Raw genomic sequence first — 69,764 nt, 5'->3', positions numbered from 1 at the left:
GTTGTCTATAAGACTGCTTTGGTAGTGTTTATGTACAAGTTATTAGGACCGTTGAAAGTGAAAAATAAAAATAGATATGCTATTATGGTGATAAATTCATACATGTATGCCTTTTAAGTTTTGCTATTCATGGCAACATGGTTTACTCTAAATTTCATAGCTTTTCAAGGTCCATGATGCATTATAATGATGAAACATTTTATGGAATTACAATTCCATGTACCTATATGTTGTTACAATTTGGTTTGAAGTAACAACATGTGCGTGCTATCAAAATTAGCTCTCTCCCGTTTTCTTTTGGTATATCACATTTACTCAATTTTATAATTTTACTTTATTTGTTAAGAAAATTCAATGTATACTTATTCAATAATCTACATATTAAATATATTCTATAATATAATATATATATATATATGATATTAAAATTGTAATATTAACAATTATAGTGATACATAACACTGAGAACCAAGCACGTGCATTGTTGTGACACAGTGTTTTCACAAAAAAAAAAAAATAATAATAATAAATAAATTAAAAATTAAAATTATAAGAATTACAATTCTTCTCAAAAACCGAGATTCTATCAAGGAATTAAAGAAATTGGGAGAAAACTTAACTCTGAATATTTCTTCTTGATAAACTGATCAAAATATATAAACTGGCAGCTAAGGCCATCCTATTAGGCTTATATAGAGCATAAATTCAAAACCATAAAAAATAATAATTTCACGTTTGTCCTTTGCTAGTTGCTCTCAATTATACTATTAATAATTACTTTATCGTAAGTATTGCCAAAAAAAAGGACAAGGATCCTCTCTTTCAAATGAAATTGATAGTATTTATTTTATGATTAGGATTTGAATTTAGTTTATTTAATGATATATAAAATTTTACATTAATTATTTAAAAGACATGCCAATATTTTCTTTATAGATACCGTTATCTACACCAAATTTAAATTTTGACCATAAAATATATTTGAAAGTGAATGAATTCTTGTCCTACAAAAAAAAGCAGAGACAACAATACCATAGTGCACAACAAGGCGTAGATAGGACTAATTAATTTATACCTTCGAAAACTGTATTATGTTGGGAGGTACTCATGCTCTACTTGTTAATGCATGGAATGAATATATGTTTCATTTTGTTGCACAAATGGGTCAAGCCTACATTCTTCTCTCAACATGGCACACGGCCACTCTGAAGTTAATTCTTCCCTAAAGTAAAACACCATGTTCCTATGTTTGAGGTCCAAGTACTTGTATTTTAGAATATATTATATGATTCCATATATATTAGGTTTATATTTTCGATAGATATTTACTCAAAAATACAAGAGCTGAAAAAACTCTTATAGTTTAGACAATAGATGCAGTGGAATAACCAACATATAACACTTAACAATACGAGGAAATATAATCTACTATAGTAATAAAATTATCAAGCCAACAATCACACGTACAACACAGTATTTTTGTTGACGAAAAAAAACTTCTTCTTCTGAAACAGAAACACGCCGATGAAAAATGGGTCAAAATATAAAGAAATTCTTTTGTCTTTCAAAATGAAAGAGGGGTCAAAATATAAAGAAAATTTTTTAGGGGGGACAAAAAATTTATTTTGGAGGGACAAATTTATAAATTTACATATTTTAAGAAGAATTTCAAAACTTTTGGGGAGACATTCGTCCCCCCACCCATGCACCTGGTTCCGCCCCTGGTCGCTATCATATTCCTCAATATATATATATATATATATGGTACACCGTACACATATTAATGTGCAGCTTATTAATTAGGGCCTTCCAAGTCATCTTTAATATTGAGAAATGATCCCTACATTCATTTCTCATAACAGCCCCACAATAAGCTGACGTGGCTGGTAATATTTTATTATTTTTTTTGTTTTGTTTGCTTTTCTTTTTGTAAAAAAATAATAAAATATTACCAGCCACGTTAGCTTGTTGTGGGGTTGTTATGAGAAATGAGTGTAGGGATCATTTCTCTTTAATATTTGATGAAAATCACGTAACTACATTGTTTTTTTTTTAACCATAAGAATATGCTGGAATTATTCTTTTTAACCTACTTCCTCCTCCTCCAAGTCAAGGAAGACCGCCCAGGCTCCCAAGTGGGGCTCAGTTACTTTATGTCTTTGATTTTTCACTTGGATTGGTTTTCTTTCGTCTCACTTTTTTCTCACTTGGATAAAAGTCTTTTTTCTCACTTTTTTCTCACTTGGATACCACAGTATTTTTCATTTTTCTACTGAAAAACAAAAATAAATAAATAAATAGTGGAACATATATTGTTCATTCCTTTCTAAACTTTTAAAATTAGTAGAACATAACCGCATCCGCATGTTGAACCGTACGTAGTACCATCTGCAAAAATGTCATATGTATATTGGTAAGAACAGAGTATCATGTTTGACAATGCCGGTAATTAGTACTAGATAATTAATTCTAGATGATCAAATATACATAAAACACAATCGGCTGGTTTGATGACCTGTTAAAAACAAAAATATTAATCTGATGTAATTAATGAATATCAAATTAATTAAAGCTCATTATCAATGGAGCAGAAGTTAGAATTTGGAGAGAAAAGGTGCGCATTTGGAATGTTGGATCCATATTCTAGACTTAATTCATTTGAATTAAGAATTCTTATATATTGAAACCAATATAAATGCATGTCATGATTCCTTTATCAAAAACTTTAATTCATAACTTTGAGAACCCAACATAACATACAATATTAATTACATCATGGTCAGACTTTGATCGACAATATTGTATAAGTCGTACAACCCTATGAAAATACTACTTATAAAAATACCATAATCCATTAATTAATATAACATTCAGTCCGTACTGTTGTGCGGATCCATGAAAGAGATACACATAGAAAATGCACAGATCGATGAATCACCCAGTTATCCCTGTCCCAAATTTGCCACGTGCTTGTCCATATTTCACTTCACGGATGAGAATCGCCGCGTACCACCAACGAGAAGCCATGTCCTTTATACCTCCTCGCATGCACACAAACACGTAAACGCGCACCAGCAGTTTTCGTCGGTCGTGACTCGTGACGCTGCGTTTGATGTAGGCCACGTCGAATTGTCACGTAGGACACTCGTCACCTTGCATGTCAATATACCAAGCCAAATGTCCATTCATGTCTAAGCTCTAGCGGGCTATAAGTACGTGACCCCCTCCGTGCTATATCTTCACCTCTCCTGTTTCACTGAAGCAAGCAACCATGGTGATTAAAGATAGGCTTCCTTTGTTTCTACTCTTTTCAGCTCTTTTGCTAGCCCAGGTGTCTTTTTCTCTGGGTCATGATTCTCGTGACCCTGAAAGCCATCGGAGGGAGTTCCAGCAGTGCCAAGAGCGTTGCCAACGGGAAGAACGTGGCCAGAGACAGCAGCAACAGTGTCAGCAGCGCTGCGAGGAACAGCTGAGGGAGCGTGAAAGAGAAAGAGAGCGCGACGACGACGTTGCGAATCCACGGGACCCTAGACGGCAATATGAGGAGTGCCAGAGACGCTGTGAGAGGCAGGAACCACGTCAGCAACAGCAATGCCAGAGAAGGTGCGAGCGGCAATTTGAAGAGCAGCAAGAAAGAGAAGGAAGAGGCCAGCTGATCGACAACGGAGAGAACACGCGAGAGCCACGAGAACAATACCAACAATGCCAACAGCGTTGCCAGAGGGAAGCGAGAGGCCAGCCTCAACAACAGCAATGCCAAAGGAGGTGCGAGGAGCGTTACGAAGAAGAAGAGGAGAGAAGACGCCAACGCGGGAGAGACAATGAGGAGGATTCTAGAGACCCTCGACAGCAGTATCAACAATGCCAGCAGCGTTGCCAGAGGCAAGAACAAGGCCAGCGTCAACAACAGCAATGCCAAAGGAGGTGTGTTACGCGGATATTTTATTTCTTAAGTTCTTAGAAAGTATTTAAACCTGTTAAGATCAAAAGGCTGGACCTTTAGATAAGCACACGGTTTGAAGAATTAACACTTAAAATAAAAAACTAGAATAAATTTACTTCCTTTTGTTTTTATTTACTTTTTTCTATTTTAATTTATTGGGTTGTGATTTAACATGGTTTGACGTCGTGAAGTATTCATTAAATAATTGCTCTTAAATAAAATCTAATACTTTGCTAATTCCCGTAACAAGGTGCGAGGAGCGTTATGAAGAGGAACAAAGGCGCGGGAGAGACGCTGAGGAGAATGATAGAGACCCTCAACAGCAGTATCAGCAATGCCAGCAGCGTTGCCAGAGGCAAGAACAAGGCCAGCGCCAACAGCAGCAATGCCAAAGGAGGTGCGAGGAGCGCTATGAAGAGGAACAAAGGAGGGAACGAGAACAAGAAGAGAGAAGACGCCAGCACGGGAGAGACGCTGAGGAGAATACTAGAGACCCTCAACAACAGTATCAGCAATGCCAGCAGCGTTGCCAAAGGCAAGAACAGGGCCAGCGCCAACAGCAGCAATGCCAAAGGAGGTGCGAGGAGCGTTATGAAGAGGAACAAAGGAGGGAACAAGAGCATGAAGAGAGAAGACGCCAGCACGGGAGAGACGCTGAGGAGAATACTAGAGATCCTCAACAACAGTATCAGCAATGCCAGCAGCGTTGCCAGAGGCAAGAACAGGGCCAGCGCCAACAGCAGCAATGTCAAAGGAGGTGCGAGGAGCGTTATGAAGAGGAACAAAGGAGGGAACGAGAACATGAAGAGAGAAGACGCCAGCACGGGAGAGACGCTGAGGGGAACACTAGAGACCCTCAACAGCAGTATCAGCAATGCCAGCAGCGTTGCCAGAGGCAAGAACAGGGCCAGCGCCAACAACAGCAATGTCAAAGGAGGTGCGAGGAGCGTTATGAAGAGGAACAAAGGAGGGAACGAGAACAAGAAGAGGGAGGACGCCAGCGCGGGAGAGACAATGAGGAGGATACTAGAGACCCTCAACAGCAGTATCAGCAATGCCAGCAGAGTTGCCAAAGGCAAGAACAGGGCCAGCGCCAACAACAGCAATGTCAAAGGAGGTGCGAGGAGCGTTATGAAGAGGAACAAAGGAGGGAACGAGAACAAGAAGAAAGAAGACGCCAGCACGGGAGAGACGCTGAGGAGGATACTAGAGACCCTCAACAGCAGTATCAGCAATGCCAACAGCGTTGCCAGAGGCAAGAACAGGGCCAGCGTCAACAACAGCAATGCCAAAGGAGGTGCGAGCAGCGGTACGAAGGGGAACAAAGGAGGGAACGAGAGCGAGAAGAAAGAGGGCAAGAACACGGCAGAGACGCGCGAGACCCACAAGAGCAGTATGAGCAGTGCCAGCGAAAGTGCCAAAGGTATCAGAGGGGCCAGGAGCAGCAATTATGCCGGAGAAGGTGCGAGCAGCAGAGACAACAAGAAGAAAGAGAGCACCAACGCGGAGGATCAGACCGACAAGATCCGCAACAACGATACCAGCAATGCCAACGCCGATGTCAGACACAAGAGCAAAGCCCACAAAGACAGAGACAGTGCCAGCAACGATGCGAACAGCAACGCAGAGAACGGGGAGGAGAGGGAAACCCATCCAGAGAAGGACACAATCCCTACTATTTTCACTCGCAGCGATTCCAGTCAAGACACAGGTCCGAAGAAGGTCATGTTCGGTCTCTGGAGAGGTTCACAGAGAGGTCCGAGCTCCTTCGTGGCATTGACAATTACCGCTTGGTCATCTTGGAAGCAAATCCTAACACCTTTGTGGTCCCACACCACATCGATGCGGATTCTGTTCTTATCGTCGTAAGGGGTAAGTAACACTTTCTTTCTTTCTTTCTTTCTTTCTTTTTTCTCATAATGAAGTAATTTTTATTTTTTTGTTACAGGAAAGGCGACCATCAACTTTGTGAGGCAAGAGAGAAAAGAGAGAGAGTCCTTCAACCTTGAGTGTGGAGATGTGCTTGTTGTTCCTGCAGGGACTACTGTGTATACCATTAACCGAGACAGTACCGAAAGGCTACAAGTTGTCAAACTCGTCAGGCCCGTCAACAATCCTGGTCAATTTAGGGTAAATTCATCATTTTGTTTTGAGTTTCATGATTCTCCAATCATGTCCATACTATTAAACTAAGATAGGAGTCTTAAATTTGAAAGTAGTTTAATTTTGATTTGGTCTTAAATCACAACTTATCTCACATTTAGCACACTTTATTTTAACTCTCACTTGAGAGCTTAAACTACTTAAATATTATGTTAAATTATTATTTATCTTAATTTAAACAGATAAATAAAGCTAAACTAATACTTTAACATTCTACTCCGCATCTACGTAGTTATGAATCTGTTTTGGTGCAGGAATACTATGCAGCTGGTGCTCAAAATCCTGAGTCATATTTAAGGGCATTCAGCGAAGAAATTCTCGAATCCTCTCTAAATGTAGGCCTATTTTTTTTTTTTTGAAGTTGAAAATTAACTTTAGTTAATCTTACTATGAAAGGATTAACGTAATTAATGCTTAAATGGTTGTCATATTATATATCCTGATGACAGACCCCAATAGACCAGCTTGAAAGGGCGTTCGAGCAGCAGGAGCAGAGGCAGGGCGTAATCATCAGAGCCTCACCAGAGCAGCTGAGGGCATTGAGCCAACGCGCCGTGTCGGCCAGCCACAAAGGCCACAAATCCTCCAGAGGTCCGATCAGTCTAAAAAGCCTGAGCCCTTCCTACTCCAACCAGTTCGGGCAGTTCTTTGAGGCCTCCCCCGAGGACCACATGCAACTCCAGGACATGGATGTCCTTGTCAACTATGCCGAAATCAAACAAGTAATGCAAAAATCTATGTTAATTTCTCTTAAAATCAGTGCATGCTTGTTGTTCGATCTACTAAAATTGTCATGCAGGGAGCTGTTATGGTGCCGCACTACAACTCCAGGGCCACAGTCGTCGTGTATGTGGTAGAAGGAACTGGACGCTTTGAAATGGCGTGCCCACATGTTTCAAGACAGAGCCGGGAATACCGAGGGAGAAGAGAAGAAGAAGAAGAAGAAGAAGAAGAAGAGAGCAGTGGAGAATTCCACAGGGTCAGCGCTCGTTTGTCTCCTGGAGACGCTTTTGTAATCCCGGCGGGTCACCCGATTGCCGTAGTTGCCTCCCAGGGGGAGAATTTGCGCTTAGTCGGGTTCGGAATCAATGGCCAGAACAACCAGAGGAACTTCCTTGCAGGGCAAGAGAACATAATAAACCAGATGGAGAGAGAAGCAAAGGAGCTTTCCTTCAACATGCCGCGAGGAGAGATAGAGGAGATATTCGGAAACCAGAGGGAATCTTATTTTGTGCCAAAGGAAAGGCAGAGCCAGCGGGGGCAGGGGAGAGACCACCCATTGGCATCAATTTTGGAGTTGGCCGGTTTCTTCTAAAGCATGCATATATATATATATATATATATATATATGCAGAGGATCGGGAGGGCAATGCATGTACGTTGTGTATGTACGTACGTAGTATCTAATAATAATCTAAAGACTAGCTAGAGGCGAGTGAGGGTGCATGTACGCGCGCAAAGCTTTGTGAAAAGTATGTAAGAAGACGTTAATGGCATGAGCTTTTGTATCTATTTAAGCTCGAGCTTTTTATGAGTATGAATGAAATAAAAAAGAGATCAAGTTTGTGTGCCGACTTCTCCTTCTCCACTACTTACAAATTTCTTAATTCTTAAAACCTTTGTTGATAGGTTTGATTATGATATGGTTGATTAAATTAGGCTGTTCATCAAATCAATTACTTGAGATTGGGATCGTAGGAAATGTATGATATATAGGATTGCTTTTCTATTCCAGTGTCCTGCCGCTTATGTTTTTCACAATCAAAATTGCTTGTCCCAGCACATGAATGTTGCGCCCAACTTGTCTTCTGAGCTACTATCATGCCACTAGAAATAGGTGTCGGAATGCAAATAACCACTGGTATTGTCGTATTTGTGCCATAAATTTGCTATGAGCCTTATTATTAAGGGCGTGGCAGAAGACGTGTGGTATGGCTTTGTGTGGAAGACATGCGTGGAAGTGGGATTCTTGAAGGAACGTGGTTTAAGTGTGCTGCAACTCTAGAATAATTAGTGGGTCCATGTTTCTATGTTAGTAAGTGGGTCTGTTATGTTAGTAGTGGGTTAGTTAATTTTATGCATTTATTAGTGGGTTAATAGCTTAATTAGTGGCATGGGTTGTTATCTTGTAGTATGGGTGTAGTGGGTAGTTGTTTATTTTAGCTTGTCTTTGTATTTAAATTCAGCTTTGATTATTAATGAGGATAACCAGAAAATTATCCAAAAATTCATCTATTACCGTGTGTTTGAGTGAAAATGATGAATTGATCGACTCTTTGAATAGCTAAATTATTATTTTTTATTGTCTTTTATCATTATGTCATTACAAATCTCACTATCAAATATCCATGCTCATAACAAAATTTTGCGCTTGCATAGGGTTGAATTTTGGTAGTGATCCTTTTATAGAGGAAATTGCATATTATTTTAGTAATGAAATTATTACATAATTATTTCAAATAATTGCATATTATTGCAATCTCTCTATTGTTAATATTATAGGGGTACTGAAAAGGTGGGCATATATATATATATACATGAAACGATGTATATAGGATTTTAGAAAAATAAAATAAAAAAATTCAAAGAGATTAACCATTGGCTATTGCCAGGTCATGCATATCGATCGGCTCAATTCCCAAGGAAAAAAATGGTTCTAATTTTGGATTTAGCTTAAATGTTGTAAACAAAATTAAATCATATGTTTTGAGTGCACGTGCTTGTCCCATCTTGACAGTCTAGTTGCAATTATTATTATTATTATTATTAAATCATAGGTTAATTATTATTGCAATTGGTACTTGTTAATTACTTGTTATACATGAGAGGAGATACAATCTTTGGGTTCCATATATATATTATTAGTTGTTCAACAAACTAAATCCTTTTAGGATGCCTTCCGATGTGTCGACGTGGACACCCGCCACTCCATTGATTGTGCCTTTCCCAAAGTCGAAGTTGACACCTAGTTTTGCTGCATAGAGACACACAAGGTACGATTGAGTAACCACAACAATAAATATAACAATAGTTGAGAAAATACATGTTCTCGATCATGTATATACATTTAAAGCCCATATATGAGTTTAGAAGAAAATTTTGTTGTTCGAAAAATGGGAAATATTCTTAAATAGTAATTTGGATTAATTAGTATCTTTTTTAATTAAATGATTCTGATTTTATCATCACAGCATCTAATTTAATAAGGTAATTAAGAGAGCTTTAAAAATAATAAATATTATTATGATAAAATGATAAAATATGAATTCTTTAATTCAAAAAAAAAAAAATATTGGGATAAGGGGATTTTAATACTTATCAGTTATCACTAATATCTTGAATCCTATCAATATCTTGGCAATAGTAATCACAAATTGGGTCTTTGGTATTATATATTTACTGGTAAATTTGAAAAAAAAAAAAAAAAAAAAAAGATATATGAAGATGTACTTATAGAGTAATTATATAAGTCTTTCATGTGTCACTATTGTATCTCTCCAAAAATGAGGTAGCTTTTAGAATTACCATTTGATCAAAATTTAATAGTGATCAATCACAAGCCCAATAGTAATTTTAAAAGTCATCTTATTTTTGGAGGGATACAAGAGTGGCACATGCAAGATGAACTTCTGGCATTAGTACTCGTACTTGATATGTACAAGAGATGTAAAAATAGCATTTATCAAAAAAATAAAAAAATTGAAAAGATTGAGAAATCCTAACGGAGGGCCGGAGGGGTGTCAAAATTCTTAAAATACCCCTCCCCTTTTTAGGAAGAAAAGAAGAAAAAAAAAATTGCAAGGATTTAGGAGTTTGTCGGAATTTGCAAAAATATTCATGCCTGAATCATTGGGATTTTGATATGGGTATTTTGGGATTTTGATAGGATTTAATGAAAAATTCAAACAAATATGTAAAATTGAAAAGAATTGAAAGATTGATATATTAAATTGTCAATTTTTAAAGTTTAAGCATATGACTATAAAAGTGAAGAAAGATTATGGGTGGTAAATGAAATTTTCTTGAACTTTATATATATGCCCAAGTGAAACTAATTATTTTTTGAAAAAACAAAATTGAAATAACGAGGTGAAGCCATGAAGTGAATCTTACCGAGGTATTCTACACCTACACATTCATCATCGCAGTATTTTTCACAGAGTGAATGGCTTTTCTTCGTTGGAAGAGAGGTCTTGACGCAGAAATGGTAGCAGTCTTTGTAAACCCCCTCCTCTGCTGGAACTGTCAGGACAAGGACAAGGCACACGACCACCAACAGTGCAGACTGTGCAGCAGCTTTGTTTGTCATCTTCTCCTCAACCAACACTGTTGGTACATATATATATTCTGCTTGCCAGTATACCTTTCTTCTCCCCTCCCTCTGGAAGCCAAAAAAATTACCAGCCGTATTTATAGGGCTTAATAAAACATTTAGATGATTGGTGAGCCTTCTTGATCGGTGTATGAGTGGTGCATATGTTTTTCTTTCTAGCTATCTCTTTGGCCATTGTAACTGAGGAGCTTGTTTAAGAACATGACCAGTAGTTGTTCAAATAACGTCCTATTTTCATCCAAGGGATATAAATTGCCATTGACTCAAACCCATTTACAAACTGACATAACAACAGTGTAATGACTAAGTTAAAACAAAGGCTTCTGTATATATTAATTATATACGTACTCTTAATCATTTCATTCATTTATGAACTGTCACGTTAATTTATAAAAAATTTATAGTAAAATCCGTAGTACTCCAAGTATTTGCATAACGATTTCGTCTGCTACGAATTCTCCAACTAAGCTAGCTTGCCAAAGTGGTGCACATATAATTACACTAAGTAAATTGATTATTTGTGTTATAAGTCACTAAAAGCACAAAAGATGCATGCTATCAAACCTAGAGTTTGAACAAGTATTTATTTGATTAGTGCAGACATGTCACCTTAAAAAATGCAAAAAAGAAGGCTTGAAAGGTAAACTCAATTCTAGACATGTTTTTGTTGCCTCGACCTTCTATCGATCTTATTATTATTTTGTATACAAGCCATAAAAGAATTTTTAATTCATTAAATTTTCATAAATTTCACATCTACGTACATTGTTAATACTTCCTTTCCAAATATAAAGCCTACATGTATCAATAGGATATTTCAATTGAATTACAACAATTGCAAACAATAATCTAATGGGTATTTCAAGTGTTTGAGAATTTTTGTTGTGTTGCAATATTGGAAGTTGGCTGGTGCACACTTTGCTACTCTTGGTCAGGCTCTAGAAAGCCTCGGGTTGATCCATGTAAATTTCCTTTAAATCAAAAGGAAACAATAATCTAATGAATATTATTCTAGTAACCGGAGGAAAGGTATCGAAAAAATCAAGGTAAGCCTTTTGTTTAAAATTTTTAAAACCTTTTAGAACAAATCTAATCTTGAATTTTTCTATTGTCCCAACCGATATGACTTTCTTTCTGATGACCCATTTACGACCTATGGTTTTACAATCCAGTAGTAATCATATATATATATATATACACTACTTAAATATACAACTTTTCATCACCTTGTCTATGTGGCAAGGTGGTCCCCTACTAACTTTAGAGTTATTTTATTCTTATAAAATAAAATAAAGTGGGGGACCACCTTACCACATAGACAATGTGGTGAAAAGTAGTATATTTAGGTGGTGAAGAATTATTTCTCTCTCTATATATATATAAAAGCCGAGTTCTTCCTTAGAATGGTGACACGTGACATCAACTCATACTTTTTAGTAACTAAACCGGTCATTTAAATACTGAACATATCTTTTAAATAAAATTGAACTGGTCTATTGGATATATATATATATATATATATATATATATATATATATATATATATATATATATATATATATATATATATATATATATATATATATATATATATCTCAATTAATGATATAAATAGGACTCTTTTGTGGAGAAAGGTGTTTCTTTAGTATTTTATATTTTTGGTTGAAATCTAAATATGTTTCCATTTTGTTTGTGAAATTTTGGTTAAGCAATTCTTCATTTGAATTTTATTTTATTTTTCATTTATTTGCTTTTTCGAATGTTCAGAATTATATAGGATTGAAATATAATAGGTATCACATCGACAATAAAAAAAATTCCTACTAATTTTTTATTTTATGCTTTGATAATCAAAATCATAATTTTCTTCTTGCTATTTTTCTTCTTCATACTTATTTTTATTCTAAACTACACCTATGGGAACAAAGATTTTAACATGTTTTAATTTATATGAATTAAACTAAAAATAAGGGTCTTATATTTTAATTCATTTGAATGTTTGATGAGATATTTGTTTTTCTTTTATGTGATTTACACGATTTTCACATATTTTTTGGAAGTATTATTCTACTTTTGAAAACCAAAAAATGCAAAATTTTATTTGATTATTGTGCACAAAAGGAATAGAAATGCTTTTAAAACACAAAAGAGTTAGTTAAGCATTAAATTTGAAATGCTTTTTTTTTTTTTAATGTTCAAAATCCAGGTTTTTCTTTTGCTATTTTTTTCCTTTACACTTCTTTCCATTTTAAACTACACATATGAATATTTTAAATGTTTTAATTTATATATATTAAAACTAAAATTATGGTTCTTTTGATAGTAAAATTTTATGTGATTTATATATTCATCCAATGTTCTTTGTGCAATGGAGAATTATGACACGTGGCGTGAACCTATAATTTTTAAACACTGAACCGGTTTTTTAAGTAAAAAAAAACGGGTGAATTTTAAAGGTAGAACCGATTTTGTCATGATTTTAATAAATTTATTGTACTTTAATGAAAAAGATCATGGGTGTTGATCTTCATGAGACCAAAATAAGAATTTTTTCGTATTATATCATTAAGTGTCATTATAGACGCATTAAGTTGTGAGATTTTTTAAAAAATTAAAATTAAAAACATGCATTAATTCTAAGTGGTCAGATTTTTTTTTCCTTCAAAATTTTATTTCAAAAATTTTCCTTATATGAGATTTCATTAAGTTCAAAATTTTAATGTACAATATTATGGTTTCGGAATGTACGGCTCTTCAAATTTATAGAGAGACAAAATTTAAAACCAAGAGCGTACTACATTTACTACCCATAATTGACCATATAGGTATTGCATGCATTAATTCTAAAGAAACCGTACAAGTAAGCTGAAAAGTCATATTACTCTCTTAGATTGATTATTTATACCTCTCTCTTTATGGTTTGAAACATCTAGAATTGTGAAATCAAGAGCATCCAGCAGAGACATTCAAGAGAAGAATAGAGTGTTGAAATACATAATTTTGTTGTTTTTTTTTAAGGATTTTGCTTTCTTTTTTTTCTTCTTCTTCTTCTTCTTATTCTTTTTGGTTTTGTGGAGGTTGAAGGACTTTAGATTTTATGCATTTTTATATTTAAAATCTAAATATTCTTCTGCTATTTTTTTTTTCTTTCTTTATACTTTCCGTTTTCAACTATGTCTACCTATGGGAATAAATTTTCATAAAAAATGTTTATTTTTCTCTATATTTTATTTTTCCTAATGTTCAGAATTATTTGCGTTTTATTTGTATTGAAATATAATAGGTATCACACAAAGATTCCTACTAATTTTGTATTAATGCGCTGAACACCTGTGTTTTGGGTATTTTATCAAATATTCGATTTTCAATCGTTCCCATCCCAGCCGTTAGATGCGATCAAAATCAAGCAATCTTGGCCATCCAAATTCCTATAAAACAAACCCAACCTCCTTTGATTCTCACGCATCTCTCTGTCTCGGAATTCTCTCAATAATCTCTCTCGGTTCTCTCCTCTCTTCCTCTAGTTTTTGGGTGCATCACACATAAACCAGAGAGCTCTTTCACTCTATTTCTGTTTGATTCCAGCAGCCATAGCAACAAAGAACTCTCTCTCACCGTGGGTAAGCTCTCTCTCTCTCTTCTTCTTTGTTCTATCTCTCTCGGTTTTGTTCTTGGTGGTGCAGCAAGGAAGAACTTTCCTTCTTCATTTGATTTGGGTTGTAAGAGCTCTCTTTCTTCTCTCTCTAAACTCTCTCTTTTCTCTGCTATGTGTGTGTGTGTCGGTGAAGAAGAAAAGAATAAAAAAGATAAATCTCTTCCTATCTCTCTGTCTCTCGGATTATCAGAAGAAAAAGAAAAGAAGAACAAAACAATGAAAGAAACAGAAAAGATAAAAATGAAAAGAAGGAGAAAAATAAAGGAAAAGGATATTTAGTTTTAAATAAAGTGTTGTTTTAATATTTGTAATTTTATGAGTTATTAATTAAATTATCTAACGTTTTAATGTTGGTTTTAAAAAAGAGTTTTCAAAGCGGAGTATTTAATTAATAAATACGTCATTGTGATGCCCGAGTAAAAATGAGATGTAAACAGGGTCTCATCTCTTTGGTTCACCTTCATTTTTTATGGGGGAGACAATGCCAGAGAATGGGAATGTTTTGGAAGGTTTTCCTTTATCGAAGGGGGAACGGAATTGAATTGAAATTGCAGACGAGACAGTTCAGGATCTACGTATTAAGGGATCCAAATGTCTTGTGGGACGACTGGGAGTACCAAAAAAACTTAACAATGAGGCTTTTAAAGCAATCCTTGTACACATCTGGAAACCGGCCGGCAATGTGGTTTTCAAGGAGATCTAAGAGAATCTGTGGCTATTCAAGTCCTCGGAAGAAAGTGATAAACTGAAAGTCATGGCCGCAAGGCCTTGGTCGTATGATAGAACCCTTTTAATCTTAAATGATTTTGATGGAAGGTTAGCCCTATTGCAGATGGACTTCTCTGTTTCTCCTATATGGGTTCAAATTCACAACATGCCCATGGGTTGCATGAACAGGGCAGTGGGAACTCAAATAGGAAATTCAATGGGAAAGGTGGAGGAGGTGGCCGTGGCAGAGGATGACGTGCGATGGGGTAAATACCTCCGAGTTCGAGTGGCCATCAAATTGTATAAGCCATTAGAACGTGGGCGGAAACTGTTTATTTCTAGTAATTCTTGTTGGGTTTCTTTCAAATACAAGAAACTACCAGTTTTTTGCTTTAGGTGTGGATGTATAATCCGTAGACCAAAAGGATGTGTGGAGGTTCATACAAAAAAAAAAACGAGTCATGTCAAGGGATCAGAAGGATGGGGACATTGGTTACGTGCAGAGGAGGGCTTCAAAAGATCGGGATTCCAAAAGGGGGCAAAAAACTGCAGGTCAGTTTCGCCGGGGAACTCTCCGGTGAAGTCGGATGCCGGGCAGTCCGAAGCTCCTCCGGGAGGGGTGTACAAAAGAAAGGCAAGTCAGAATATTGCAGTTAGCCCGGTAGTCAAGCAGGATTCTCAGCCGCTTTCCAATTCTGGCTCATCGGGTTTAAATTTTAAAGGTGCGACTGTTACAATCACAAATGGGAGGATTGCAGAGATCGTGGAAAAGAAATCAGCTGAAGAGTTGCCCAATAAAATGGGGGATTCGTGCCCAGCTGGAAGAAATATGTCTACAAAAGGAAAGAAAGGAAAATATAAAGAGGGTGGTGATGAGTGCCAAAAAATGTATATTTGGACCCCTTAATTTGCATAAGCTAAACCTTTAATTTCGTTATTTTCTAATATTTTGGTTAGATTTGGTGTTCTAATATTTTTGTAGGCGATTGATAAAAAATGATGATATTTTGGTCGAATTGCAAATAAATTAAAAAATGCAATTGAGAATGCCGGAAGAAAGCCAATTCGCAAGACAAAAAGAAATGGAAGAAGAAGAAAAAATTGAGGAAAAAGTTGGCTAGAACGTGGGACCTACAGGGGAAAGAAAAGAAGAAATGAAAGAAAAAAAGAAATGGAAGAAGAAGAAATGAACGTTGGCTAGAACGTGGGATCGAATAGAAGAAGCAGAACAAGACAGCACATGGACAGCACCTCCCTCCACACCAGCAGCAGCTCTTAAGCAACACAGCACCTACAGGATAGCTCCTCCAAGCAGCACTCCACGCCAGACAGCTCCTACAAGGACAGCAGCAACTCCTAAACACAGTAGCAACTCCACGCCAGACAGCAACCTGCAGCACTCTGCAGCACCAACAGCTCCTATGGACAGCAGCAGTGCACGCCTGGCAGGAACACCCTTTCTCCATGCTTGTCTCTCCCAAGCTGCTGGACAGCAGCAACTTAAAGGCCTAGGAGTGAAAATATAAATAGAAGGAGAGGAAAGAAAAGAATAGAGGGGGTGTGTGGAGTGGGGCACAACCCTCACACACTAAGTCTTTCTTTTGAGAGGATTTTGTTCTTCCATTTTCTCATTTTGTAAGTGTTTAATTTTTATGCTTTTAATTTAAGGTTTTAAGTTTTATTTTTATTATCATGTGTAGTTAAAAATTCATCTAGGGTTGAGGATGAAACCTTACCATTGAAGAGAAATTATGTTTTCATGCTTGTTTATGCTATTTGATTTTATGGGCTTTGGATTTCTAATTTGTTTTACTTCTATTCGATTTTTGAGATGATTTTTGGGTATCTCTTGTGATTTCCGGATACAAGTGATGATTTGAAGTAGTTTCATTAAATTGATGGCTTGGTTTTTCATCTATCAAAACATTGGATATTCATTGTGTTTCGTTCTACGAATACATTTGATGATTTGGTTTAAACCGGATATCTTTTGTGATTTTGTACAAAGAATGGATTCATTAAATGATTTAAATGATTTTTGAAGCAAAGTAGAACAAACATAAGATTTGTATTTTGAAAATTTCAAATGGTGTAGATAAGCATGAGAATATGTAGCTATGATTTGGTGAGTGTGGATTCCAAAACCTTAGAACCTTTTATTTTCATTAATTTTGTTTATGCTTTATTTTATAAAAAACCCCTAAATTTGGAACTAGGTTAAAATAGGATTAGTTTGAATAGAGATTAATTTTCGCAACTCAATTTCCTGTGGGATCGACTTCGCACTTGCAAAACGTTATATTACAAACGATTCGTGCACTTGCGAGTACATTAAAATTTGCACAACAGGTGGAAAAGGGAAATTAACGGCTCCTTTAGAGAGGAATTATTGTCAACTTTCAAAGGGGGGGACCAATAATGAGGTGGGCCACTCAGATTCGGTAGGGAAGCCCAAAGGCCCTGTGGGTCACCAAAAGATGGTCTACCATCTTGTTGGAGAAGCCCCCACACCCAAAAACATTCCTCGACACAGATCTTCCCCAGGCTCATCTTGTTGTGTAAAATCTCATCCTACTGGCCAAATTATGGAGTCCCAAGCTGAGGATTTTAAGGGAGCCACATCCACACGTGAAGGACCTTTCCAGAATAAGGCGCCCCCTCATTGTGCATTAACAGGACCAAAAAAGAAAGGCATGGGAGAGTCCAGAAGCACCATTAGAAACTCAGGTCCTTTTGAGTTTGGCGGAAAGACAAGGATCGGGAGGAGATTTGAGGAGCTGGAAGAGGTTGGCGAGGAGTGATGTGGTTTTTTCACAGGAAGGCCAGAGTCCCTAATCAGCCCCAGTTCCTGCCGATTTTGGGCCTTCAGCGGAAGACCTCGCGGAGGTGAATTTTGACGAGGCGGATCGGCTTTCAAGGGAGGGGGGGATTTTGCAAGAAGGAAATGTAACTGTATCAAACAAGGAGGAGTTTAGTGCGGCTTTGATGGAGCAATTTTTTACTTCTTTGTAGAGGTATGAATCTGTTTCTTTGGGTTGTTATGGAAGTTCGGCGGAGGCTGTGGAGCAGTCCCACCGCTCATTATGAGTCTGTTAAGTTGGAACTGTCGAGGGATTGGGAACCCCTAGACAGTTCCGGAGCTTCACCTTTTGGTGAAAGAAAAGAATCCCCATTTTCTGTTTCTGATGGAAACGAAAATGCGTACGGAATATCTTCAGAGACTACGTATAAAGTTTGGCTATGAAGGCTTGTTTACTGTGGATCCTCTGGGTAAAAGTGGGGTTCTTGCTTTATTTTGGAAAAATAGTAGAGAGCTTCAAATCCAGAATTTCTCTTCTCGGCATATCAATGCTACGGTAAGCCTCATAGGGTCAGCTTCTTCTTGGACTCTCACCTGTTTTTATGGCCATCCTAAGCAAGGGCAGAGGGAGTCATCATGGTAGCTGTTAGCGTTTTTAAGCTCTCTTTCCAATCAAGCCTGGATTTGTATTGGAGATTTTAACGAGATAGTTGATAATTCTGAAAAGTTTGGGGGTCCTTCTCGGGTGGCTTCTCAGTTGGATCCTTTCAGAAATAATCTTATTGGGTGTAACCTGGGAGACTTGGGGTACAAGGGTCTAAAGTATACCTGGAGCAATAAAAGGGAGACAAGGGTGCTAGTGAAGGAAAGATTGGACAGAGCGGTAGCCACTCCAAACCGGTGTGGTTTATTCCCAGATGCTGTGATTGAAGTGCTCCCTGTTAGTTGTTCGGACCATAACCCGTTGTGGATGACACTCACATTGGATCTTTTTTCTATTCGAGATTATTCAGGTATGAGGCTTGGTGGGACGTTTCTCCTGAATGTGCTGAGGACCTGAGGTGGTGCAACAAGCTTGGAAGCAGGGGGAGATTGGGCAGAATTCTATGAAGGTAGCAAATGAAAAACTCCTTCGATGTCGCTTTGCTTTATTAAACTGGAGCAAAAAGACTTGTGGAGCGGTTAAGAGATCTTTGAAATCCTTGACAAAGAGACTGGGGATACTACAAAGCCAGAAACACCCTGGAAATTTGAGACAGATTGCTTCTTTACAAGCAGAGATTAATTCTTTGCTTGAGATGGAAGATTTACGATGGAGACAGAGGGCAAAAGGGAATTGGTTCCATAAGGGTGACAAAAATACCCAGTATTTCCATGCATGGGCCAATCATCGGTGCAAAAACAATCACATCTCTGCCATCTCTTATCTGAATGGGTACCGTTGGACTAAACAAGATGACGTGGGCAAGGCTTTTGTCCAATATTTTGAACAATTATTCTCCTCTTCGGGATTTTCTGATATGGAGGATTGCCTTTCAGCAGTGACTGCTAGGGTACACCCAGAGATGAATGAAAAACTAGCTGCAGTTTTTACTCTGGAAGAAGTGGATCAAGCTTTGGCACAGATGCATCTGTTGAAATCCCCAGGGCTGGATGGGTTTGGAGTTTGTTTTTATCAAAACCACTGGACTACCATTGGAGATGAGGTCAGGAAGGCAGTGCTGGATTTCTTGAATGGTGGTATTTTTGATCCGCTTATTAATACTACGTTTATTGCATTAATTCCTAAAATTGAGAATGCCACCTCTGTGACTGAGTACAGTACATGCCTATTAGTTTGTGTAATGTCTTATACAAATTAATAGCTAAAGTTTTGGCGAACCGGTTGAAACAAGTGTTGCCTTCTCTTATTTTTTTCAACCAAAGTGCTTTTGTACCTGGTAGATTGATTACGGATAACCTGTTAGTAGCTTATGAGGCATTGCATTCCATGGCTACTCGAATGAAGGGAAAAAATTTATGGCAGTGAAGCTGGATATGAGCAAGGCTTATAATAGGGTGGAGTGGAATTACCTTGAAGCTATAATGAGAATGATGGGTTTTGAAGAGAAATGGATAAGGATTATTATGAAGTGTGTTCGAAGTGTATCATATTATATTCTCTTGAATGGTTCACCGTATGGGGATATTCATCCTACTCGTGGTTTACGACAAGGGGATCCGCTCTCTCCCGATCTCTTCTTGTTGGTGGCGAAATGACTCAGTTCCTTTTTGGCTCAGGTTGAATTGGAGGGACAAATCACAGGGGTTCCTATTATAGCAGGGGGTATAAGAGTGAGCCATCTACTTTTTGCCGATGAGAGTCTTCTTTTTTGCAGGGCAACGTTTCCAGAATGGAGGAATATTGGAAGACTGCTACATTCTTATGAAGTAGTTTTAGGTCAAAAACTTAATGCCGTAAAAACCTTAATTTTTTTCAGCCTTAACACAGGAGAAGACTTCAAATCTTTTATCCGAACCTCCATTGGGATTTCCTCAACTCAGTGTTATGAGAAGTACCTGGGATTACCCGCTTTGGTAGGAAGGTCAAAAACTCAAACTTTTGTTGGAATTCAAGGGTTTGTAGAAAATTGGATGGGTGGAAGGAAAAATTCATCTCTCAGGCCGGGCAGGAAATTCTTATTAAAGCTGTGGTCTAGGCTATCCCGGCCTATAGTATGAGCATTTTTCAATTGCCAAAGAAGTTATGCTCAACGCTTAATTCTATGACAAGACGATTCTAGTGGGGGCATAAAGATGATAATAAAGGGGTGCTTGGATAAATTGGGAGAGGCTTGGTCAATCCAAATTTCATGGTGGTATGGGTTTCCGGGATTTGGAAATTTTCAATCGGGCTTTGATGGCTAAGCAAGGGTGGAGATTTTTGAAACATCCGGATTCTCTAATGGCAAGGGTTTTAAAGGCTAAATACTACCCGCATGGAGATTTTTTGAGTGCCAAGTTGGGTAGTAGACCTTCCTATGCATGGCGAAACATTTTCAATGCTAAGGATGTTTTGGAGGCGAGATTGGTTTGGCGGGTGGGGAATGGGGAGAATATTAAGATATGGCGGGATAAATGGCTTACATCTTCCCCTCACTATCTTTTCTCCCCTCCTCACCAAGGGTTGGACTTGGAAGCCTGAGTGAGCAAGCTTATTGATCCCTCTACAGGTTGGTGGAACTTTCCACTTGTTCGAAGCATTTTCCTACCGAACGAGGCGGATCGGATTTGTAAAGTAGCCATTAGTCCTCTCCAAAATGCTGATATTCAAATCTGGAATGGCACTTCTACCGGAGTCTTTTCGGTTAAGAGTGCATACCATCTTGAAATCCAAAGGCGGAGCAGATCCAAAGGGGAGTGTTCAGCTCGGGTTGATGAAGGAGTGTGGAAAGAGCTCTGGAAGTTGGAGGTGGCACTGATAGTAAAGAACTTTTGGTGGAGGGTGTGTCAAAATGTGCTTCCTACAAAGGACAATTTATTTTCAAAAAAAATCACCCCTGATCCTCTTTTTCCAATATGTTTAAAGGAACCTGAAACCCTATATCACATTTTGTGGCAATGCCCCCATTCTATGGCAGTGTGGCAAGAAGGTAGTAGGATACTTCAAAAGTTAGCCATAGAGGAGGTAGTTGGTGCAGGTTTATTGCAGTTTTTATGGACAAAGCTTCAAGGTACTGAGTTGCAAGAAGCTCTCTTTGTCACTCGGTTGTTGTGGATGCGCAGGAATAACTTGGTGTTTAGAGGAGAATTCAGCTCCCCTTTCCAGGTGGCTTTACGGGCAAGGCAGGAAGTTAAGGAATTCCATCACTCCTTTGAGTGTATTGCAGGGCGACAAAGAGAACTTCCAAGGACAACAATAGTATGGGAAAAACCGCAACATGGCTACACCAAAATTAATTGGGACGCAGCTTGTAATCAGTCCTTAAAAAGAATGGGGATTGGAATTGTGGCGCGGGACGAATTTGGCAAGGTGGTAGTAGCAGCCGTAAAAGTCTTTCCCTGTATTGGCGACCTGTTGATGGCTGAGGCTATGGGTGCCTAGTATGCAGTACAATTGGGTAGGGGGATGGGTTGGTCCCATGTGATCCTTGAAGGAGATTCTCTGGGGGTGGTTTCAGCATTGCAGAAAGTTAAACCATGCTGGAGTAGTGTGGGACAATTAATTGAAGACACATGGTCAGGTTTGCAACATTTTCATTCTTTCTTTATTAAACATGTTAAGAGAGATGCTAATCAAGTTGCTAACCGGTTGGCCAAATTAGCTATCTCCCAATTGTTAGATACGATTTGGATTGAGTGTCCTTCTTTCATTCAAGATGTTGTTTGACAGGATGTAACTCTTGCTGAGCAAGAGCTTTAATCTCTTGATCAATAATATCCATTTATTTTCCATTAAAAAAAATGAGATATTTTATACATACGCCATTGCGCCGCCCAAATGTTTTAAAAGTTTTTTAGGCATTTAATATATTAATGCCGTTATTTTATCAGATTTTATAAAAATTAAAATAAGGTTATTTTATGTTAATATTCTATTTACTTTTTTTTTTAGAATAGAAAACTCATTAATTATATTAATGATGTTATTAAGTTCATTTGATATAAAAATAAGCCATATGTGGTTTAAAAACTATTTTAGTATCTCACTGTTTTAGTTAAAATAACTGAAACAATACCCACTTTAAATATTATATTAATGAAACTATTATGTCTATTTTTATAAAGGATATTATGTTAATAATATGTAAATAACCATTTTTAATGTAAAATACTATTTTGGTCATTTAATAATAAATGTTGTTATAATGCTCACGTGAAATATATGGCATTATAATCAATCTATTTTATACGCCTCTATTATGTTTAAATGATTTAGAGATTATGTTAAGGTTTAAAAGTTAAAAATGAAAATAAAGTTAAGATGAGTTTATTAGTGGATTGTACTAATTTACTATTATTGGTGTTAAATTATATTACAGCTAATATTTGTGTGAACACTTTTCTAAAGCAAAGAAATAATTGTGAGTATTTCTTACTCACTAGGGATGATACGTGGTGGTTTTTGATGATGTTTTGATTTCTGCTTTATTTAATTATATACAAATTGTTTGGCATTTTACATGTTTTGTTTGGGTTATTATGCATATTTTATTGTTATGTAAGATGAACATGATAAATTGTCATTGCATATTTACTGTGAAAAGATATGAACTTGTTAATAAGAAAGACTAATGGTTAACGTCCTAAGGCACTAATGGATCATAAGCTGAGGGTTAGAGTCGCAATGCATCAATCAATCGTTGAAGACCGAAGGTTAATGTCTCATGGCGAAAGACCGACTGTTGAAGTCCCAAGGCAATGTTGATTCAGATTATAGGTTCAAATAAGACCAAAGGTGGTTAAAGTCCCTAGACATTGATCAGTAATCACCAATAATGATAAGACCAAGGTCAGAGTCCTCTGGCATTAATCAGGATTAAGACCAACGGCTAAGTCCTGAAGCAATAAGTAAGAATAGGACTACAGGTTTAAGTCCCGATGCAAAAATGAATATAGGAGATTATGTATACATATAATTATCATCATAATATTGTATGGTGTACTTTTAAATAATACAGTATTTCATTATATTATTGATGATTGTTGATTCACTATTCTTACAGTATGGAATTGTGGTGGTAACCACAATCACATACCATTTTTTGTAGGATGGAAGGAATGATGTAACTATTAGTATTTATGTTTAAGGCTAAGACTTTTAATATGTAATATATTTATGTGTTGATTTGTATTAGTTAAGAACAATGGTTAAATATTATTAAGTGCCGCATGTGGTACATATGTTATTGCTTTAAGTGCATTTATTATATTAGAACAAATGGTTCATATTTTAATAGAATGAGGTAATTCAGTTAGCTCTGAAGTGTTATGTCATTTATTGTTATGAAAAAAATATATTCCGCTGTCAATTATTCACTCTGATGACGTTGTAATGACACGTGAAAATCGAAATTTTCATTTACGTCTTTTTGTAAAAAGCAGGTCGTTATAAGAATAATGATTGAAATAATTATTATTTAATATAAGTAAATATGTTTTTTTAATCCAAGAAAAATACAATTTTTTTTTTTTTAATTTTTTTTTAGTTCGGACTTTGACCAGTCGTTATCCTTGCCCTTGTTGTCGTACCCGAGGCCGTTGTCATCAACAATGAAGCCCCTGGCCTCCTCTCGGCATTTGGCGACAAGGGCATCATACTCATCCTCGCCAACGGTGTCGTATATTGGGGTCTCCATCTTGATTTGGAATCCTCCGTCTGCCTCGGATCGCCGGCCATCACCTTGGCGGAGGGCTTTCAGGCGCTCAAGGGTTGAGGACTGTGCCGACGAGTCTGCACCTCGGCTCTGGTGCCTACCGGAGGCTGGGGTTTGCTCATCCGCCATGTCTACTCTCTCTTAGAATCTGAGAGAACCGTCCGGCATGACGCCTGCCATCCAAAAAAAAAAACCCAAAATGATGCATCTGATTTTCATGGTGTGATGCTTGCCATCCAACAAAACGCGTTTGACGCCTTAGAAAATACAAAAAGCGTTGTGGAACAAAACAAAACGAGTATGAAGCCTTGTAATTCGAGTTTTGACATTGAAAGTTAGAATTTTTCTTAAAATTTGAAGTAAAATGGGTGTTAAGTGCGGGTTGTATTCGGGTAAAAAAATGGATAATTGCACTATTGGTCCCTGTGATATGCCATAATTATTTTTCACTCCCTATGATTCAAAAAGTTCATAAGTGGTCCTTGTGGTAAGCAATAATTATGTTTTACTCCCTGGGTTGATTTTCCATCTACTAGTTTGACAGAATCTATTAACCATACATGTCAGACCCAGTAAAAAATTGACGTGTCCATCTGAATAAAAAATATAAATTTATTCTCTAAAATCCCCCTCTAAAACTACGATCCGGATCCCCTTTAGTTGAAGAGGACAGGATACAAGCCGGTTAACGGTTATGGACTTTTAAAAGAAATCCAATGCCTCAAAGTTGCCACGTATTAAACTGTTACTTAACACATTAATTTTAACGGAGTCTTATGGTCTTCCATCCCAGAGGAGATAGACAAGTGAAAAAGAAAAGAAAAGAGGTAATTATTTTTTCTCCCCATGAACTACCAAAAAATACGCGATGCCCCCATGAACTACCAACTCGACCAAAATAGAGCATTCAACTACCAAAGACAATCCTTTTCCCTCCTTCCGTCAGTTAAAGGGGTTAAAACAAACGGTCAACAGGTCATGTGACCGTCACACGCCGTTTTACCTTCATTTTCTTCATCTTTTTCTCCCATGAACTACCACAATCTTCCTTTTTTCCCCCCATGAACTATCATCATCTTCCAACATGCCCCCATGTAAAACGGCACATGACCTGTTGACTATTTCTTTTAACCCCTCTAATTGATGGAAGGGGAAAAATGATTGTCTTTGGTAGTTGAATGCTCTATTTTGGTCGAGTTGGTAGTTCATGAGGCATCACGCATTTTTTGGTAGTTCATGGAGAAAAAAGGTAATTACCCCAAAAGAAAATGACGAGTTAACAATGGCGGCGAACACGAAGGAGGAGACCACCGATAGACTTGATTTACATATTTGAAAATAAAACAATCGAAATACCTACACATTTGACAAAGTCAAAACTTCATATTATCAGCTCACTAGGTGATTTGATTCCCGTCCTTATCTCCTTGGTTTTCGGCTTCTTGTACACCATTATCCTCTCTTTCAAATGTGCTCTGTTTTGTTGTTTATGGGCTATTATCTGAATTGTAGCTTGAGTTGTGTTTTATCCAATGTGTTGCCTGAACAAGTGACTTCAAAGTGTTGTCCCCCTCCCCCTCTTCCATCCCCATGTCTGCAAAAAGAGAAGCTTGACTCTGATCCGACAATGATGGCGAAGGCGATGGAAGTGAAAAAAGAGTTGTAGGGACTAGGGAGGGAGTTCTCATCTTTTCATTTTGTAAGCCGACAAAAAAAAAAAAAAAAAAAAAATACGGGTTTTTTTTTTTTTGAACTTTCGTAGTTCATGGGTCGTTCTAATTTTCTTCATTTCAAAATTTTCCTAATACATACTGTCTACAAGAGGAAACAACTAAAGGAACTGTTTTTGAGTATGGCCTTAGTAACCGTTTGTGGAAGGAAATTATGAAGTTGTGTTAACAGCTGGATACGGCTAAGGAGGGGGATGCAGTTGTGGATAGAGCTTTGAAGGGATTGGAGAGGGAAATCTTTTCAAGCAATGATTTACAAATTAGCTCGGGGGTCTGTGGTTTATATTTATAATAGCTGAATGCTTAGGAATGACATTAAGTTTGGAAATTTTCTGCTCTAAGAGGAAAAACTTTTACATAAAGTTTGTTGGGAAGTTAAGAACCGGATTGTGAATAATTGGGATATCCCTCGCAAAGTTATGTGTTGATTGTGTTGTGGTGGAGGGGGTGTGTGTTTGTGAGCTCTGGCCTCTGGGTCTATTGAGTTGCTGGTGCTGTTCTAATGCTAATATGCAGAGTTGTTTCGTTAGCTCTGGTTGGTTGGATGTAGTTTTTTGAGAAAGTTGGGGTTGGTTTTCTGTTGGTATTTGGGTTGTCTTCGGGTCCAGTTTGCTGCTGGAATGTGGAGCTTTCTGGGGCTTGCTTGATTGCCCTTTTTGCTGGTATTTTGGTAGTCCTCTGCTGCTACTTCTTCCTGGTTTGATGTAGTCATTTTGTCTTACCCTATTGGCATTGTCAGGATGGACAATTACAAGAAGACTTTTTGTGTCTGGAACACCATTTCCAGTGGAAAACAATGACTCACAAAAAATGAAGATCAGATATTTGAACTTCACAGTCTCACAAATAAGGCAACGATTCTGCAGAAGCAAAAGTTCAATCAGATAGATTACGCTTATGTTTTGAATTGCGTATTTTATCCTTAGGTACAAAACGTGAATAAAGGTTACATTTAAATTGCGTATTCAATGCATACCATATTCATCTCAATATATATCAACGTACAGTATAGATAATTATAGATGATGACAAGCTAAGTCTATCAGCTAAAATAAGAACAATTCAAATCTGTACATATCAGCTACGTTAGAGAGACATGTCTATCTTCAAGTCTGTTATTGGTGATGTTCTATGCCTTATCCTCTTCATTATCACAAGCCTGCGTGCATTGTGAAGTTTGTTGACACGGTTCATGATCAAGTTGGTTAACATCCATGCCTTTGAGCCACCTCTACTTGGTAGAAATTGGATTTTGCTGCCATAACAACCATGTTAGTTTGCTGCTAAAGAGTAAAACTATGTTTTGTGAAATTTTTGTACATACCTGTTGATGCTAATTATACTAATGTGTTCCAGAATCTGAGATATCATGGGGGCTGCGAGTTTTAACCTGATAAACCTTCTTCACCTGCTTATCACATATTTCAGAAGATGCAGTTCTTGTTGTCTATTATGCATTCCACCATTTGCAGCTGGGTGCTTCTATTGATCCACAAAAAAAATTTCACATGTGGGGGTAAATTGAAACATATTCGATAATAATGGAAAACTTGTGAAGCCAAAGGATGAGCATGATGTACATAAAGCAAATCAAACATCACGCTATTCGGAACCTGCTCTTCCCCCTGCATATACCAGATAGAAGATGAGCAACACTTGAGCATTCAAAACATGAAAAATAAAATGCTGACATCATCAATGTTTTTGCTGCTGGTGATGGCCCTAATGATTCATGAATTGTAGCCATCCACCTTGCTTGAAACTACAATTGGTGCAAAGTGACTCTAAAGTGACAATTCTAACAGAAAGGAAAACACTAAAAATATGCAAAACAAAAAGGAAAACCACGCAAACAAATACCTCGAGGGAATGACTCTGCATATATTACAAAACATTAAAACTTGGAAATCTTTTTTCCAGGAAAATATATTAGATGCTCCATGTTGATGTAAAAACAACAATTTAGACTAAGCATAGGGAACATAGGAAGTAACCCAAAAAGAAAACTCATTAATCAAAAGTCTTTATTTTACAACATAACATATTTATAAAAAAACCCTACTGTACTGACAGATATGAAAAACCTCAAAATACTTTGTACTGGTATTCTCGTATTACTCTCTATGTCTAAGAGAGTATGAGCCACTTGTTCCAACATAAAGACTTTTGATTGATACTCCATACTAAGTGCTTGTTTCACCCCATGAAGTTGTAGTTCTATGAACCATTATCCGGAATCTAGAAACAAAACCCATAATAAAATTACCTAGTTAACAAGAAAACCATTCAAGCATGCCACATTCAGCTTTGTGACAACGTTCTCATTCCACAATATTATTTTGAACGGAAAAAAGCTAAAAAAAATCACAAACCACTCTTTCTCATGGAAATTTTATCAAACATATGGAATGCAAAAACAGAAACACCAATGACCCAAAAAAAGAGTCCTACTGCAAGATGAAACCACTCTTTCTCACCTTCCATCATTGCCTTGTCCTTATACATGTATCCCAAAATAGTAGCAAAAAGAAGCTAAAAAAATCCTACCGCAAATCATAATGTAGTTTTTAAATCTACACGTGTCACTTAAACACAAAGAACCCAACAAAATCAAAAACCATCTTTCGGCTTAACCGGCATTTCATATTAACCAGTTTTTTCTCTACTACATTCAATTAATCAAGAAAAAAAAAATTACAATGCTTTAGAAATCCAGGAAAAAAAAAATTTGCTTTATATCTAAAATCAATGGTTATCTAATAAGTTACTGTTGAAAGCTTGGGTGCAACCAAATAGAGTTTTAATAAACCAACATTCATTCATTCAAAGAACCCAAATCAGACCCACATGCAGAATGCTAACATTCTCAATCTCCCACCTCCATCGTGAATTCGTGATGCACTATGACCCCAAAAATCATAATCAACTCATCAAATTAGATCCTTGATAAGATTCAATCACAATATTAGATCCTTGTTAAAAAAATTCATCTTCCACCCACAAACCAAAACGAACCCAGACCAAAGAAAATGTAAAGAAAAAAATCGTGCTATGTAAAAAAATAGAAAAATAAAATAAAAATCAGAGAAACCTAACCTTGGTTCCGTCAACGGTGGAGGCGGAAATCAGAGAGATGCGGCTGGCTGAGTTGGGGGAACGGAGCTCGCGGTGGAGATGCTGCCGGTGAAAGAACGGCCGGCCGGAAAGAGAGAGAGCGAGAGAGAGAGCAGCGTTGGGGGCCATGCTGATCTTCTGATTCAAAGACGATCACGAAAAAAAAAAAAAAGAGCCATGTCAGCATAGGTATGTTTTAGGCCGTTAGATACATCTAACGGCCTAGATTGTTAAAAAAACTAGTAGAATTGCCGTGGATCTGAAGAACAACTTGTTCTTCAAGGCGTTGTTACATACTAAAAGACACAGAGAGCGAAGAGAGAGTGGGATAGTAGCTGAGAAACAACAACCTCAACGGAAGAAAATACCCGGTCTCCTACCTCAACTATTTTTGCACGGGTATTAAGACCTCCGGTAAATGACAGCTCTTTCTTTTTGATTTGTTTCTTTCTTTCTTTCTCCTTTTTTCGGTTTGATTGAATTCTGTACAATGATTGTTGGTTTGGATTTGTGGGTCTCTTTCTGGGAGATGTGTTCCATGTTGTGTAGCCGATATGTTTGATGATTTTCTCGCTCTTGATCTCTGAAATTTTCTGGGAATCTAAGATTTTCCCGAGAAACCTAGTCGGAGAAAATTGTTTTTAAAAAAAAACTGGGTTTTTTTTTTTTTTTAATATTTTTTTTAATTTGTTTTAATTTAATAAAAAAACTGGTTTTTCTTTTTTTTCTTTTTCGTTTGTTTTTTCTTAAAAAACATTGAATGCCCAAACTGCCCTTCTCCTCCCACGAATTCCCCAAAATCCCCCTCTAAACCTACTTGTTCTTCAAGCCAAGGTGCAGTAAAATTACAAGAGACACAGAGAGACTCAAGCGAAGAGAGCGAGAAATCTGATCGAAGAGGGCAGATCCGGATCAAAAAGCAGATCGAGATGGAGTGCGTGTTCGGGCTGGTAGGCGAGGGGTACGCCATAGTTGTGGCGGACACATCGGCGGTGCACAGCATACTGGTGCACAAGTCCAACGAGGATAAGATCATGGTTCTCGACTCCCACAAGCTCATCGCCGCCAGCGGAGAGCCTGGAGACAGGTCCTGCTTCGATTCCCATAACATCAAACAAAAAATGCAAAATCATTCACTCATTTTTTATTTTGAGCTTCTAAAAGTTTTGGTCTTTTTCAGAGTTCAATTCACGGAGTATATACAGAAGAACGTGGCGCTCTACCACTTCCGCAATGGGATTCCTTTGACCACCCCCGCCGCCGCTAACTTCACCCGAGGCGAGCTCGCCACCGCCTTGCGTAAGGTATGATTAATTAATTTATTATTTCGCTTAATTTTTGGGTTATATTTTTGTTTATTAGATGGGAAGTCCGTTCCAGAATCTTGGCAAAAGTTTCGGTAAAACCAGTGGACAGAGATTTATCTCTTCCTCTGCAGTGGAATCTCTTCGCTCTCTTGTAATTTGTTTCTGTTTGTGGTTGGCTGCTGGTGTTATCGCTTGGCCTTGTAATGGTTGTTGTTTAGCAGGTTTTGTGATCTGTAGTTAGTGTGTTTCCTGGTTTAGGAAACGTGGGTCCAGGTTGCTGGAGTGACTTTCTGTATTGTTGAGTTTTGTTCTATAAAGGTCTTAATTCATCCAAAAAAAAAATAAAAAAAATCTTGCTTTGAGGTTGGGAGTCGAGTGGGATTTTGGTTTATTGGAAGGTTTAACAAATTAGGGTTTGTGGGTTTTGTTCACTGGGATAAATATGGTATCTGACGGGAGTATTTGTTCTTAATACGATGAGGTTTTCGGCTTGGATGAGCTGAACTCGTTTCTTGTTTACAGTCATGGGTTACCTTTGCAGGGTTCTGCAGATCTTTGGTTGTGCTAGTTAGAAATTGGCTGGGCTTCTTTGGCTTGGATATCCTCCACTAGGCCTTAGGTGGCAGTCAGTCCTGCTAGGTCTAAAGACTCTTTGTAAAGGTTTCCAGTGTGTTAACTTGGGAGGAGCTCTATGTAAGGCTCCTCTTCCATATGGTTACCTAACTTTGGACAGGCTGTTACCTCATTGGAGTTTTTTTTTTTTTTTTTTTTTTTTTTTTTTGGGGGGGGGGGGGGGTGGGGGGGGTGAATTTCCAGACCCTTGCAGCATAACTATATGAGGTGTATAAAGGTGAAATTCCTGAGCATGGGTCATGTGATATCAATGTAATTAAGGATTTTGATTTCGGGGCTGTCTTATAAAGAAAGCTGGATGGTCTTCTTTCTTGGGCACAACTCAAATCATGTTAATAAATACCCCATATATTGCTCGCATTGTGCTGGAATGAAACTGCTTTCTCAATTACTTGGTCCATTGCTGTGCTCTGAGGGTTATGGAGAAACTGAGTTAAGTTGTATCATTAATCTGGCTGAGGGGCATCTTGATGCGGGACATACGGGGCTGACTTCTTAGCCAATAGGGTGTGGTGATACTGGAGAAACTTTTTCAAGTGTTAACTTTAGCTTCCAAGGTTTCTCTTTTCATTCCTTCTGGGTGCTTCACCTATGTTTATTTTAAGTTATTCCTTAGAGATTTCCTTACACTTCTATGTTGTCTTTCCTAATAGCAGTAATGTCCCTTCCCTTTTTTCAATCAAGTAAAAATTAATAATAATATCTTAACCCAAAAGAGAAAAAGAAAAGAACTGTGACTTTGATGCTCAGCAGTCTCTAAAATGAACTTAGATTAAGAGGTAATAGTTCAAGGCAGTTGAGGTAGAGTTAAGCTAGTTATGTTCAGAAGTTGTAATATTTTTGTGTCTGTCTGTACATGTGTGTAAGAGGAAAAAAGAGAAAAAGAGAAATACATTTTCTGGACTTTGGTTTAAAATCCTACTTTTTTGGTTTGCGAAATCGCATTGCCAAACATACTCTTAGTTTCACGGAGTTGCAGTTTCTAATGCAGATCTCAAATCACATCCACATGCATATGCATGCCCTATAAAAAGCATAATTGTTAGGTAGCGTTACTTTGGCTACATGACTTGATAAAATTGTGAAATTTTGTTTTTTCAGAACCCATACTTTGTGAATATCCTTTTGGCGGGCTATGACAAGGAGACAGGCCCATCTCTTTACTACATCGACTACATTGCTACACTTCACAAAGTTGACAAGGGAGCATTTGGTTATGGGTCCTATTTTGCTCTCTCAACGATGGACCGACACTATCACAGTCGCATGTCTGTGGAAGAAGCCGTCGAATTGGTTGACAAGTGTATAACAGAAATAAGATCCAGACTGGTGGTGGCACCACCCAACTTTGTAATAAAAATTGTTGACAAGGATGGAGCAAGGGAATATGCCTGGCGTGAAACCGTCAAGGATGGTGCTGTTGCTTCAGCCTGAATCCTTTTCTTTGGTCCTTTTTAGTTGGGTGTTTTTATATAATCTCTCTCCAAAAAACCGGGTTGTAGTACTGGGTACTGTTTGATAGTTGTATTGTTGGATTATTAATGCAACACTCTTTGTTTTTTGTTGTTCATTTTTCTTAGGCTGAGACGTATTTAACAATGCCTTTATCCTATTCTCGGAATTCTTTCCACAACTAACATTTACTGTGAAGCAGCAGAGAAAGGGTCTGCCTCATTGCAAAACTTAACCTTATTATTTTGTCATTCATGCATGTGTTGAAATCTCAACAGTTTGTTTACTTTGCCTGTTTAAATATAAGGGTGAAGGAAATTTGTTGGTCATGCATGCAGATTGCATCCAATCGAGTTAATCTCTTATGATGAGATTCGAGTCTTGAATTATTTCCTTTCGAATGGTGAGTGTTCCACAGGTAGGAGGGATTTTGGATTAATGACAAAGGAAGAAAAGACCCATTTTTCATCCTGCAAGTTATCCATTCCTTGTACCAAACACAGAATATTATTATTCTTGATCTTCTGCATAATTTATTTTTCTTTTTTACTGTGCTTTTCCATCGTTTGATTTTTCCTTCACTCTTACCTTTCCTCTCTCCTCATTTTCCCTCCTCACTAGTCACTACCAAGTACCAAACAAAGCTCTTTTTGTGAAACATTTTAAAAGGTTTAATAAGACTAAATTAGTGTTCAGTGTTTCGGGTGATGTGCGCGCCATATGATTGGCTATTTCGCAGAGGAAAATGTTAGATTTACAACACTAATACAACAACTGTACAACAATTTCTCACATGAGGGTGGGTCCCACATACTGGGGTCCACCTTCATATGAGGGGTTGTTGTACAGTTGTTGTATTGGTGTTGTACAAGAATCAAATCCCTTTCGCAGAACATACTGATTGCATTTGCCAAAGGGGAAAAGACATCCCATCTTTGAAATCTGAAAGATGGTGGGTGAACTGTCATTAAACAAGATCATATCTATTTATGAATCAGAAAAATAAAAAAAAATATATTCTAAATCAAATGAATAAAAATCATATATTAAATTTCAAATCCTTTATTATTATTAAGAAAAAGCACACATAACCTATTTAATTTATCACTATATTGTTAATATTCATCCAAGACTATTAATTGTGTCAATGTCTTCCTAATGACAAAAACACTCTTCATAAAATTATTAAAAAAAATAAAATAAAAACTAAAAAAATTATTAAAAAAATATAAAATAAACAAAAATGTATACCAAAAAAACATAATAATAAAATTTTGAAAACTTTTTTTTTTTTTTTCGTTTTGTTTTGTTTTTTTTTTTTAAAAAAAATCTTTTTAATTTTTTTTTTGGTTTTAAAAAAATCTTTTTTTTTTAATTTAATAAAAAAACTGGATTTTTTTTTCTTCTTTTTCGTTTGTTTTTTTTTGTTTTTTCTTAAAAAATTATTTTATAATTTTCAGTTATTTTTTCCTTTTATAAAAAATCTTTCTTTTTCTTTTTTTATTTAATTATTTATTTTTTAAAATAATTTTTTAGTTTTCTTATTATTTGTTTTTAGTTTTTTTTTTTTCGAATTTATAAAGACATTTTTGTCTTATTCAAAAAAAAAAAAAAGAAATTTAGAGTTTGGAGAAATACAATAACAATTGAGTGGTTGTTTGAGAGAGATATTTTTTCCTTACTATTAAAAATGAGATGAAATTCTTCTTTTTATCATTATTATTATTATTATTATTTTAATAAAGAGAAACTTTGTATTTGACCAGTCAATTAGCATGCTAATAGACCAATAAATCTGACGTGAACCCGAATCCTCTTATTTTTAAGTGGTGGTTTAAATTTTATTTTGTTACATTTAACGATATAAATGTTGTCAACATTATTTGAAAATATAATATTTTCAAATGGCATTGACATGTTAATATTTACAAAAAATAAAAAATAAAAATAAAAAAAATAAAAAGAAATCTAATATGAATCGTTAAATGAATCTTCCTAATTTCACTTGAAAAGAGATATCTTATTGTGTTGGGGGCGGGGGGTGGAATTAATAGTCACAACTCACTCTACTTTGGTCCCGCACAGTTCACAACTCAACTCTCAATCTAAAATATGCATACGGAAAATCCCGTAGGCCTGTAACCGTAGATGAGAGAGAGAGAGAGAGACTTCCGTAGGAAGGAAGCGGGCTGAACAATGGGATTTTGGCACGTCTTCAAGTCACCTTCTGTATAACAGACCAATTTCCAGCACATGTACTATCTGATTCGCGTCGGCGACCCCACCCTACCCTTTTTTGTGAATGAATAATGCATTAGCCATTTTTTTTTTTTTTTTTTCTTCTGGGATATATAGAAAGTTACAAATGATCTTTTTAAATCTGCATTGTGCCCTGTTTCTTTCTTGCTTTATAGGTTTAGACTGAGCTTTGATCGAAGGTGGGTTCTCTCTCTTTCATCAGAAGCATATTTCTCCTTCACGGTTGTCTTTTAACCTAACCCTTCATTTTGCCTCTGCTTTTTATAGCAATATTTTATTATATTTCTATTTTTTTTTTCTTCTTTAGTATATTTTTAGTGTGTCTGTGTGCGCTTTTGTTGTTGACAACGTTGTTGTGGGGGTTTAATTCATATATTGGTTGTGGGCATTGATGTTTGGTTAGCGGAACATGCGATAAGGAATGCCCGTGGACTGTTTGTTATACTGTCTTACTGGATGTAACCGTCATTGGTGTGCTTTGCTGCAATACAGTAATACTTGATTCTCTTTAGTTTATGGTGCTTCAGATCGTGGGTTTACTGGCTATTCCAAATCTTCTCTGTTAGTGTTGATGATGTTTCTCAAGTTTGATTTTTTTCATTTGTTGCCTATGTAGCTTCAGTGATTGGGTGTTTATTTATTTAACTTTTTTGAAGTTTCATTATTTTAGTAGTAATCTGTGTACTTTTTCTTTTTCATGGAGTTGTTTTCTTTCTTGGGAATTTCTGAGTAGCATTGAAGCTCATAGTGTTTTCATTTTAGTCTCTGCTTAGTGATGGATTCCTTTGGTGATAAGTGGGATGAGGAATGCTCTACCATTTCAGACAAAGGAGAAATCGGTTTTATTGATTATGGGGATGACAAATCTGTGTGTAGTTACAACACAATTGAAGAGGGTCCTATTGTTATTTCTGCCCCATTTGCTCTTGTGGAGGGAAATCCTCAATCAGTAACCGTAGGAGAAACTGCTGCAGATTCGGTTACTATCAAGAACACTACTGGTGATGCAGTGAATCTCTGGTCTGTTGTAATTTTCGCCTCGACTCCTGAGAACTCTTTCAAACTTTCTCTGATCAAGCCTCCATCAGCAAATGAAACCACCAGCGGTTACATAGACTTTTTCTCCTTGGAGGACAGGATGATTCAGCCAGGGGAGACTTTGACTATATGGCTCTCTTGCCAACCAAAGGATATTGGCATGCACACTTCAGTTGTGTACTTCGATGTGGAAAGCGACAGGATAGAACGAGTGGCTTTTCTTATGGCTGATGATAAGATTTCACAGTCTTTGGTTTCTAGAAAGCCATATTCAAGAGGCAGAAGGAAGAAGCAGTTTGTTGATGATAGTCCGTTTGTTATGGGTGTGCGTCCTGCAAAGGCCACTGGCCGAGTTTTCAGAAACAGACTTCCTCGATATGACATTCCAGAGAAGATAAGAGAATTGCTTGAGAGCAAGCAGATACCTGATGTTGTCCAAGAAGGTCTTACAATGGAAAATTACTCTTCTTTCTTCGAAAAATTAGTAATCATGGAAGAAATGCAACTGGAGGTAACTTCTTATTTGTGAACAAAGAAAGGTAGTAATGATTAAATGATATTCTTGTTTTCATTTTGTGCTAAAATTGGTGAATTCTGGCTTCAGAAAGACATGAGAAGTTATGACATGGAATGTGTCGCTATGAGGAAGAGGGGAAATCAATTTTTGTCTCTTGAGGTCCCAGGCCTGGCTGAGCGAAGGCCTTCACTTGTCCAAGGGGATTTTATTGTTGCCAAGCTTGCCTCTGAGTATGGAAATGACGCGACTTGTAAATATCAGGTTCGTGTCCAATTAGGCATGGTACTTTATTTGTTATCAATGGTAATGGTTAGAAGTATTAGCTTGTACGGTTCCAACTTCTAGCTATAATTAATTTGTCATACTAGTTGCAATAACATTTAGGAGTAATAACTACTGAGCTGTTGTAACTTACTAAAAGGGCTGTTGGGATTCTGTTGAAAGAAAACATAACAAATCATTCTTTTCACATACCTTGTTCATATAAGGAGATATGGTTGGAGTTTGGCCTATTTGGATGCTCTTAGTAGCCCATCCCATCTGTTTGATTAGAATTTCATTTTACGTTTGGAGGAAACTGTCATCATCATATATTTTAAAACATCCAGAGATTTTGATATTTGGCTATAGAACATAATTGGAGATTTCTTGCCTCGGATGAGTTCTGTGTTAGGCAGATAACAATCCTACATGAATAGTTCTCATTTGGCTCATGTATTTCATCTATGTACAAAAATGACATACACACAGCATGGATTGCTTCTTATCTACGATTAGCTTTGTTTTGTACTTTAGTGTTTTAGTTGAATATTTAGAATCCTGGAGCTTTATTTTTTCCAGAATTGAATGCGTTGTTGCACAGGGTTATATCCACCGTGTTGAGGCTGATGAAGTATATCTGAAGTTTGCTCCAGAGTTGCACTTGCAACATAAAGATGGAAATCTCTATAATGTTCAGTTTACATATAATCGAGTCAACATGAGAAGGTTATATCTAGCCATTGAAGCTTCAGATGAATTAGTGCAAGAGTTCCTATTTCCGTCTGAGTCCTTTAACAGGAGGCTCATTAAAACCACTCCACTGGTGCCTGTATCTTGTAATCTCAATCCAGAGCAGATGTGTTCGATTGAAATGATCCTTGGCTGCAAAGGAGCACCGCCTTATGTGATTCACGGGCCTCCTGGTACGGGTAAGACTATGACAGTAGTAGAAGCAATTCTTCAGCTCTACACTACTCGAAAGGATGCTCGGATACTTGTGTGTGCGCCTTCAAATAGTGCAGCAGACCACATTCTAGAGAAACTCCTAAGTGAAAAAGCTGTTGAAGTTCGAGAGAATGAAGTTTTCAGGCTCAACGCACCTACCCGTCCGTATGATGATGTCTCGCCTAATCTAATCCGATTCTGCTTCTTTGATGATCATATCTTCAAGTGTCCTCCACGCGGTGCCGTCATGCGATATAGGATCTTCATATCAACTTATATGAGTGCCTCTCTTCTTCATGCAGAAGGTATGAGGCGAGGCCACTTCTCTCATATTTTCTTGGATGAGGCTGGCCAAGCTTCAGAACCAGAAACTATGATTCCTATATCCAAACTCTGTCAAAGAAATACAGTTGTTGTTCTTGCTGGAGACCCGATGCAGTTAGGGCCAGTAATATACTCCAAAGAAGCAGAAACTTATGGATTGGGGAAATCATACTTGGAAAGATTGTTTGAATCTGACTCTTACAGCAATGGGGATGAAAATTATGTAACGAAATTGGTTAGAAACTACAGATGTCACCCGGAAATTCTTTATCTACCTTCGATGCTGTTCTATGATGGAGAATTGATTGCATGTAAAGATGACACAAGTTCCTTTGTGGATGATGTGAATCTCCTTCCTAACAAGGAGTTTCCTGTTCTTTTCTTGGGTATCCAAGGTTTTGATGAGAGGGAAGGAAATAATCCATCATGGTTTAACCGAATTGAGGCAAGCAAGGTAGTAGAGACCATAAGGCGACTGACTGCAACTGGGAATCTCAGTGAGGAAGATATTGGGGTAATAACACCTTATAGGCAGCAAGTGCTCAAAATAAAGATAGCCCTTGAAGGTTTGGAGATGTCTGATATCAAGGTTGGAAGTGTTGAACAATTTCAAGGACAAGAGAGGCAAGTCATTATTGTATCTACTGTCCGGTCGACGATCAAACACAATGAATTTGACAGGACGTATTGCTTGGGATTTTTGAGCAATCCTAGAAGGTTTAATGTGGCTACTACCCGTGCTATATCTTTGCTAGTCATAATCGGGAATCCACACATCATCACCAAGGTATTCTTTTTCTGTTGCTAGCTGTTTTTTAAGATTAATTGAGGCAAATATAAAGAGGCCCCCACATTGCTGAACAAAACCTGATGATAACAATGCCCTCTAAAAGATTGTGTCTTCATGACTCATGAGATCCAGATTCTGTACACAGAAATATGTACTCCCTCCATCCCAAAATAGATGTCGGAGTTTGAAATGACATTAGTATTGATGAAAATATATATATATATATATGATAATCTTCCTAAAGTTTCATTTACTTAATATTTGAGGCGGTGCAATTTTTAAGGTTATATAGAAAATTGATGAAGTAAGAACTACTTTTGAAAGTAGACATGTTTTTGGGATGTCTCAGAAATAATAGTAAGATATTTAACTTGGTATAGAGGGATTATTAAATTTTATATATTTTTTGATCAGAATAGTATAGTCGAAAGTTGCTTATGCAGTGTGTAGGTTTTGTCTGATTAGCAATTTCTCCACCTGCATGACGGTCTAGGTGGGTGCTTATGAAATTTACTATTGTCTAGTTGGACCTGATACTCATTGTTCAGGTGCTAAGGTCAGCTAACAAAACTAGCATCATCTTTTTGAGATTATTTGAGTACTATTTATATATTGACAGGCTTAATGGAGTTTCATCTGGAATATTACCTGCAATTATCAGCTGGAATTCCCATCTGGGTGCATTCTCTGAAACTTACTTCACATTCAACATTATTTATAAGTGATATGTAAATCCAACGTGGGTTGCTGAACTTTTATAAGAACCTTATAAGAAGTTTCATTCTTATCACTGTGTGTGTTGAAAAATGTTTGGTACTGGAACTTACTAGTTTTTTCACCTTGTTTATTGCTTTCTATTTCTTTTTTCGTTTTAAGTATTCTTTACAGCGTGGAAAATCTGGTCGTACTAAATTCAACTTGAAGATTACATGAATATCATATTGTTGTATATTTGCTTCTTACATTAATGGCTCCTTTGTGGTGTATTTGGATTGAAAGGAATGATAGAAGTTTTGAGTACCGTGAGAGGACTTTGGAGGAGATTAAGTCTTTATTTTTTAAAACATTGTATCTTTGGACAGCTGCTTTTGTTTCTCCTTTGATGATTATGTATCATGATTTTGTTTTTCTTTTTTGCTTCTACTAATTAGGTGGCTTCTCTTGTATACTTCCTGTGTATCTGAGATTGGGGGTGCCTTACTCTTTTAATGATATTTCAATTAATTATAAAAATTTAGTGGCTCCTTTGTCTTTTGCAGCACCTCCTAACAATGAACTTGGAAATGAGTTTTTTAGATATTCTTGCAATCCTCCTGTACTTTTGTGGCGATAATAAGAACTTAACTTCCTAAAACTTTCTAAATGAGATCTTGGAATGAAAATAAGAAGGTTGACGCGAGTATTTGTGTGTGTGTTTTTTCCTGACAAAAGCAATGGAGAAATCAGAATTTCTTTTGGTAGAATAGGAGTGAGGATAGTTAACAGAATGGTATTCATGAACATGTCAAGCAGTTAGTTATGATTGACACCAAAATATGTTGTGTTAAAGTAACGTCTTAGTATTGTGTTATTCATTTCATGAAGTAATAGAATACATTGAGCATTCATACCAGAACAACCAAATGTTAGTTTGCATTGCTAAGGCCCAGTTACTTGCATTTTTTGGGCAGGACCGGTACTGGAGCAAGCTCTTATGGCATTGTGTAGACAACAACTCTTATAAGGGTTGTTCTCTCCCTGATAGGCAGGAATTTGTTGACGAGGACTGCACACAGGGTGATTACTTGAACTGTGATGAAGAAAACACTCCACCCCCTCAAGAAGCTGAATGGGGTCAAGAGTCTTGGCAAGAATACCCTAAACCTGTTACGGATGAGTCTGAATGGTCTGATGGTTGGAAGTAAATTTGATCAACATCATTCAATTAATATTAAAGCAACTGGCATTTGTTTGTTTGTTTTGTTTTTGTTTTTGTTTTTTTTTTTTTTTTTTGGAGTAGTTTATATCTTCACAGACAAGGTGTTGTATACCTCATTCAATTAAATATTAGGTTGAAACATATTTTAATTTTTGTATCCCATGAAGCTATGTTCCACATACAGTTGAGTGTTGAAACAGCATTCATGTGGCTGTTCCCTGGTTAGATCAAGCCTGCATTTGGTTCAGATTTGCATATGTCATGAAACTTGATTAAGAAGTACTTATGCTAATTTGCTTGATATGCTGGATACTGGGTAAAGGAAATATTACAGGAGCTTCTGTCTACAATCCCAACATGCCAATGGCTGCGGAAAAAGGTAATCATAAGGTGTATGAACATAGATGAGTGGAGATAGAAACAAAGAAAATCAGTGTGCCGGGTGGAAACCAACTGTTGGTGCTGTAAACTTGTTTGGTGGCTGATGAAACTGTAGCCGGTTCTACCGATGAGTTCCCTGTTTTGGGTGGTGTCTTGGCAAACTCCGGTGACGAGCTTGACGTTGCAGATGAATTCTTCTCAGGTTCTGGTGGAGATGCAAAATTATTGAAACCTGCAACAAAGTGATTAGAAAATTTTAGGGTTCAGAGACCAGACCATGCTTCCATTAACCACTGATGCTACTGTCTTATATAAAAACCTCTGGTTTCAATTATAAATTTGGGATTTAAAGATAAAAGCCACTCTTGCCATGATTACAGTGTCTGATCATTGATCAATCTATACTGATATCATGGTTACGATGTTAATAAACTAAACCACATTAGACTCTTCTGTGAAATTAGAGTATTCCAGAATAAAATAAGCACTAATGACTTACTCAGAAAACTAATCTCTAATTACTACTTGCATTTGAAGGGGTGACAATTCGTGTTCACGAGTCAGGTTCAAATCATGAATAAAACAGATCAAACTCTTCGACTTTAACCCGTTAACTTCATATTAGGTTTGCGTCATGCTTAGTGACAAAAATTGCCAGTCCTATTGCATAAAATGCTAAGATAAAAAGTTTGAGAAGGATTATATCATTCAAATCAGTAAATACAACCATGAAACCTCGTCTGACAACATATTGGTGATCAAAATATAAACTGTGAATTAAGGGAAATGAAATTTGTGAAATAGTTGTGTGGAGAAAGTAAGTATAGAGAGAGCAGTTTTAGGCCAGATACCTGAACCAGAAGGATGTGTAAGCTCTGAGCTTGTTGGGCTCCGGAGAGGAGGCAATGCTGCTGACCCTGTTTGTTTGATCATTATATAAAGAAGACAAAAAGAATCCCATTAGTCCATTACTTGTAAATTGTATAGAAAATTCCAATCTAATCTAGTCATTGATTTTCTTCTCAGGAAAAAGATAAAGCACATAGAAAGAAAACAAACACAGCTGCAAAACCCACCATGAAAATTTCAACTATAAACAAGTTAAACCAAGAAAAGATCAAGATTTCAAGAAACCAAGAACTGGGTTCGGATTTTCAAACCTGAGCAAATCGACCCCAAAGATCCCTCCTTCGTCGAACTGCCATTTCTCGTCAGTGGACAGACCGAAGGCAGAGAGAGCACTTTTGTGCCACTGACTGGAAAACCGAGGATTGAGGGCTGCTGGACAAGGTAACAGAGGCAAACGCCATTGCTGCTGGAGTTCAAAGCTGAGGAGAAGGCGTGGCAGCAAATGTCAGAGGGTGTGGCGGAGAGGTTGTTGGGCGGAGACGAGATGTAGGGCAGGCATGGCGAGAACAGAACAAGCTCCTCGGTGCAGCTCGATTGCGGTGGCGGTTGTGGTGGGGCAGCAGCAGAGGCGGCGAGGAGGACCACAGAGGCAAGGAAGAGAGCAATGAGTGGAAGCTGGGCAGTGGCGGCGCTGGTGATGATCATGGTTGATGGGGTTATTGAAGTCTTCAGGGAAGTCTCAGAGTGATCAACTTTGTAAGCAGTTATACGAATGGTTGAGTGGCGGGAGAGTTTCTGTTTATAAAGGGCCTGGATTGCCGTGAATGCCCTTTGGTTTTTGAGTTATTTACATCCATTTCTGTGTTATTGACTGTTTTGACCGAGACCCTTTTAGGCCCCCATTTCTGAGAACGCTCTTGCTCCTTTACTTTTCTTTCTCCTTCCTCTTATGCGGACCAAACACAATGATATCTGTTCAGCTAGTTTGGCTCAAATTTGCAATGTTAGCATCTTTAGTTAGGGGTGTTAAGATACTATATGTCCCACAAGACTTGAGTAGAATTATAATCACGTGTATATAAGGTCTTAGACACCATTCCCTACCAAGTCGATTTTCAATAGTGAGTTCTACCTAAGTTTTGTATAATTTGGTATCAAAGCCAGACACCATGTCGAGTATGCGATCCGATGTAGCTCATCGAGTGTAGGATCAAAGGGGTTACGGCTTTGTAGTTGAGTCACGGAGAAGGCGACCTATAGGTTGAAATAAAATGTCTTGATACGATGTATGAGCATAGTAGTAAGGGTTAGTGTCGATCGATAAAGTAAGTACAATCTTAACTGTATATATAAGTTTTTGGGCACATTTCTCTAACGCTTAAGTTTGTTAAGGATTTTTTGAAAACATGGTTAGGAGGAGAGAAAGAGAATACACAATTGGTAGGGTATGGAGAGTGTGTACCAGGAGTGGTTGCCTCCCATTTCTTATTCTGACAGACTCTCTGCCGTAGGACCTTCTGATAGGGCATAACTTTGGCCAGGCATGATGCTCAATTCACGTCCTCTAGTGATGTAGGTTTATGCCAAGTGTTGCTTGCTAGTGAGGTACGGCCATATGACAGAGTAGTGGCACCGAATTCCTTACTTGCTTCTTTAAATGTTGTGGTTGTTGTTAGGCGTTGTGTAGTGCCACATGCTCATTGATTCTTTGGTGGAAATAACGGGACAGTTGGGATGAGGTGGGAAAGTGGTTATCTGCGTTACATCTCCCTTTACAATCCGTGCGCTTGGCTAGTTGGTTCGCTTGGCCAATCAGAGTATGTGATATGGTCTCGACCCGGCCCATGTCTTCATCAATGGCAATGAAGCCATTTCTTTGACTGAGGCACTGCTCAAGGTCTATACCCTGCATAGAGTAGCCGCCATATATAGTACATACATTTGGCTTCTAACCAAGGGGGCTAAAACACTAAACCCATCTTTGCTAATGGACTTAAAGAAAAATGTATCTTGGCATATTAGTCAATAGGTCTAATATACATGCCTTTGCGCAGCAGGGAAGTAGATAAGTTGGCTATAACTAGGCAGAACATAGAAAGTTCCAATGAAAGAAGGGGAATCACATTTTGCCCTTCCTGTAACCCTGTTGATGAAAATTAGAAGACTGATGCAGTAATCATTTTCCAACGGTATGGAGCACTCTACAAAAGTAGCCATTTTTCTTAATTAATTAAGGGTCAAAAACAGATAATCTTGCCGTTATTCATGTTTCTCTTATGGATAGTTAGGGCGAGAAATCGAAAATTCATAGTTTTAGTCTTGTTTCTCTCATTGGATGCATTCGTATAAGTTTTTGCTTTTCAAATCAATTCCTTTATTAGTGTGTAGAGAAATGTTATTTAGTAAACTGCTGTGTGATTAGGATAACGTGACAATGAAAATCAACCATTGAATTTTTTTTTTTTTTTTTTTACAAGCCCTTGTAGATCCAATTCGAAAGGCTGATTTTCACTATCATGTCATCTTAATTAGTTGTATGACAACTGTATAACAATCTATTAAATAGGATTACTCTAGGCTGTAGAGTTGATTTGATAATTATATTTATAAAATTCAACTGATTCTTGATCAATCCTGACTTTCATTTATTAGGTGAAACATTTAATCCTGAAAGTCCAAAATTCGATTCATAAGTAATCATCGATCATAACCATTTACTCACCAAATTGCTTACCAAGTCTCTTTAAACTATCAAATCTTTATTTTATTTCCTCTGATACATATATGTATTACAAAGAATGCATTCTCAAATAAATAAATAATCACACAATGTTGCTCTCAATAATCTGAACAAGCCCAGATACTAGTCAAGCCCTCAAAAGAATACTTAACAAACAAACCAACACACATACTGGGAAGACAATAACCTAGCAGTACTTGAGAGCAACCAATCCCAACATAAACAGCAGAAGAGATGGTGAGAGAGCGTGAGAGGGCATGGCAGCCGATGGGGTCAGAACTGGGCGGCTGCCGGTAGTTGCAGTTGGAGCGCCGGAATCCACCGTTGGAGATGGCGGTGTTAAAAGTGGCGTCGTGTCAGATTCTGGTGCCTGAGCAGGTGCTGTGGGATCAGGGATAGAAGAAGCTGCTCAAGAAAACAAATTAATATATGATATTAGTATCAAGCATCAGTAGCAACAAACCTTAAACCATTAGACATACGCCCATTTAATTGCTATATATAACTATGACTGATAGTTTTGCATATACCTTTAGGACTAGAAGATGGAGAAAGTCCGGGAGAAGGCATCGGGCCAAGCGAGACAGGACCTGCCAACCAATTTCAAACATGTAAGCTCTGGCGTCTGAAGTGTGAGATACAAAACTTTCATTGATACCAAGTAGAAAGAATCATAGTTCAAAGAAGGAAAGGTACCTGGAGCAGGAATAGGTGCACCAGAGGCTGCAGAAGTACAAAAAATTTGCATTAGTTCGTCAATAGTTTCATAAAAGAATACCATAAATGAGTATGTTGTACAAAAGCTTTACCTTTGCATTGGAGGGGAACTCCAGACATGTTACAAGCACGAGGGAGAGAAATGGCCAAGGACCGATTGATGGGTATCTGGAAGGGAACGTTTCCAGTAACAATGAGGCAGAAACAGTCCATGCTACCACTTGTGAGGGATTTCAGGGAGTTGCAGCAGTTAGCACTTGGCGAGGAGGTACCATTTCCAGTACTATTTGTTATAAAGTTCAAGCAAGGAGTGAAGCTAGTAATCATTGAAGCACTGCATGGAGTACTGATCTGGGCATAGACGGGACTACTAATGAAGAACACAGCCATGACCAGTATTGGAACAATGCGAGCACAAGGCGAAAAGAGCTCCATAGCCATAGGAGTTGGGGAAGTGAAAAGAATTTTAAGCTGTTGAGGGAAAAAAGCAGAGGGAACTTGGATTTGGGAGTTTGATGTTTTGGGGAGAGAAGGGTGTAGGAATTTATAGAGACAGGAGAAGTGGAGGGAAATTAGGTGAGTTTGAAGTTGGTTTTGGAGTTCAACTACCTTAACTAATCTCTACGAAATAAAGCAGCTTTAGTAGTTGAACTAAGCGGCTTGTTGTGGCATCTGTGTAGCCTATGTTGACTTGTATATGTTGTGTGTCAGTTTAACGTCAGCCAATTGCTCAACTCAGAAGTACCTTTCTGATTCAGCCATGAAGTTTTTACTTGCTCTGTGAAAAAACGAATCATTGACACGGGTGCCACAAGCCACAAGGTTTAGGTCAATGTGAGCTCAGCAATTTTTTCTTCTTTAATTTTGATCAAACAATAACGGAAGGCAATACTAGAGTTTGTAGTTTTAGTCTTGAAAGCAACCAGTTTATATAAAAAGAAAATGCTGAACCGTACAATTGTATCTGATCATTGAGTAAGATCACTCTTCACACTCATTTTATACCTGTTAACACGACATGTTTTAAGTGATTTTTTATTTTTCTTTTATAAAAAAAGGTGGCTAATATAAAAAAAGAGAATACCTTTAAAACTGTCGGCCAGTGTAAAATGTGTTAAATAATATATTCCACATATAATTGCAATTGGATATGGTAGGAAAATATATGAGATTAATTTAATTTTAATCAGATTTGATGGTAATTAAATCACATTAATTTTATTACCGTACTTGGCTACCATAATTTTCCTATACATATGAATGTCTCATATATTATAAATGAGAAATGATTGTTGAATCATATTTTATCATAATTTTAATTTTCCTATAAATATGAGTATCGTGTATTGTAAATGAGAAATGATTGTTGTATCATATTTCATTGTAAATATATTAAGGAATAAGAACAAAATGTAGTATTTTGAGTTTGAGATATGATACGTTTACTTTCCATCTTCAATAATTTTTTAAAAAATAACCATTAAACATGTATGACTCATATGTAAAAAAAAATCCAATAGTTTAAAAAAAAAAAAAAAAAGTCATTAAAATTGTATAAGAATTGTATAGAAATTGTAAACGTATCATATCTCTTTGAACTTTATCCCACGAACGTAAGTCATATAAACCGAATCACATAAAAATATGTGCTTATTTATTTTTATTTTTTGCTGTCTTCACCTTTTTTTTCTTTTTTTTTTAAAAAAATAGGTACGAAGTCAAATGGCTCCCCTCTGATTACAAGGCCATTTTGTTAAGGGGGAACACAAACCACTAAAGCTGGCGATTATAATCACAACGGTTCGTAAAATTGTCCTTCACAACATCGAGAGATGAATTAAAATGAGCAGAAAATGTGTTTAACCTGGAGTACCTGAGATTGCCATCGTTACTAAAATTTCCATAAAGACAGGGACAAACTACAGAGGAACAGAGTCTCGAGAACAAGATACCAACACTAGAAAGTAAAAAACAACACAACATCAAAACTTCAGCTGCTCCTATCACTTTATCAGCATATCTAACGACACCACACAAGAAGAAACTGTATCTACAGCCAAAGTCACTCCCCGACAAATTCTTTGCATACTTATGGAACAATATAAAGGAATTGGAAACAAAAACGCAACTCAGAAAATTAAACTTCTACCTTATTTTATGATTCAGAGAAGAGACTTTTGCAGGAGAGTAGACCTTTTTTGTTCCATACTACACTTAGAGATTCACTTTTCTATCAAAAATCCAACTGAATGGAATAATGGGTCCTTCCTTGGCCCTTCCTTGAGCTCTTTCCTCTAGCCTTCTAATTCTTGGAGGTAACCCACAAACATAATCCTGTGCTTTTCGCCCGTCGGCCGAAAGTCCACTCAGCTTCTCCACTTTCCATCTGCCAACCAAAAACTCCAATATATCGGCATAGTCCTTGGCAGTGTAGACCCCTAGCCGCTGTGCAACGGCTGAAAAGTGATCAAAAAGGTCATCATCACGGCCATCATACATCAAGTGGGCTGGCATGGAGATTTTCTTCCTCATCATGTCGGCAAATGCCATGACAGTTCCATTGGGATCAATCTCAAATAGCTTTTCTACTATCTTGGTGTAGGCAGTTTCATGGCGCTTCTCATCTGAGGCGATTATGCCACATATTTGTGCCAAATTCAAGTCACCATGCTCCTTAGCAAGCCTTGCAGTGTTCCCATGGGAGACAAAGGTTGCCCTTTCTTGGAAAGAAGTATAGATGAAACCAAGGTAGGGACTATTTTCTGTTCGAGGATCCTATTAGAAAAGATATAAAGAAAATCAAAGTCAAGGATCAAGCAGGTATTCTGACATATTAAAATTAAAGGACAGATTTAAGGAAACAAAAACTACTAAAAACATAGAACTACTCATTTTTTTTAGTGATCTCCAATTACAAAAGCAATCATTTTGGAGATTCAACAGAGGATTCGTATTTTGCTTCAAAAACATGATGTTGAAAGGCAAATTCTGGAACCTTTGCAGGAATTATAGATACAAATCAAAGTACTCATGAAGCTTCACAAGGTGGACACCAAACAAGAAAGGAAAAAAGATATGTGTAATTGAATGTACTAAACCTTCAAACTGTGCATGCTTGTGTTTGTGTATGAAACCCTTCTGCATTTTTATGCATAAATACAAGTTCATGATCTATCAGAAGTTTCAAACATGGGCTTCCTACAAACCCCAAACACAGAATCCTTGCATGAATTGCAAAGGATCCAACAACCACATGAGATGCAACGAGTCCAACCACCAAATGTGAAAATGAATTCGACATCTATGTGTGGGGCCTGCATATATGCACATGCAAAGATTAGAGACAAGACACTTCAATTTAGGAGGCAAGGATCTCACCATTCCTGACCCAATCAAATACTGAATTGTCTTCTCTATTTGCCTCATGTCTACTCGCCCAGTGAGGTAGAGATACTTATTAAGTAGGTCCCCATGCCTGTTCTCTTCAGCAGTCCATGCCCTTGTCCAAACTGCCCAAGAAGAAAGGCTTGCTCCCGTTTCATCCCGAACTCCATCTAAGGTATTAAGCATTGTTTGATAAGTTGGAAGGGCTTCTTCTGTAATCATATCTCCAACCAAAACAACAAAGTAATCATCTGGAATCTCCTCTGCCCTCTGCCTTAATTCCTTGACTTGATCATGAAAACCATCAGAGGCAGGGTCCGGCAGAAAATCCTGTGGTTGCCAACACTTCTCGACTGGCTTCAGGTGAACCAAAATGTTCTGTTCAGCCCAACCCTCCAAAGACTTAAAGATCTCAATCTTTTGGGGTGGCATGGAGTGGGTGACCTGAACATGCACTTCCCGAGGAGGCATAAAAGGCTTCTTCTGATTCTCAACCTCCCTGCATGAAATGAAGAATTTGGCATTAGATAGTCCAAGCAACCAAAACAGGAAAATGTTCAGGTTTTGCCCATCAGAAGGAAAGGGCATGGATTTACAATGACAGACAGGAACTAAGAAGGCTGAGGATGTTTGTTGAGAAAATGGGTTGAGTTTGACCAAAGGGTGTCAAGGTTCAATTTTTTTTAACTGTGGGCCGTGGAAAGTAATGGATAAAAAACTAGTTTACTGCAAACGCAATAAATAATATTCTTTTTCATGGAACACCAAATAAAAGAAAGGGAGGTCCTGATTCATGGACCGAGGGGTGTGATGCATGAGTTTATATTCTAAAAAATCATTTTTTATTTCTTTATTTTAGGCTAGAAGAAAATCATCCAAACGAGAAATTAGTCAGACCCCTTAAAAATACTTCATTTTGGCATAAGTTATAGCATAAGATTCATCAAAGGATTGCTTATAAATAAGAGAGCTAGAAACAAAAACAAGTATCAGTCACCAAAACATTATAATGCCGCCCAATATTTATGATTTATAGTGAAATTTATTAAACAGAAAAGGAATAAAAAAAATTATAATGGATGAAAATGCACCATATATCATATTAAAACCACAAAAAAATTTAAAAGCAATAAAAAAGAAACATTTTCACCCACAAGTAATAATTGTATGTTTGTGATTAAATTGACTTTATAAGAAAGAGAGAGAGGTGACAAAACAGGAAACGCCCTTGCACACCCCCGTGCACGCACACACACAAAAGTTATCAATAAAACAACCCAAAAATATCCAAACTTAGATGTTGCACAAATACACATTATATAAAATTGAAAAATAACACTCACAAAGATGAACCAACAGTCAAAAGATAAATTATGAATTTAAAGACCAATAACCATTTTAAAATTCACATAGTTTTCACACCACCTAAAAACATGGACAAAGATCTCCTCATCTCTTACAATAACATGACCTACAACTGCAAGCTGTAATGGAAGTCAAAGATTTTCCACATATAAAGTTACAAGGGAAGAGAGAGGGGAGAGAGGGGGGAAGAAACAAAGAGCTGCAAAAGAATAGGCTCAACAAGTCAAATATTCAAATCCAGACAAAATTAAAACACATAAATAAGATTAAACCAAAATAAACATACGAAATTCAGTTGATTATGAACAAGAATGATAGCAGGCTTCGAATTTAAAATCATAAAGACAAAAGGAGCATGGGTTAAATACAAGCCCACACGTTATTTAGTAGAACTAGAAAACAAAACCCCTCAAAGTCCAAGTATGGGCGACAAGAATGCTTCCAACTAAGACAAAACCACCAACACTGCCAAAAACATGAGAAAACAACAGATGGACAATCATGCATCCATTGAATTAGACAAATATATATAAATTTAAAAACAATGCCAACTTCTCAAGATATAATCCTCCAAATTAAATCCACTCGTCAGGGGAAAACTTTAAATTTAGGTATACCATTTGCTTTCAGAAAACATAAATTTCCAATACATTTTCTAACAAAGATGAATAAGACAGCCAATACATGCAATAACATGGATATACTAAAAATTCAATGAATCAACCAAAACCATATCTGCCAACACAAGGAAACCAAAGGAGGAGAAAAAAAACTCAAACCAATAGTTTCATTATATGAAACTTGCAATTAATGTAAAAGAAAACAAACATTCAACCAACTGATAAAATTAATTAAATAATAAATATCCAAACCACCTCATCCACTTAAGGGAAAAAGACAACCAGATAACAACATACACATCGAACTCACAAATCACATAACATAGAAACTAGGTACAGCAAGAGCGTCATTCCAATCACCAAATGACACAAAATGAAAATAAAAGAGTATTATGCAATTAGCTCAAGTCTGGAAAAGTATTTAAGAATTTTATTGGAAAAAAAAAAAACAAAAAAAACCGAAAGATAAAAGTTAAAAAGTAAATATTTGATACTGTATCGTTCTCGGTAGGATAATTTTCCTAGACACGAATTTAACAAAATGGCAGACAAAATTTTTGAGGCTTCTAGGAAAGTGAAACATCAAAGTGACATAGAAAAATATCTCTTAAAAAATTCTACATCCTTTTGGAGACACCACCGAGCACACACTAGGAAGAACAAGTAACAACATTTATAATAATAATGTTTATCAATGTCACAATTAAACCATTTTCTTTTTGAGGAAAAAAAAATAAAAATAGAATCATCAAGTGCATGAGAAAAAACCAGCTGAAACGACAAACTCATCGTCTCCAAAGATTATAGCAGAAAACAAATTCGAATCTCCACTTCCCCCTCCCCTTGGGGCCAATTACTTATTAAAAAAAAAAAAAGTATAGCAGAAAGCATTGAGAAATTACCAGATAAGGTACACACACAAAAATCACTTTACACAAATAAAGAAAGATTGCATATATTTTATATTTGATTCATGAAATTCAATTAGATCCATCAAGAAAATCAAAAGACCTACCCTTGAAATCCCAATAACTACACAAACTAAATCTATCTCAATGGGCTCTCTCTGGTCTTAATGCATCTCAATGGCTTCAATCTAGAAAAACTAAAGAAAGAAGAAGTCCGACATGCAAGAACAACGTTTACGAGATTGAAACAAATGGGAGATTAATCAAATATGTACACAACCCAGAAACTGACCAAAAGCTAATGAGAGAAGATGAAAGCCATCTGATTGGATTCAAATTAGCGACTAATACAAAACAACCACTTGAGAAAACAGGCAAACATAGAGAAACACCTTGAAGATCACCAATAATCATTAAGGAAAAACAAACAAGAAAACCCCATATAATTGAGGTAAACCAACATTAGCCAAAACATAAAACACCCACATGAAAAGAAATAATTTTACAGTCAAAGCCAATAAGATCACAGAAAAGAAATCAACATATCATATGCAAGCTTAACCCAAAATTACAGGGTACTAAAACAAAGACCCAGATCCATAAACAGCCTCACAACACGAAACTACAGAAAGATCTATCGGTCAATCCGGGAACATGAATGCATGTCAATCTCTGTAGATACTCAAAAACAGAAGGAATATATGCACTCACTTGGAGCCAGAGCTTAGGGTGGAGGCCATGAAGAACTTGGGAGATCTGAGGCTGGGCTTTGGTTGGAGAGCCAAAGAAGGCAGCTTTGGAGGTTGAGAGGTGAAAAGATTGAGTTTGAGAGCCATCGTTCTGGGTTGTCTCAGCTTTCTTCCTCCACAGAAGCGAGGCAGAAATGCTTTGCGGGACAATTTATAAGCGAAAAGGAAATGAGAGCCACTATTTACACGTAATATATATATATATATATATATATTCTACAAAAATGCCATTGCTTTCCTTGTCGAACTACAAGTTCACCCTTGCCAATTTATTGTACGTTGTACGTTGGTGTATGATTAAGGTCGGCTTGACAATTTAGGTTATCCTGTCGGCCTATTTGGTTGGCGTATCAACTCGTTTAGCTAATTTGATAAAAAATGTGACATTAACGCATCATAAATATATCATAAACAGGTTGATAGGTCATAAACGTGTCATAAACAGGTTAGTGGGTCATAAACGGGTTGATGGGTCATAAACGAGTTATAGCATAAACCCAAATCCTATATATTCGTGTCGTGTTCGTACCGGATTCGCGGATCGTATCAAAATTGTCAAGCCTAGATATAGGGCCAAGTTAACATTTAAAATTTGGGAGGGCAAAACTTATCAATAAATAAAAATTAGAGGGCAAAAAAAAAATGGTGGCTTTGGCCCCCAAGCTACTATGTAGCTTCATCCCCTGGCCGTGTATCTACGAGGATGTGATTGTTCGAATTTAAGAGAATTCTGGAATGTGATTGTGAGATGTCACGTATAGGATCCACCTGACTAAATAAAATTTAGGCTTCTAAATCACCTATCCGGTCAGGTAGGTTTTATAAGTAGTCTCTCATAATCACCTATTCAAAAATCTCTCAAATTCGAACAGATAATTTAAGAGGATCAGATATATTATACTAGGGAAAAGTACACATAACCCCCTCAAATTACCACATCATTGTCAATGTACCCCCCAAACTACCAATTGTGTCAATCTCCCCCCTTAAACTACCAGAAAATGTCAATGTCCCCCTAATGACAAAAATGCCCTTCATAAAATTATTAAAATAAAATAAAAACTAAAAAAAAATTATTAAAAAAATATAAAATAACAAAAAATTATTCCAACAAAAAAATTAAAAATTAAAACTGTTTTTTATTATTTTTTTTAAATAATAATTTTCAGTTTTTTTTTTCTTTTTTTTTTTTTTTTTAAAAAAAATTGTTCTTTTTCTATTTTTTAATTAAATAAAAACTGGTTTTTTTTTCATTTGTTTTATTTTTTTTAAAAAATAAATAAATAAATTTCAGTTATTTTTTGTTTTTTCGTTTTTTTTTCTTTAAAAAAAATTGTTCTTTTTCGTTTTTTAATTTAATTAAAACTGGTTTTTTTTTTTCATTTGTTTTTTTTTTTAAATAAATAAATTTCAGTTATTTTTTGTTTAAAAAAATTTGTATTTTTCGTTTTTTAATTTAATAAAAACTGGTTTTTCTTTTTTATTTTTTTCTTTTGTTTTTTTTTTTTTTTTAAAAAAAATCAGTTATTTTTTGTTTACTTTTTAAAAAAAAAATTAAAAAATTTGTTCTTTTTTTTAAAAAAATATTTTTTTTTCGTTTTTTTTTTTATTTAATTTAATTTAATTTTTAATTTTTAATTTTTTTAAGTTTTTTAGTTTTAGTTTTAATTTTTTTTGAATTTATGAGGACATTTTTGTCTTATTCAAAAAAAATTAGGGTCATTTTTGTCTTTTTGTTGGTCTTAGGGGAACATTGACATTTTCCGGTAGTTTAAGGGGGGAGATTGACACAATTGGTAGTTTAGGGGGTACATTGACAATTGAGTGGTAGTTTGAGGGGGTTATGTGTACTTTTCCCATTATACTATCACAAGACATAATGTTTTCTAAGCAGAAACTGTGTGTTGAGGGTAATTTAATAAATAAAATAAAATAAAATATTTTTCTTCTTGTGTGGATGAAAAACAAAAATCCTTCTTACATAATTTTTTAAAATATGTTTAGATCGATGAGTCAAGAAAATTAAATTCAAATTAGACCTTGTGATTGTACATGTTGTAATAACATATTTTTGGTTTCTAATGAGTCTTTTTCGTTGTTATTGTATTGTAATTTGTACTGCAGCTAAAAATAAAATAAAAATAGGTCGGCTTGTGAAGGATTAGATCTTGCTACTTGTCCATAACAATCAAATTCGAATACGAATAGTGAATCTATTAATGACGCAAATTTACAGAAACAACAACCAATATATATAAATTTAAAAGCATTATAAACTTTAAGAAACCAACCTTAGTCTTTGGATTTAATAAAAAAAGCTTCAATAGCTTTTTTATATTAATTGCTTAATTAGTCAAGCTCGAAATTTAAATTTGAAAAAAAAAAAAATATATATATATATATATTCAAACTTAAGAGTAACAGGGAATTTAAAGGATAAATAATTTTATAAAAAGATATAGGAAGTTATTATAATTACATTTTAATCCAAATGATCAGAAACCGAGAAGTTATTAGCGCTGACTAGTGATGACACTAAGAGCGTGTTTGAGATTCATTGGGAAATATAGATTTTGTCTATAGAAAAAACTTTATTTTCAAGCTTCTCCAAAATGCAGTTTTGAGTTTTTTTCATAACAAAATTTTAAGCTTTTTACCAAATGAACCCATTTTTGCTTGTGGATGAGAGCATGCAAGTACACGACGGATATTCCAATCTCTTTGTCGAATCGAGGAATGCTAGAGTATCTTCTTGTGTTCTCCTAGTGTTCTTCTGGAATGGCATAGATGTAATTTTTTTAATTAAAAAATTACAACTATGCCATCTAAAAGGACTTTAATTACATCTATGCCATTCCAGAATAACACTAGGAGAACACCAGAAGATGCTCTAGCATTTCTCTTGTCGAATCATGAGGGGTAAGTCTGAATGCGTGGTATGAATGCGTGGTATCAATAAATATTTGGAAGTCTCTTTCTCATAATTATATGATCGATGTTTACGAGGCCAAGAGAAACTCCCATGAAAACTACTTTAGCTTCGTCTATATATATATTGTTGGTTTCTCCTAAGGTTTATTTGGATGTCCACACTTGTTATATATATATATATATATATATATATATATATATATATATATATATATATATATGTCAGAGAAATATCTGCAACAAATAATTCAAACCAATCTCAGTTGGATTCAAACACTGCAACAGCTAGCTCGATCTCTCAGCCAAGATTATCTGATCTTGTTATCTGATCTCGATTATCGTATATTTCAAACAGAATTTGTATTTCATAGCAATCTTTTGTAACAGATTTCATTTATAAATAGAAACCCTTCACCTCCGTTTAAGGTAACCATAGTAGAGATATGATCTTTTGTCACTCCTGAAAATAATTTTTGACCACTTTACCTGTGTAGTAAGGTGATTTCCTAGCTCAATTTAGTGTTTTTTTTTTTATTTTTTTAAAAAAAAATTAAAATAAAAGTAAAAATTATCACGTGAGCAAATGTGGTCAGCAGTTGTGTCTTGGGTGGAAACGTATCATATCTCAGTAAAATAACATAAACGGTGATTGAGTTTATTTCCCTTCTCCCCTAATTATCGTGACGTTGTCAATCTATTTTTATTAAAAAAATAAATAAGTTAATGGTGAATTGACAATATCAAATAAAACAAAAAATAAATTAAAATAAAAGAAGAACAATAAAATAAAAATAGTATATATATATGATTTGTGTATGAAACACTACGCATATATTTCTTTTGGAGAGTTGAAATTTGGACCTAAAATAAGGGGTAAACTGGTAAAAGAGATGAAGCTAGAAGTAATTTTTTACTTCTGATTTTTTGAGCTGCACGAGGCAGGAAAAAATTGGCAATAGTTGGTCGACAAGAAGGATATCCCACTTGGCCTCTTTCTTCTTTGCATGCTTTCCACTTGGAAATCCAGCTTCAGTTGTATCGGTTTGCTTGTTTGCTCTCTCTCTCTCTCTCTCTCTCTCTCTCTCTCTCTCTCTGTCTCTGTCTCTCTTTGCATGTGGTGCAGTGGGCAAGAAATATGACACGATTCCAAGTTGGTCTTGAACCCTATGCAAGGTATTCATTTTAAATCCGAATAAGTAATTAATTAGTACATGAGTTTCTGTGCTTGACGTGGTACAAAAGGTAATCTTGCTTTATTGTTATGAATTAAATATATTTCTCTTGGAATTATGTATTAGGACATTGAATAAACAATATATTTTCAGTCTAAATCATGAGCTTACCACAATAAAATAATGTAAAAACTTCTCTATTGAGTGTAAGCAATGTCTTCTTATAGTGCAAGTTTAATTTGATAATTAACAACAATGCGTCTTTCACTTCCTAAAACAAAACTCACTAAGTCGTGGATTTAAATTTTATATTTTCACCTGTGAATAATAAACTATGTTTTATAGTCAATCCGAATTTAGTTTATGGTGCACCATACTGGGTCTGTAGGAGAGATTGTATAACTATGGCCCTGTTTAGAAACCCCCTTCCCCTTCCCCTCCCCTGCCTTTCTCCCTGTTGGTACTGTTCATGTCAGTACGAATGTTGAACTTTTGAAAAAACTCACTTCCTCATTACATTTCATTTTCCTATTTTATCCTTCTGCAACACGCTAAAAATTTTTTCCCCCTGTCATACTGCTCGGCATTTCTCTCCAAAATTTCACTTCCCTCTCTCTCCCCATTCACTTCCCTCCAAACCCAGCCCAGAAGGCAGAAAAGCGACCCTCTCTCTCTCTCTCTCACTCTCCCTCTAGCCAGAAGGCAGAAAAGCGATCTGGTACTGGGGCTCACTCTCCCTCTACGGTACGGTTAGCGATCGGTCGGTAAGCCCAGTCCCGACTCCACAAACCTCCTCTTGCAAATCTAACGTAAGCGAAACCCAGACGGTAAGCCTACTCTTCGTGAAGTGGTTTTCTTTTTCTTCTTCTTTCGATAAATGGGTTTTTTATTTTTATTTAATTCGGTGGAGAACAAAGGATTCTAGAAAATGGTTGGGGACTGCGTTTTCCCGGAGCCCAAACAATGGGGATTCAATTTTTGGGTTACAACATAATCAGGTTTTGATTTCCTGTTGATGGGTACTGAATTTCTGGGTAGAAATTCTCTGATAGAAGCTGTAGGAGTATGGGAAAACTTTCTGGGTTCTTGAGGGTTTTCGGGAGTTTTCGGGTAAATAATAGTTTTGGCGTTATTTGAGAAGAAAACCGAATGAGCTTTGGGTAGGATTTTCTGATGTTTCTGTTTGAAATTTCCCCCTGTTTTTCGGTTGTCAGTAGCCTTAGTGTTTGCACTCTCATATAAACCCCTGTTTGAGTTTTGGGCATTGCGCTGCTTTCCTGTACTGAATATGAGATGGTTTTGTGTGATTATTATGTTGATGATAATTATTGTGGTTATTGTAAAAACTAGTAAATGAAATGTTTAATTAAATTAGAGAAATATTTAGAGTGATGGATAAAATCAAAAAAGTACATTGTTTGGATTAAGATTTAATTTGGGTGAAATTTTGGAGAGGTTGATAATGATGCTCTAACATGGGATTCTATTATAGAAGAGTGAAATGTTGGTTGGTTGAAAAGTTAATAAAAATTTAATATTTATTTGAAGTAGAGAACAGTTGAAGAGTTTGATATACAGATAGAGCTCAATTAGTATAATTTCACATTTCAGTTCATCTCCTTAAATACTACTACTACTACTACGTTAGATTTCATGTATAATAAAAACAAATTGGTCCCCGGCTTTGGTAGGGACACTAGTGGTCCAGCACATGCATGGCATAGCTCTAAATTTAGGCACTTCTTCTCTCCTTCTCAAATGACAAAATGTTAAACAAAACTTAACAATAAAAAAGTACTAACAGTAGGAAGAAAAAACAGTAGCATGAAAATGACATAAAATACTTCAAATATCTGTATACTAAAATTAATAAAGAAGAACAAGAAGAACGATACGAGAGGGAATGATAGATACCTTCATGATCCAACCGACTCAAACCCACTGTTGACAGCTTCATATCAATCTTTGACCTTTGTCTTTATATTTATTTTTTTTAACCATTTTTTTTTCTTCGTAATTATAGAGGGAGATGTATATAACCCTAACCCTCACTCATACCTACCATAAACTAGTTTACAAAAAAATAAAAACAAAAAAAAATTAAGAGAACCCTAAAGTTAAGGAGTACGACAACAACCCAAACTATTCTACCTCAAGCCATTGCTTTGCTTCTATTTACCAACTTCATTTCACATTTAAGTTGTGATTTTTGATGAGCTGGATTCTCTGGATGAAATTCAATGTAAAAGTAGTTGTTCCAATACCAATAAAAAATATCTATTTAAATTTCTTTTTCCATTTTAATCAATTTAAGTCTTACGTACGAATGCAACTATCGGAATAGGGGGGGTTTGATTTTTTCAAACGGTCATAAAATTCAATATCAAACTTACCTAGGTGTATATTATATTCAAAAAAACCCAATTAGATTGGAAAACATTAAAGTGGTTTTCTCTCACATTTTTTATTCTTTTGTGTATGTTATTTATTTATTTTAGTTTTAATATTTTATCTTAATATTTGTTCGATTTTAATTTTCTCGACATCCACCTGATGTAGGCACGCGTAAATATGTCTACGAGTAGCGACTTCTCAAGTGGTCATCCGTTATGTAAATGTAGAGTTCCTGCACGAATAAGGTACTCTTGGACCTCGAGCAATCCCGGTAAAAAGTGGTACGGATGTCTTAAGTACAAGGTAATTTCTGAGATTAACTTTGTGTTATATGCCCTCATCCATTATGTTATGACATTTTTGTTCTCTTTCCATGCAGAAGGCCGGGGACTGTGATTTTTTCGTATGGGCTGATAAGGAAATGTCACCTTATGAGAAGGGTATGGCGAAATACCTGAAAGAACTGGAGGACAAAAGGGTTGCTGATAATGACGGGCTCGATGCATTCATTGAAGAAAAGTGCAATCAACATTATGAGAAACTGCGGCGGGACTTAGAGTTGGGTTAAAATGACAAAGTTGATGCAATGATTAGAAAAAAAATGCAAAAAGCATTATCATAAACTACGGCGGGAGTTTGGGTTGGGTCAAAATACAACTTGGATGATGTTAAAGGCTGCATTGTTAGTTGCCTTTTTGCTTTTAGTATTTTATGTTAGTGGTTACAGTGAAACTAGAAGTACTACGTTAATGTTAAAATAACAATTATGGATGCAGCTTAGTTGTGTGTTTTCATTTTGAATGTTATATCTATATATGAACCAAATTGAGCACCTCTGTATTTTGAATGTTATGTACTTCTTCTTGTCATGGTGTTATTAAAAATAAAGCATTTTGGACATATATTGACACAAACAGACTTCGTGTATTTAATACTATGAAAAATAAAATTAAACAAACTTTCGTTTATGAACATATGCATAATTTAAGCTAAATATCATTGAAAAAATACCATACCCGTCTCTAATCCAGTACAACTTAACATATCGGATAACTAAGTCATTAAAACAATTACAACCAAATTACTTGTCATAAAAGTACAACCAAACATAGAAGATCACCTAATACCCAACCTTTGATCTTGTTGACGTTCATGTCGCATTGTTCCACTCCCACATGCTATTTTTCATTGTATTCCGATATGCCCCCATGTACCTTGCACTTGACTGTGATTGATCTGGTCGTAGTCCAGGTGTTACATGCGTTTCACCTGGCATATTAACCCGCTGTGATACATCGATCCAAGCTTCGCCGTATAGTTGTTGTAGAGCGTGTCTGAATAATGGATCAATATCCCCACAGTCCTTGCGGATGAAGTTGTGTATAGTACAACACGCAATCACAAGTAATCGTTGGTCCGGTACCTCGTACGGGGGCATATTTTCCAAAATTGGGAACCGATTCTTCAAAATCCCAAATGTCCGCTCCACCGTCGATCGCAGTGAAGAGTGTCGGTAATTAAACAACTCTTTATCAGTCCTGGGTTGGGGTCGGCCCTGGCGAAAGGTTTCCAAGTGGTATCTTTCGTTTCGATATGGAGGCAGGAACCCCTTGTAGCAACCATAAGCTGAATCCACTAAATAATAATATCCTACAAAATACATGTTTTTTCATTTATTGTAAGCATACTGTTATCTACAAAGTAAACCTCTATCCTCGTAAAGACACTTGTTGTAGTAACAGTACCTTCGTCTGGTGTTGGGAAGTTCATGGTTGGATCATTTATTGTCTCAGTGAAAATTCTAGCGTCGTGTGCGCTACCCTCCCAACCACTGCAGACAAACGTGAAACAAAGGTCGAAGTTTGTCACGCACATCACATTTTGTGTCGGGGTTGAGCTTTTGCCTCGAAAAGGGACATCATTGTGATTCGTCACGCGCGCCATCAGATGTGTGCCATCGATAGCACCTATACAACACTGAAATTGGATAATGGTTAAAATTTGAATATAAATGACAAACAAACATAATAAAATCTACTAACCTTAAACCACGGGTAATATCGCAAATTATGGGCGACATAAGGATGAGGAATCTCCGTGCTACAAGGTTGTATAATCGTCTTTCCCAACCTGCAAAGTGCCTTGCATACGCGATGACAATATTTGCTAATTGTGGCAGTTGATCGCTGTAGCCTGTCACACACCGTCCTCTGTGACTATGCTTGTGCAACTATTAGGCAAAAGGCTGCTACTTGCTCAGTGATTTTAACATAGCGGCTACTTCCGAGATAACCATTATGTTTCAAGGTACAACATAGTTTCATGAATGTGGGGGGAAACATTCTGAAGCGCTCATAGCATGTATTCGGGTTAGGATTGCTCAAAACCCAATGGATCCACATTGCGCCCGTCAAGGAAGACATGCGTTGCGGAATGCGCACAACTCGGTCCATGTGTTGTATCGTATAATTCAATTCTTGGAGCACATTGAACAGTCTATGAAATGAGTTCTCTAACTCTTGAAGGACCTCTTGCGTGTACCTTAGCCCATCGTTCTCATCTTCATCGTCATCCATGTTATCCAAATTGGGTTCATCATCCATATTATTATCTGCCCAGTTTACAGCGTTGAAGTTCAAGCTCGATGGACCAGGGTCATCCATGTCAATTAATCGGATAAAAAAGTATCACCTACATGAGGATACTAACAACTAATTAATATAACTAAATAGGAATAAATACGCTAGATAAATATCATAAAGTCGAAAATATCACTACATTACCAAGAGAATAAGTCATAACATATCCAAACTACAAACAACTTTAAAAGTCATAAAATGTCACTGTGAAATGCAAACAACGAAACATAATCAAGGTTCAATTGTCATCGCCCCGAACAAAGCTCATCATCCAATCTCTTTGGCAAGCAACTGGCATCGCTACAAAAAGCTTCGCGTAATTGTTGATGGTCATGGCTTCACACGCCTTACATTGTTGATGGGCATCCAATCCAAACTCAGGGGCCAATGTGTCTATTATGGCAACTGCGTCAAGGAGCCAATCTCGTCCACGCCCGGTGCTACAACCTGCATTCCCAACAGATCCAATGGTATCGGTCTTGATAAGCGTACGCTCAATATGATCTGCGATTTTGTAGAATTCTTGATTGAGGTCATGCATAACCGCCTCTCCTTTCGACGACCTTTTGCTACTGTGTGGCGAATGGTTTGTCGGGGACGCAACCCGCTTACCCTTCCTCTTGTGAGTCCGTGGGGGAGGAAGTTGGGGTTCGGTGAGGTCGATTATGGCCAGTGTGAGGTTAAGGTCGACGCATGCAATGTCGTCGTTCTCCAAACTTTCCGGGGGGGACCGTGTGCTAGCATGTCTATACCGACCGGTTGCAGTTGTCCCTCCAAAGATGTTGTTCAATAGGGAGTAGTTCGCCGGTGCGCCATTCCTGAATTTGTAATATTTCTTTGTGCCGTGTTGCTGCAAGACATTGTGAATCTGTTAGGGGATGAATAGTATTCGTCAAATTCATAGAATAATTGTACAAATGATATTGAGAGACTTACCGTTTTCAGTTGTTCCCATTGACGCTCATCTAGCGCAACCGTGTTGTCCACCTCGTTCCAACCCGCTCCAGTTGCAATGTGGCCAGTAAGGAGGTCAGTGAAGTTCTTCCAGTTTTCTCTCAACTTCTCTATCTTCTTTGACAACTGGTCCTGACTGTACTGGACGCCATCCCCCTCGACACGTTTGTTCAAATTAGCAGTAATGTTAGCGAAATGGCCCTTGAATGATTGTCTCACACCTTGTGTTGCCAGATCCAACAGTTCATAAACTAATGTCAACTGATGCTCTTCGGTCCATTTTATTTTACGGGGTTTCGACTGTGTGGTGGATGGGGCTGGTCCAGGATGCTTCCTTGGGGACTTACGTGGAGCATTAATGTATGACATCTATGAAAATGTTTCATATGCATAACGATCCAATTTTATACTCGATACATGTTGAGGAATATAAATGACATAAAAACACATCACGAAGTTTAAAATAGACGATCAATCGTTGAAATTTTGAACAGCATCATACCTTTCTAATTGTCGCACGTGGTCGTAGGAAGTATCGCGGGCGCTGGAGTGAATAGTCACAAAAAAATTTGAAGAACACGATTATTGCAAATCAAAGAACATGATTCGTTAAAAATTCAAGCTAATCGAACTTCAACATAATTCAGTTCATTTTAATTATTGCTTCACTAGCTAATCTTTCATTTATATAAAAGATCGACAATAAATGAATATATATTTTAAAAAGGTACATATAACCATCCCATAAAGAATACAAATTCATAAATGATCAACAATAAATGAATATATGAATATATAAAGATCAACAATAAATGAATATATGAATAAAAATTTTGGCATGTCATAGGGACTTTATATATGTTATTATGACTTGGACACCCTGGAAACCGAACAGAGGATTCCATTGGGAGGTCCATGTATTCTTTGGCTTGAGCTCTTTTAATGATTATGGTATATTCCTCTGTGTATAAATTTCCTGCCTGTTTGTTGAGATTTGGTGTTCAAAGCAATGTGCTGAATCAATTTCTGCATAGATGTCCAACCACCTCCTAATCTTACTGAAATTGCAGCCCATTATAAAAATAGCGTGCTCCTCTGGCTCAAATTTAGAATAAATGCACCTTGATTAACCATATTTCAGTTCCTCATTCAACAAATGGTTCCTTGCTAGCCTATACTAAATGACATTTTGTCTTTTTTCACAAATTTATAATCAAAGGCAAAAGTATTCAATGACAAAAGGTCGGATTTTTGGTCCATGCTTGATTTTTGAATTGGAAGGATCATATTATTGTCTTGGAACATGAATTGTGTTTTCAACGGTTTATGTTAGAATGGACCATAGGCCGTATAGTTTAGTGTTCTAGTCAATGGTTTGTCAAAAACCGTGAATCATGATAAACTTTGACAAAATCATTGTCGTAAATTGTAGTAGGTATAACCAACAGACAACACAGATACAAATTCTGTAGTTTAGCCAATCGACAAAAACAAAATGAAAAAGTGGGAGTAAAGTTCTCAAAGAAGGAAATGGGTGAAAAGACCACAGTTGGTCATGTCTCTTCTCAGTGCACTTCTTAAACAAAGAAGTGCACTCTAAGCAATTTTACCAATTTAAACATGCAGCAAAAGGTTTATTATAAGGGTCAAATCTTGTACTTCTTGAAAGACAAGCATTCTTATAATTTAAGATTATAAGGGTTAAGGGTTTAATCAAAAGAATATCCAATATTCTAATGGATATATGTGTTAAATTAGTATGCTCAATGATGTGACTGAAACTGAAATAAAAGTTGAATTCCTTATTTGTTTCTATGCTTGATCAATTGCAACGGAACCATTTTTTTCTTTGTTTGATGTAAAAGAGGTGCCTAGGTAGCTAGAAATTTACATGAACACTACAAAGATATTCAAAAAGCTTGGCAAACTATTAAACAAATTGCATATATATAACTCCTACGTAACTCAACAGAATGACCATTGGCTCAGCTAAAGCAAATCATTCAGTAGCGTGAACAGTATTGAATGAGTAGAAAAGAAACGTAAATTTCTTGAAATTTATTTTCACCTTTCCCTATTTTCCTTCCAACCAGACAAAACCCAAATCAAAATGATCAAAGGCAAACTACATTTATCAAGAGTTGGCATCAAAATCACCCAAATTGAAAAATCTGTAAAAGGGAAACAAAAAAAAAAAAAAAAAAAACACACCTGTGAACGTGATCTGGTACTGGGGCCCGTCACTGCAAAAATCGTCGACCCTCCGGCCGGGCATGCACGACTGAAGGCCAAGCAGCTGCTTCCCCGTGCAGATTTTGCTCTATTGGACCCACTATACACCAACTGGTTTAAGAGCTGCTGTTGCCGTGTGGAAGACCGTATATCCATTTATAGGCAACTGATGTCAAACTGGTATAATGAGGGAGTAAATTGAAAAGACTGAAAGTGGGAAAAACGGATGGAACGTATCGTATGGTTCCTGGGTGCGAATCGTAGGGTAGTTGAGGTGTAAATGTAGGAGATAGATGGGTATTATAGATGCAAATCGCCCGTCAAGGAAGAACTGCATATTGATGGAGATAGATTTCTCAGTGGTGTGAGAGGTTTGGGGAGAGGCGCTTTGACAAAAAGTCCCTCTACGTTCGCTCAGTCTATTACTTAGGCTTGCAGGAATTTTTGGGGTTTCACAGTCTACACACTGTGCAAGCGTTGCGGATTGCAAGATTGGAGAAGAAAAGAGAAGGGTTAAAATGAAAATTAACACCTGCACGTTCTGTGTGAGATCTGGAGAAAGCGATTCGGTTGTGGAATTTTTTCATCTCGGTAAAATAACAGTTCCAGCTTTGGATGCGTTGAATAGTCCAGGGCTCCAAGCTAACCGTACCGTAGAGGGAGAGTGAGAAAGGGTCGCTTTTCTGCCTTCTGGCTGGGTTTGGAGGGAAGTGAAATTTTGGAGAGAAATGCCGAGCAGTATGACAGGGGGAAAAAATTTTCAGCGTGTTGCAGAAGGGTAAAATAGGAAAATGAAATGTAATGAGGAAGTGAGTTTTTTCAAAAGTTCAACATTCGTACTGACATGAACAGTACCGACAGGGAGAAAGGCAGGGGAGGGGAAGGGGAAGGGGGTTTCTAAACAGGGCCTATATGTTTGTTTAGTGTTTGATACAGTTGAGGGAGTCGCCTACGTACGGGAGCATTACGATCGAGGAGTTTGAGCTGCCCTGGTTAATGATTGTCAGGAAAGAAAAAAAAAAAATAGATATGCCTTTCGACTGTATTGTTATCTGATTTATGAAGAGTAAAAGTAACTCGCTGGGTAATTTGTAAGCATAATATATATAAATAAAATGCTTATTAAATTAAATAAGTAGTGGAATTATAAATACTTCTAACCATATTTTTGGTCAAGTGATACAAAGAACGAAGAATTTTTTTTTTTTTTTTTTTTTTTTTTTTGCAACACTGAGAATTCTGAAAAAGACAAAAATTTAAAGAGTTCTTTTGGCCTATGCTTATGAGTGTGTCAATAGATGGATACATATGGCTCTTTATATAGGTAGGCTAGTGACCCTCGTTATTAATTGGATAGCTGATTATTCTCCTCTCATCAAGAAGAATAAATCAAAAATATTAATATAAAAAAACAGTTTTAATTAAACCGTTTTGATTTCATATAACTTAATGTGGAATAAATCATATTCAATCTTTATATTAAATAATTATCGTTACGATAATTATTTAAATTCCAAACGTTACAATAAATTAAATAATTACCGTTATGATAATTATTTACGTTTCAACCGTTACAACGAATTAAACGTGTCTAAGGGACACATATGTAATTTCTTACATTCTCTCACTTGACCCTTATGACACATATAATTCCTTATGATGTCCGGTTCTTCAATATGATTATCACTTTATTTATTCCAACCATTCATGAAATCCTCTCACTCACATAAAGAATACTATGCATGAATCATGACGGTAAAACTTTATATAATAAGTTGTCCCTTCCATGTATTACATATAAAATATTCCTTAAATGAGTACTATATGGGCAATCAAACTTTATGAATAAACTTCTTATAAGTTATTCGGGTCTAACTTTAATTTTATCCTAATGGATAATGTAACAAATGTGTACAAACTTTATTAACAATAACTTGATGTCTATAGACAAATCAAAAAGAACTAGGTACGAAATGAATCAATGAGTCCCATATGCTCTACATGACTTCTAAACAGCTTTACCGGTAAACCTTTAATTAGTCATAGGATCTGCAATCATCAATTCAGTACTGATATGCTTAATGAGCACTTTTTTTTTTTTTTTTTTTTTTTTTTTTTTTTTTTATGTTCCCTCTCACACGAAGATACTTGATGTCAATATGCTCACTTCTGCTTCCACTTTTATTATTCTTAGAAAAGAATATGGCAGCACGATTATCGCAGAAGATCTTGATTGGTCTCGCTATAAAATCGACAATTTTGAGACCACCAACAAAATTTCTTAACCTTAGTGCTTGTGTAGTGGCTTCATAGCACAAAATAAATTCTGCTTCCATTGTAAATGTAGCAACTATAGTTTGCTTGTTACTTCTCCAGGATATAGCCCCTCCAGTCAAGAAAAAGATATACCCTGAAGTAGATTTTCTACTATCTACACATCTAGCAAAATCTGAATCTGAATACCCAACCACCTCCAAACAGTCAATGTGTTTGAATGTCAAATCGTAGTCCTTGGTTCTTTGCAAATACCGCATGACTTTCTTTGCAGTTTTCCAATGTTCCATTCCTGGGTTGCTTTGATATTGACCCAACATTCCAACTGTCATTGCAATGTCAGGTCTAGTGCAAACTTATGCATACAATAGACTGCCGATTGCAGTTGCATATGGAATGTTCTTCATCTGCTCCTGTTCCAATGCATTTCAGGGACATTGATCATTACTGAATTTGTCTCCTTTAATGATAGGTGCTACAGAAGCCGAACAGTTCTTCATTCTGAATCTTTCCAAAACCTTTTCAATGTAGGCCTTTTGAGACAATTTTAATATTCTTTGTTTTCTATCTCTGTGAATCTTTATGCCAATGACACAAGATGCTTCATCCAAATCCTTCATTTCAAAATTTTGAGAAAGAAACTGTTTGGTTTCATGTAGCAAACCTAAATCATTACTTGCAAGTAAAATATCATCTACATATAGGACTAAAAATATGACTTTACTCCAACTAACTTTAAGGTATATACATTGATCAACAAAGTTCTCAATAAAACCAAATGAGGTAATAACTTTGTGAAATTTAATATACCATTGACGGGTGGCATGTTTTAATCCATAAATAAATTTATTTAGTTTGCAAGCTTTCTGAGTGTTATCATCAAAACCTTCACGTTGTTTCATGTAAACCTCTTCTTCAAGATTCCCATTCAGAAAAGCCGTTTTCACATCCATTTGATGTAGCTCTAGATCAAAATGAGCTACTAATGCCATGATTATCCTAAATGAATCCTTCTTGGATACTGGAGAAAAGGTTTTATGATAATCAATGTCTTCCTTTTGTGTGAAACCCTTGGCCACAAGTCTAGCTTTATATCGTTCAACATTACCAGAAGCATCCATTTTGGTTTTGTAAACCCATTTGCAACCTATGGTTACAGCTTTCTCTGGTAAGTCAACAAGATCCCAGAATTGATTTTTACCCATGGATTCAATTTATTCCTTCATGGCTTTTAACCATAATGTGGAATATTCTCCACTCATGGCTTGTGAAAATGAATTTGGATCATCCTTAGGCCCAACATCAAAATCGGACTCTTGGAGGTATACAATATAATCACTAGAGATTGCTGGTCTAATTATTCTAGAAGATCTTCTTAATCCTACTTCCTCCTCATTTGGAGGGGGTTGAGTAGGTTCAATATGAACTTGTTCCTCATGAGTTGATTATTTTGAAATTGATTTTGGTTCAAGGCAATCTATTTGGATTTCCTTAAACATAATCAAACGTCCTTTAGATAAAGAAGCATCAGTCAACTCTTGTGCTTCCTCTAATTCAATCCTTTTGGGATAAGCACTCCCACTATGTTCAGGATCCTCTAAGAATTTTGCATTCATAGACTCAATAATTCTAGTATTATTAGAAGGACAATAAAACCTAAATCCTTTGGAGTTGACTGCATAGCCAATAAAATGACCGCTGGTTGTCCTTGGATCTAACTTCTTTATATTTGGATTGAAAATCCTCACTTCAGCAGGACAATCTCATATGTACAAGTGATTTAAACTTGGTTTCCATCCATTCCATAATTCAAAAGGTGTCTTAGGGACAGCCCTGGATGGCACCCGGTTTAATACATACACAACAGTTTTTAAGGCTTCACTCCATATAAATAAAGGTAACTCAGAATTACTAAGCATGCTCCTTACCATGTTCATAAGTGTGTAATTTCTTCTTTATGCTACACCATTTTGTTGTGGTGTGTCAAGCATTGTGTATTGAGCAACAATGCCTTCTTCTTCAAGAAATTGCGCAAATGGACCTATCATTTGTCCATTTTATGTGTACCTTCCATAGTACTCTCCGCCTCTATCAGATCTTACGATCTTGATTTTCTTTTCCTTTTGTTTCTCTTCTTCTACCTTATAGGTCTTGAAAGCATTGTGTGCTTCAGCCTTATCATTTAGAAAGTAGAGATACATATACCTTGTATGGTCATCAATAAAAGATATAAAATATCTTTGACCATTTAGGCAAGGAGTAGGAAAAGGTCAACAAATATCTCTATGTATGATTTCAAGAATCTTAGAACTCCTTTTGGCACCTTTAGTGGTCTTGTTGATTTGCTTTCCCTTTATGCAATCCACACAAGTACCAAAATCAGTAAAATCAAGAGTTTTTAAGACTCCATCATTTACTAATCTTTTAATTCTCTCTATGGAGATATGTCCCAATCTCCTGTGCCATAACAAAGTGGAGTTTTCATTCACAAGGCTCCTCTTTGTGCCAACACTAGAATGCAATGATAAATGATTGTTTTCAAAGTTGGGATCTAGATCAATTTTGAATAAACCATCAACTTTGGTTCCACCACCAATAAAAATTTCACCTTTAAAAATACTAAAGGTAGAGTTTATAAACCAAAAACTAAAACTAATAACATCCAGTTTAGAAACCGAAATTAAGTTTCTAGAGAAGCATGGAATAAAAAATACATTTTCCAAATCTAAAACATAACAAGTTTTCAAAATCAATCTAAAGGTTTCAACCACTTCCACATGAGAAAACAACTTATTTTCAGAATAAACCCGTTGCTCATTGCTTGTCGGTTTCCTTGTGTTGAGAAAACCCTGCATTGTATTAACAATATGGATTGTAGAACCAGAATAAATCCACCATGTATTACAAAGAGCTTCAACAAAAAAATATTCATGACATACTAGAGATATGATATTACCTTTCTTTTCAAGCCATCTTTTGTACTTTTGGCAATCTTTCTTCATATGCCCTCCATTCTTGCAGAAGAAACAAGTATCCTTATTGTCATTTTTCTTGATTGACAATTTGTTATCTTTCTTGAGATGCGGGGTACTTTTGCCTCTTTTACTCTTTCCCTTATCATGAGTAGCCACAATGTGAACACTTTGTGGTTTCTCATGCTTTACCATTTCTTCCTCCTGAACACATATGGTCAGAAGTTCATTCACTGA

The 69,764-nt window shown here is 36.4% G+C and overlaps 7 protein-coding genes and 2 long non-coding RNA genes across 16 annotated transcripts in view; 4 read left to right on the top strand and 5 right to left on the bottom strand.

Annotated features, from left to right (window-relative positions):
* Window positions 1–3,271: 3,271 nt before the first annotated feature.
* Window positions 3,272–7,593, top strand: LOC133858303 (vicilin Car i 2.0101-like). The gene is made up of 7 exons (XM_062293753.1): window positions 3,272–3,647; window positions 4,391–4,838; window positions 5,367–5,815; window positions 5,892–6,073; window positions 6,361–6,441; window positions 6,556–6,828; window positions 6,906–7,593. The coding sequence occupies exons 1-7, from the start codon at window positions 3,272–3,274 to the stop codon at window positions 7,419–7,421; spliced, it is 2,325 nt and encodes a 774-aa protein (XP_062149737.1). The 3' UTR covers window positions 7,422–7,593.
* Window positions 7,594–26,657: 19,064 nt separating this feature from the next.
* On the bottom strand, window positions 26,658–29,018 carry LOC133875770 (uncharacterized). The gene is made up of 3 exons (XR_009901485.1): window positions 28,785–29,018; window positions 27,013–27,313; window positions 26,658–26,943 (listed from the first exon to the last, which is right to left on the bottom strand). It is a non-coding gene; the product is annotated as an uncharacterized LOC133875770 (long non-coding RNA).
* Window positions 29,019–29,075: 57 nt separating this feature from the next.
* On the top strand, window positions 29,076–32,312 carry LOC133875755 (proteasome subunit beta type-2-A). 2 transcript variants are annotated; one of them, XM_062313989.1, is made up of 4 exons: window positions 29,076–29,216; window positions 29,632–29,889; window positions 29,983–30,106; window positions 31,844–32,312. In XM_062313989.1, the coding sequence occupies exons 2-4, from the start codon at window positions 29,732–29,734 to the stop codon at window positions 32,174–32,176; spliced, it is 615 nt and encodes a 204-aa protein (XP_062169973.1). In that variant the 5' UTR covers window positions 29,076–29,216; window positions 29,632–29,731; the 3' UTR covers window positions 32,177–32,312. The 2 variants fall into 2 exon arrangements, with proteins under 2 accessions (XP_062169973.1, XP_062169981.1); XM_062313997.1 differs by having other exon boundaries at window positions 29,080–29,216; window positions 29,637–29,889.
* A 1,953-nt stretch (window positions 32,313–34,265) lies between these two features.
* On the top strand, window positions 34,266–40,493 carry LOC133875697 (probable RNA helicase SDE3). 7 transcript variants are annotated; one of them, XM_062313906.1, is made up of 6 exons: window positions 34,266–34,449; window positions 34,609–34,632; window positions 35,216–36,002; window positions 36,096–36,269; window positions 36,871–38,325; window positions 39,999–40,493. In XM_062313906.1, coding segments are annotated over exons 1-6 (2,676 nt in total). In that variant the 5' UTR covers window positions 34,266–34,447; the 3' UTR covers window positions 40,233–40,493. The 7 variants fall into 7 exon arrangements, with proteins under 7 accessions (XP_062169890.1, XP_062169937.1, XP_062169920.1 ...); XM_062313953.1 differs by having other exon boundaries at window positions 34,609–34,675; window positions 35,227–36,002; XM_062313936.1 differs by having other exon boundaries at window positions 34,609–34,675.
* A 43-nt stretch (window positions 40,494–40,536) lies between these two features.
* Window positions 40,537–42,515, bottom strand: LOC133875748 (non-specific lipid transfer protein GPI-anchored 25). Its single transcript, XM_062313977.1, has 3 exons — window positions 41,788–42,515; window positions 41,479–41,544; window positions 40,537–40,859 (listed from the first exon to the last, which is right to left on the bottom strand). The coding sequence occupies exons 1-3, from the start codon at window positions 42,179–42,181 to the stop codon at window positions 40,630–40,632; spliced, it is 690 nt and encodes a 229-aa protein (XP_062169961.1). The 5' UTR covers window positions 42,182–42,515; the 3' UTR covers window positions 40,537–40,629.
* Window positions 42,516–44,216: 1,701 nt separating this feature from the next.
* LOC133858620 (non-specific lipid transfer protein GPI-anchored 20-like) lies at window positions 44,217–45,466 on the bottom strand. The gene is made up of 4 exons (XM_062294094.1): window positions 45,026–45,466; window positions 44,913–44,939; window positions 44,747–44,806; window positions 44,217–44,621 (listed from the first exon to the last, which is right to left on the bottom strand). The coding sequence occupies exons 1-4, from the start codon at window positions 45,372–45,374 to the stop codon at window positions 44,404–44,406; spliced, it is 654 nt and encodes a 217-aa protein (XP_062150078.1). The 5' UTR covers window positions 45,375–45,466; the 3' UTR covers window positions 44,217–44,403.
* A 1,346-nt stretch (window positions 45,467–46,812) lies between these two features.
* On the bottom strand, window positions 46,813–52,111 carry LOC133875740 (stearoyl-[acyl-carrier-protein] 9-desaturase, chloroplastic). Its single transcript, XM_062313965.1, has 3 exons — window positions 51,922–52,111; window positions 48,312–48,816; window positions 46,813–47,708 (listed from the first exon to the last, which is right to left on the bottom strand). Exons 1-3 carry the CDS (start codon window positions 52,044–52,046, stop codon window positions 47,148–47,150), a joined length of 1,191 nt encoding a protein of 396 aa, XP_062169949.1. The 5' UTR covers window positions 52,047–52,111; the 3' UTR covers window positions 46,813–47,147.
* Window positions 52,112–56,524: 4,413 nt separating this feature from the next.
* On the top strand, window positions 56,525–59,171 carry LOC133867961 (uncharacterized). The gene is made up of 3 exons (XR_009900247.1): window positions 56,525–56,889; window positions 58,622–58,759; window positions 58,836–59,171. It is a non-coding gene; the product is annotated as an uncharacterized LOC133867961 (long non-coding RNA).
* Window positions 59,172–69,369: 10,198 nt separating this feature from the next.
* LOC133881038 (uncharacterized) overlaps window positions 69,370–69,764 on the bottom strand; it is an 815-nt gene continuing 420 nt past the window's right edge. The window contains exons 1-2 of the mRNA XM_062320027.1: window positions 69,512–69,764; window positions 69,370–69,404 (exon numbers count right to left, since the gene is read on the bottom strand). The exon at window positions 69,512–69,764 is cut by the window's right edge and continues 420 nt beyond it. Of these exons, the coding sequence (XP_062176011.1) occupies window positions 69,370–69,404; window positions 69,512–69,764 (288 nt within the window). The remainder of the gene's footprint in view (window positions 69,405–69,511) is intronic.

The sequence above is a fragment of the Alnus glutinosa genome, chromosome 1 (genome assembly GCF_958979055.1).
Source record: "Alnus glutinosa chromosome 1, dhAlnGlut1.1, whole genome shotgun sequence".
In the NCBI taxonomy this organism is placed as follows: domain Eukaryota; kingdom Viridiplantae; phylum Streptophyta; class Magnoliopsida; order Fagales; family Betulaceae; genus Alnus; species Alnus glutinosa.
This window is presented reverse-complemented; position numbering and strand designations above follow the sequence as displayed.

What these genes read in the sequence shown, in the direction of transcription:
- LOC133858620 (XM_062294094.1), bottom strand. Translation starts at nt 45,374, where the DNA reads ATGGCTATGGAGCTCTTTTCGCCTTGTGCTCGCATTGTTCCAATACTG. An exon ending in TGCACCTATTCCTGCTCCAG is followed by an intron (nt 44,807 to 44,912) that starts GTACCTTTCCTT and finishes ATTGGTTGGCAG; the next exon opens with GTCCTGTCTCGCTTGGCCCG. An exon ending in TCCATCTTCTAGTCCTAAAG is followed by an intron (nt 44,622 to 44,746) that starts GTATATGCAAAA and finishes TTTCTTGAGCAG; the next exon opens with CTTCTTCTATCCCTGATCCC.
- LOC133858303 (XM_062293753.1), top strand. Translation starts at nt 3,272, where the DNA reads ATGGTGATTAAAGATAGGCTTCCTTTGTTTCTACTCTTTTCAGCTCTT. An exon ending in ACAATCCTGGTCAATTTAGG is followed by an intron (nt 6,074 to 6,360) that starts GTAAATTCATCA and finishes GTTTTGGTGCAG; the next exon opens with GAATACTATGCAGCTGGTGC. An exon ending in TTCTCGAATCCTCTCTAAAT is followed by an intron (nt 6,442 to 6,555) that starts GTAGGCCTATTT and finishes TCCTGATGACAG; the next exon opens with ACCCCAATAGACCAGCTTGA.
- LOC133875697 (XM_062313906.1), top strand. An exon ending in TGGAAGAAATGCAACTGGAG is followed by an intron (nt 36,003 to 36,095) that starts GTAACTTCTTAT and finishes TTCTGGCTTCAG; the next exon opens with AAAGACATGAGAAGTTATGA. An exon ending in ATCCACACATCATCACCAAG is followed by an intron (nt 38,326 to 39,998) that starts GTATTCTTTTTC and finishes TTTTTTGGGCAG; the next exon opens with GACCGGTACTGGAGCAAGCT.
- LOC133875755 (XM_062313989.1), top strand. Translation starts at nt 29,732, where the DNA reads ATGGAGTGCGTGTTCGGGCTGGTAGGCGAGGGGTACGCCATAGTTGTG. An exon ending in AGCGGAGAGCCTGGAGACAG is followed by an intron (nt 29,890 to 29,982) that starts GTCCTGCTTCGA and finishes GGTCTTTTTCAG; the next exon opens with AGTTCAATTCACGGAGTATA. An exon ending in TCGCCACCGCCTTGCGTAAG is followed by an intron (nt 30,107 to 31,843) that starts GTATGATTAATT and finishes TTGTTTTTTCAG; the next exon opens with AACCCATACTTTGTGAATAT.
- LOC133875740 (XM_062313965.1), bottom strand. Translation starts at nt 52,046, where the DNA reads ATGGCTCTCAAACTCAATCTTTTCACCTCTCAACCTCCAAAGCTGCCT. An exon ending in ACCCTAAGCTCTGGCTCCAA is followed by an intron (nt 48,817 to 51,921) that starts GTGAGTGCATAT and finishes CATTTCATGCAG; the next exon opens with GGAGGTTGAGAATCAGAAGA. An exon ending in ATTTGATTGGGTCAGGAATG is followed by an intron (nt 47,709 to 48,311) that starts GTGAGATCCTTG and finishes CTTTTCTAATAG; the next exon opens with GATCCTCGAACAGAAAATAG.
- LOC133875748 (XM_062313977.1), bottom strand. Translation starts at nt 42,181, where the DNA reads ATGATCATCACCAGCGCCGCCACTGCCCAGCTTCCACTCATTGCTCTC. An exon ending in TTTGGGGTCGATTTGCTCAG is followed by an intron (nt 41,545 to 41,787) that starts GTTTGAAAATCC and finishes TCAAACAAACAG; the next exon opens with GGTCAGCAGCATTGCCTCCT. An exon ending in TACACATCCTTCTGGTTCAG is followed by an intron (nt 40,860 to 41,478) that starts GTATCTGGCCTA and finishes ACTTTGTTGCAG; the next exon opens with GTTTCAATAATTTTGCATCT.